General features: G+C 38.2%; 2 protein-coding genes across 10 annotated transcripts; both read right to left on the bottom strand.

Annotated features, from left to right (window-relative positions):
* Positions 1–33,943: 33,943 nt before the first annotated feature.
* On the bottom strand, positions 33,944–50,352 carry LOC128806756 (plasma kallikrein-like). Of its 9 annotated transcripts, XM_053976556.1 has the most exons (15): positions 50,304–50,349; positions 49,774–49,832; positions 47,148–47,310; positions 46,388–46,491; positions 44,691–44,850; positions 44,008–44,117; positions 40,888–41,047; positions 39,983–40,092; positions 39,737–39,896; positions 39,492–39,607; positions 38,964–39,138; positions 38,412–38,587; positions 38,012–38,107; positions 36,509–36,648; positions 33,945–35,132 (listed from the first exon to the last, which is right to left on the bottom strand). In XM_053976556.1, the coding sequence occupies exons 2-15, from the start codon at positions 49,829–49,831 to the stop codon at positions 34,977–34,979; spliced, it is 1,884 nt and encodes a 627-aa protein (XP_053832531.1). In that variant the 5' UTR covers position 49,832; positions 50,304–50,349; the 3' UTR covers positions 33,945–34,976. The 9 variants fall into 9 exon arrangements, with proteins under 9 accessions (XP_053832532.1, XP_053832531.1, XP_053832533.1 ...); XM_053976557.1 differs by lacking the exon at positions 38,012–38,107 and having other exon boundaries at positions 33,944–35,132; positions 50,304–50,350; XM_053976558.1 differs by lacking the exons at positions 46,388–46,491; positions 49,774–49,832; positions 50,304–50,349 and having other exon boundaries at positions 47,148–47,237.
* A 4,634-nt stretch (positions 50,353–54,986) lies between these two features.
* Positions 54,987–70,506, bottom strand: LOC128806711 (cytochrome P450 4V2). The gene is made up of 11 exons (XM_053976480.1): positions 70,263–70,506; positions 67,865–67,977; positions 67,204–67,289; positions 65,497–65,687; positions 64,988–65,057; positions 63,858–63,984; positions 61,976–62,167; positions 59,991–60,093; positions 59,528–59,662; positions 59,179–59,358; positions 54,987–57,484 (listed from the first exon to the last, which is right to left on the bottom strand). Exons 1-11 carry the CDS (start codon positions 70,474–70,476, stop codon positions 57,309–57,311), a joined length of 1,587 nt encoding a protein of 528 aa, XP_053832455.1. The 5' UTR covers positions 70,477–70,506; the 3' UTR covers positions 54,987–57,308.
* Between the last annotated feature and the right edge of the window lie 1,583 nt (positions 70,507–72,089).

Here is a 72,089-nt window from a genome sequence, read left to right as displayed (position 1 = left end):
GCACCTTAGCCCACTGAACTCAGGAGTTTCCAGAATTTTAGCACCTTTTTTTGAGTATGAGATTTCTGATCTAGATGTTGATCTCTGGAATTCCATACTACAGATTTCCCATTAAAACAAATGAAGATAAGAATGAAGCTGCATATTGGCACTGCATATCAAGGTTCTAAAAAAGCAGGAACTCGTAGAGGTGAGACTGAACAGCCAAAAGGTATCTTGAGTGTCTAAAGTTCAGCTTTGAAGTGCCTGTGCCACGTTAGATCTATTGTAGCCCAGGGCTAGTGGTAATGTTCATAAGAAGAGATGCAACATAGTGCCTTCAGTAGAATGAGTGCTGTGAATAAAAACAGTGATTTTAAAACAAAATTTTATGGGCACTTGTTTATACATTTAAAGAGTATGACACTAGTTGAAGTACTGCAATTTTGGGTTAAATGTTACTATTTGATACAAAAATGACAATTTGTTGATGCTGCTGCTTTTGCAATCAATTTTAAATGAACATATTATTAATGCCAATGAATTGCACCGCTTAAACATTTGCTACTTATAGTGTATTTAGTAAATTAGTCACACTTATAACTGATCTACCCAGTCACTGAATGAAGTCAGTAAGTATAATCCTTACTTGATTAGTCCCTGTTACTGTAGCAGACTTTTGTTTCAATTGCATATGACTCTCATGGAGGGAGCCATTAACAATAGATTTAAAAATGTTTGCCTTATTGGCATTATTTTTCTTTAAAATTTGTTGTATGTAATTCATTTTCCTCCTATTTCTGGCAGTTTATCTGTTGTGCTATTAAAAATAGAGAAATATAAAAACATTAAGAATTATATATTTTCCTCCTCTTCTTCTAATAAGTGATTTTTTAAATTAGATTTCCCTGTCATAAAAATTATATTTAAAAAAAAAAAAAAAAAAAAAAAAAAAAACAAAAAAACACAAAAAAAAAAAAACACCACAGGCAACATAGACAACAATTTCTGGGAGAAAAATGCAAAATTTAAATTATTTTACTAGTTTAAAAAATATCAGGAATTAAATCATCTTATTCTGCTCTTACCTATACTGCACATTATTTCTCAGATTCCCCTTAAAATCTATTATATAAATGTTCTTATTGAAATCAGTGTTAAACAACGGGATCATAGAAATTAATCCACCTGCATGGATATCTTAGAAGTTAATAGAGATTTATATTCCAAAATGGAACAAATATTCACATGATTAATAGTCTTAACTGCTGAAAAACACATCCTTTAGTATTCTGAATTGCTATGTACCTGTAAGTTTCCTTTGATGGCAAAAGAAAATACTAAAAGCAATTCAGACTACATTTATAACCAAATTTCTGTTAGAACCATCCACTTCTAAAAAGTTGGTCATACTCATGAAGACTTACAGACATCCCAAAAAGGACAAACTGCAGGATTTCAGGATTCTTAAGACCCTATATTTTAGCCACAAACCACAAAATTATGTTAGAGATCTGCCAAACAGGTCAGACTTTGCAAAACCCACAGACATCAATATCTGGAGGTCCATCATTAACACAGCTACAGTCTTAATCCTCCAAACCAAGAAGTCATGCTGAACTCTTTCCATCAAGGTGCTGAGGTATTTCATCAAGCAGTCACAAATGTCACTCATTACACTTGCATGTCAAATTACTTCAAAATAATCAATCTCACTTATATTTCTCTACAGGCTGTATTTACCATGGCCACGTCCTGCCCCAGACAGGTTATTACATTTCCTTTCCTTCTCCACAGCTTGTCAGGGCCTTGCATTTCAGCTGCTATTTATAGCTACAACTTCTGTCTTTTCTCCTTTAAGGAAGCTGCAAGTTCTTGGATAGTTAATGAAAATCAATCAGACAATCAGACTGTTACCTCTTTCATGTACATAAAAAGCAGCTCTTCAGCTAGAAAGGTAAAAAAAAAAAAAAAGGGGGAAAACAATCTGCCAGCTCTTAAAACACATTTCCTGGAACAATCAGATTCTAATTAGAATTTAACCTCCTTCCAAAGTGCAAAAGTAGCTGCTTCAAAGCACCAACCCTTTAGTAAAGAGTTTCTACATCAAACACAGTTCACACTGAAATTTGTTCTTGTTCTTAATGACAAATTTAAAGCAGGATTAGGCCTGCGGTATACTACTGAGGCTGATTATGGCATGTTTTGACATTGTTTCTCATTTTGAGTAATTCCACAAGATGATCATAGGAAATTTATATATTTTCCTATTCCTCCTTTGAGCTTTTGCACTTTAGGCATTCCTTTTCCTAAGGTCTGTTTGCCGTCCATAGAATAACTGATTCTGGATCCCACGGTTCCAAAACAATATGCAGAAAGCTAGAGAAAGGACTTAGAAGAAAAATCCCAAAGTGAGTTAGCCACAAATACAAACCCAATGTATTAGTGGATGATTCCTCATTCCATGTGTCTGTCTCACCCTCATCTAGGACACTGAAATGATTGAGCATGGTAATGCCTTAAAAGCAAAAGATACAACTGAGTTAGCCAAATAAAGTTTTCTGCATTTCTTCACTCTACTGATTTATCTGGAATTTTCTATATGGCAGCATTACCTATGATGACAGAGCCTCTCTAGTTTTCTGACCATTTTGTGCCTAGTGCTGCATATTAAGAAAGGGGAAAGAGGCAAAGAGATGTGTGATTAAAATCAAAATACTTTTATTCACCTCAGAAATATTGCCATTTCTTTCTTTTGATGCCTCATTTTAAAGGAAGGAAAAAGACAAGTGGGTGCCTGCTGTTGCACTGCTTTTGTTATCACCACAGTAGCTGCCATAATTGCACTTTCAACGTCTGTGTCTGCCTCCATCGCTGAGACTGTTACTAAAATAATTATAGCAGCATTGACTTTTCTAGCCTTTTTCTAAGCCTTGTCTGTGACATGCATTTCAAGTGTTTTACTCTGCCTGCTTCCAGGCAAGACCAGGCACTTTCCTTGCAGAGGAGTAACAGGCCCAAGAGAGCTCTTGATTCCTACGCAGCATTTCCAGCTTGAGTGAGGAGCAAGGCAGGGCACAGGCGTGACCTGTACACTTGTCTTCTTCTCTGCTTATGAACTGGGCAGGCCACAGCTGGGTCAACACATTCAGTCGCTGGTTACTGCTGGTGGCATCAGAGAAACCCCTGAGTAAGGGAGAACCAAGGGATTAGTCTCAGGTGCATCATTAGGAACATGAAGAATTGCTGGGTGGAACTCCGTGCTATCTTTTGTCACTCAGGTTACACAATGCCAAAGGTCTCTTTGGGCCCCTAACGTGCAGAAATATGGATTTCAGTAGTTAATGACAAAGTGGAAATCAAAACACTGGAAACATCTCCAATTTTCTCTGGTTCCTCAGTACAGTATTTTATTTGTGTACCAGACTGCAGTAGCCTTGGGTATATGACCTAAGAAAAGTTTCAAGTCACATTTAACTCTGCAATAAGAGATCCCTAATCTTCTGTTAGGAACTTTCATTAAATAAAGAGGCATAACTCCCACTTAGAATATAAGTTATATTTTCTCTTCCAAAATTCACATGCTAGACTTCTACTTTTTCCAGCACATGTAGATGTGGAACCTTAAGTACTTGGTTTACTGGTGGACTTGCCTCGAAAGCTTTGTTAATATTATCCCATAAACAGATAATCATAATTTTGTGCCATTTTACTGTCCAGAGGTACCAGTCAATGAATTGAGAAAATTAAAGAAATTGACAGTTTGATCCGAAAATAAATGAAAAAGCCTACTAATTTGTTAATACTTTGATGCTTTCTTAGAATGAAAATAAAATTACATGAATAATTTGAAATATTTTGAAAGCTAAAGCTTTTTCATTTGGTATTTGAAAGAGTAACCTATAAATAACATGAATACACTTCAGTATTTGTGTGGGTCAGTTTTTACCTCAGGCCACAAAACTAATCATGTAATTCTGAGATTGGGACACTAGTTTGACTCTTGCAGTGAAGAGACCACAGGATTTTTGTTTGCTTGGTTGGCTGGTTTTGTGCCAAATCTGATTTAGCAGAGCAAAGAAAAGGCTTTTCTTTTTCCCAGAAAATGGAAACATAGAGCATGCCATGAAATGGTTTATATGTCAATGGCACACAAAAAAATCTACCTACTGAGAAAGCAGTACATCTGTAGAGGTCATCACACACAGTTAACATGTACTAAGAAGCAATAATCTTTGTAAGTGATGTTACTTTGGAGATCATTTATTCTATTTTACAGAAAACCAGCTAGTAGTAAAGACATGTAACAGTTTGCTGCTCCAACTCTTCAGGCACAAGCTCTTTTACAACTTGCCCCAATAGGGAGTGAATAGTTGTTCAGACTGAGGGATTCACAAGTCATGGTACATTTGGGTTTGAGAGTTCCTAGTGTAATATTTGAATATATGAATATTTATAGCAAAGAACAAAAGTACAGTGGGAAATGACAACTTATTCCAAACTTCTTTGTATATTTTACTTCCTTTTCTTTTTTTGTCCAGGCATTACATGTGCCTATTAAGAATTTGATATACCTTGTTTATTTTAGTGCTACCCAGGATTTTTAAGAGACACCTCATTACTCATCAATTTCTGGAACATGAACACTCACTTGATCAATGTCAAATAATAAAGGTTGCCATAGTTCTGTCTTAGCTGACATGAAAATAACTAATGATTTCATTAACAAAATAGATTAAAAGCAGTGATAATCAGTGACAGCTCATTCTGTAGTGGCATCTGTATTGATGCATCTCTGGCGCCTGAAACACTAGACAATTTTGTTTTATTAAATGGAGTTAAAAGAGATTGACATGATCCTGTTTCCTTTAGACACTTTCCAGGGAGCTCCTTCTAACACCGTTAGTAGAATGTCAAGCCCAATACTGTTCTCATAATGAAATGTTATTAACATTATGCATTTCAGTGGTAGATTACCATGAGGTGTCTGAAGGGCTGTTTATTTTAGATTCAATTTTATTTTCCATTTATGATATTAATATAAAACATATCTGGAAGTTTTTCTTTATCTTGAAGCTGATTACATCCTTTTTACCTTCTAAGTATGAAATCATGCATTTTCACTTCTGAGAGAAGACAGCTATGTGTCAGGTGCAGGGCTGTGAGATGTGACTAAGAGCCACACATATACTGGGACCCATGTGAAAATGAAATTAATCTGTGGAAATTAGTTCAAATGGTGCCTAGACATTTGGAATTTCTAAGGTTAAGAATAGCAAATGCACAGGTTAAGATCCCAGGAATTCAATGAGATACTCACATATTCTGATTCTAATATATTGCAGCCTCAGATCTGACCTGCTTTAGCCATCATGAGCATGAGTCAGTGGATTGTCTGGGCACAGGCTAGGAGTTCTACCGTACAACACTGCAATATTAAACAGATTTCTCTTGGCTGCTCTTCAGAAATAAATGAAAATTTGAGATGTAATATAACTTGAAAAAAGAGTCAATTTAATAATGATAAGAACTGTTCCCTTATGTTAACTGTGTGTCAGACTAAAAAAAGAGAGCAAGTCATCTTGCAATCAATTTTTAGATAAATTTTGCTATTTTAAAGACCTTGTCATCTACAAGAACACTTACAAAAGCAAAAAAAAAATAGAAATCATACACTATATAATACAATAATGGAATCCAATCCCCAGCAATTTTACTAATTCAGGGTCATCTATTTAGGTATGGATGCTGACACACGTTATTATAGTGATATCTACTGGACCTGAAACATTTTAAATTGTCACAAGCTCCTTTGGTAGAACACTATTTGGCAAGAGAAGTCCAGTACTTGATGATTAATATTCAGTATATCAGAAATGATCCAGTGTATTTAGCAGATAAATTATGGCTAGTTACAGCAGATTTTGGTAGATAGACACTTATGAATTGTTAGGAACGATCAGCTAAATGAAATTTTTTAAAATGTGAGTCTTTGAATATTTGAACATCTTTTAACTTACTGCAAGTAAGTCAAGACACATCCACTTAGTTTTCATATGTACCTGCTGTTATCACTGCAGCAGAGCTATGCAGCAGAGGAAAGGCTAGCAGAGAGGCTACAGGCAACCTACAGCAGCTGAGAACATTTTCCAGTTTCTGATCAGAGCTGAAACTCAAGTGCAGTCCCAGGTCTGCATCAGAACCTTGTAGACTGCAAACCTGATCTTTGACATTAGCAAGAGAAAGCACCCAGCACACTGTGGTTCAGTCTGAGCTGGCTGCAGCTTGTTATAAAAGCTGTACAAGGGCCACTGGCCACCGCACAGTGGCACTGGCTACCAGCACCTTCTAGTCTAGTGATGGGAAATCATATGTGTTTAAGACCTGAGAGCCCTAGGGAACCTGTGTGCAATGAGCAACAATCATCTGGGGCAACACAACTGGGAAAGGCTGGGGGCAACTTTCAAGCAGCAGCTGGGAAGCAGCAAGAAAGAAGCAAACTGTGTTAAGAAAATGTATTAAAAAAACCCTATGTGGACCGTATAGCCATGGGAAAGAATCTCCATGCCTATGGCCTTGTTTTACTGAAAGAAAATTTAAGTATGATTCTGGTGCAGCGGTTTTTTCTCCAAAGATATCAGACAAAATGAGGGTGAGCCATTCAGAGCATCAGGATTACAGGATGCAGCACTGCAGGATATGCACATCAAGAGATAAGCCTAAAAACAGCCAGACTGACTGAAAGAAAGAATTCACTCCACATAAAGCTCAACCTGCCCTTATTAACTAACATTTTTGGAAAACAGTTCCCTGTAATTACATTGAAAGAGGTATACAGATAAGTCTCACTTTCTCTACTAGGCAACAGCATAAACAGCTTGTCCAAGGTCACACAGAAAGGATGAACTGAACCCACCTCTTTCAAATCCTATATAACCATATATCATTTAATGAACTTAACAGTCATGACACCACTATTCATCTCTCGCTGATGCTACAGCTGCTGCTCAGAGGTGCTAGTTATCACCTTTTGAAAATTTCCTACTTTGTTTCCTTCCCCTAGTTGAATACCACTCTGGCAGTAAAGCTCATCTAAACATGTAGTAGCAGGACAAGGGAGAATTTATTCAAACTGAGAGTAAGTTTATCTTATATATCAGGAAGAAATTATTTACTGTGAGGGTGATGGGGCACTGAAAGAGGTTGCCCAGGGAGATTGTGGATATCTCATTGTGGATGCCTGAAGTGTTCAAGGCCAGGTTGGATGGTGCTCTCAGCGACCTGGAAGGTGTCCCTGACCATTGAAGGAGGGTTTGAATGAGATGAGCTTCAAGGTCCCTTTTAACCCAAGCCATTCTATGATGCTTTGACAGGTTGGACCCTGTCCCATGTTATTTAATGGGGATGGTTGTATCTCCATATAAATAAAATAAACTTAGTTTTACTTAAGGGAAATATTGGAAATCTCTGATGTATATGGAGGAATCATGATAATTTCAAAAGGTGACAGAAGACACAGCTTGAAGGATACTGAGGACAGGAAACCACTCCAAATTTGCATTGCTCTAGCTTGTTACCTCTGTTCCTTGTCAATCACTTTAAAATACAGGAAGACATGAGAGTAATCTTGTAATGGATGCTGCCCCTGGTGTTATGCAGCTATATCATATTGCTTGCTTTTCTAAAAATGAGATATTCAGTCCAGCATCCTAAGTGATGCTCTTTGGTGTGAGAGAAAGGTTTCTGAGTAGTTTAAACTTCAACACATCTCTAAGAGCCATCTAACTTCACCTCATCTTGTGAAGTCTGCACAGGTAACGGGTCCTCTTCCACAGGCTAAGTCACCATTAGCTTTTATAAGCCAGGATGGACTATAAAGTCTTCTAAACAATTTGGGCTGAGATTCCTTATTAAAACACGCTTTGCTCACATTTCTGGCAATGGCAATTCCTGAAACAAGAAAACTTTTAAGGAAAAGTCACTGAGCAATGTGAGCTTTTGAAGTGTTCTGCAAAGGTCAGAAACTAATTTCCCCCTCTTCTCAAGAGTGGATGTACTTGAACTTACTGTAGCATTGGCATGTTCCTGACTCCTGATTTTGCCTCCACTAAGGTGAAAATTCCCCCACCTAACAAAGCTGTAGAGAATTGCACACATCATGAACACATGGCACATGAACTGAGGTCAGGGGAGAGGGATGAGCAAAGACTGAAGTTTGATTGTTGGCATTAATGTATAAATATTGGGCATACCGTGAGAAAGTGTCTGGGTATCACAAACTGCTTGTCTTTTATTTCTCTGACTATTATAGCAACAGTCACAAGAAATCACAGCAACCACAAACCTAATATAGGGGAGAAGCTAAAAACTTTCTATGATGTCTCAGAGACAAAATATTTATATTTATCTTTGTTTGTTGAACAAAGATTCAACAAACAGTGCTAATAATTGAGAGTGCTAACACTGAATTAAAATTTGTATGAAAAGTTTTTTCAGATGGGTACACATCATCACATTGGGAGTCTAGATGTAGTGAGGGCTTTTAAGTCACATACAGTCTTTTTCTAGTAAAGTAAAATTGGATGTAGCTACATAAATACTTTTCACACCTACCCAGATAACAAGTTTCACATATTGTCTCTATTCCGCATATAACCCCACTCAGCATCAAGAATGAAAATAGACTGAAGAGAATTAAATGAGAACATTGTGTCAAAAGGAGACTGCAGTAATAGTAAGTAATTTCCTTTGGAATTCACACCTACTTGAATGTGTAATTTTACACAGATGGAAATTTGCTGAAGTTTTATAAAGAATATCTCCATAGCAGGGATCTCATGAGGAACAAAAGAAACACAGTGTGATTTACATGTACAGAAATTAAATCACTAAAATACTGAGCAATAAAAATTTGCATAAGCAGTGGGGTAGTATAGATACTTTACCATTCCTTACTCTTTTGCATGCTATTTGCAATCTTCTGATCTTTCTCATTTAAACAGCCTCCCATGGACAGGACATACACCAGTGAGAACAAGTGCACTGTAGAAGAGAGGACTTGGTTGTCTTTGTCCTTGGTCCATGAAGTGACATCCCTTTATTCTAAAGTTCATATCTGATTCATTCTGATCAGCATTTAAGAATGCACTTAGCTTCAAGCACATGCTTCAGTAATACTGAATTTGCAAAATTGAATTTATATGGTCCTAAACAGAGATGATTTCCCAGCTCTAGTCCCAAGTCTCTAAAGTAACAAACAGCTTACAGAAATCTGTCCAGGCCTAAGTCATGTACTGCTCAAAACACAAAGCTCAAGTGCACAGCATTGTAGAAATACAGGTTCATATTCCATAAGGAGAAATTTATTTTTCTCTTACTATTTTATCACCAGTACCTAAAACTGACTGAACTCACCTAAGGTTTTGTGAAGTTAACCTTCTACAGACTACCCCCCTCTCATATAGTTCTCTTTCAACATGCTGATACTGCAGTTCCAGTTTGACTACTGGAAACAAGAAACCATAGATAAAACTGCCCAAAACATGGCTTGGCTATTATGTTTCAATTATTTTTCCATACTGGTTCTTTAGAAAGCATTCAGGAAATTTTACCTTTTGATGCTGTACTTTCATCCTAGAAGAGGGGCAAGCAATGAATGACAAAAATAATTGTATTTCAGATTTGCAATTCCAACTGTGAGATCAATATAGAGGGCATAAACATAGAAAAAAAAAAAAACTTTCAGTTCTTTCAGATGGAATGGTTCCTGAAGGTACAATATTCAGTTCTTGTTGATGCACAAAAAAAAATTGTTTCCTTCAGACCTGACTCTCTCCACTTACTTAAATGTTTGTTTTAGATTTTTCAAAGCCATGCATGTTCACTTATGTTGCTATGATACCAGTGTAATACATATGGTTACCAAGGCAACAGGTAATAGCCCTGTGTGCATGTGTAACATGTTAATAATATCAACACTCTGAGCATCGTGTTAATATATAAACTATCAATTTACCTGGAAAAATTCTAGTTTTAGACTATTATACAGTTTTTCAAGTGTCAAATACTTTATGTTCAGATGTTTTGGAAATCCCTTGATAACAAATTATTTAATTCTATAACTTTGACATTGCAAGTCGTCTGTGCCATTTTTTGGGCTATAACTAGATATGTTTCAGTAAGTGCTGCTCTCAGTACTAGAAAACCAAGATATTTCACAGTGCAAAGTATTCATGGAAGTGCTGAGTGAGGAGCAGTTTAAGTATTAACCAGTTATTTATGGCATCCCTTGAAGGATTCTTAATCCCTGTAATCCACATTTTGGAGAGAAGAAAGCAAGATATTAGTTTCACTATTATCTCTTTGAGCCATTACAGCGTTCTGAACGAACCTCTGCTAAAAGAAATTTCAAAGAGTCATGCCAGGTGCCCAGTAAAGCTGTTTTGTCAGTCCCCTCCTCATCTGGACAGGGGAGAGAAAATATAACAAAAGGTTCATGCGTTGGTATAAGGGCCGGGGGGGATTACCCACTGATTACGGTCATGGGAAAAATAAACTTCATTACCAATCAAATCAGAGCAGAATAATGATAAACAAACCCAAATCTTAACAACTTTTCCGCCTACCTCTTCCCTCTTCCCAGGCCAAACATCACTCCCAAATTCTCTACCTCTCTCTGTCAGTGGCACAGGGGTTAGGGAAATTCCTGCAGTTCCCTTTCGACATAATCTTGTCATCTTGATCATCTAGTCCAACCTCACTAAACACATTTTCCAGGTATATGAAAACATGTCATGTACAGCAACAACCAGATCTTGTACAATTTTGGCTTGCAGTCCTGGAAATAAACTGCTCAGAATAATCACTAAGTTCTGAGCCTTGAACAATTAGAAATATGGGAGTGATAGAACACCATGAACACGTGGATCTGTACATGCATCCTTATCTCCTGTGGAATAATGAATTTCTTTTCCATGTTTAAGAAAGAAAGGTCAACTGTCAACTTTGTACAACTACAAAATGACTGCCTGAGTCTCCAAGGAGATTTAGCAAATATGGGACAATCAGGGATGAAAGAACAGTGTGAAAACATCTTCCTTCTCAAGGCAAACACATGAGGAGAGGCTTCTGAAGGCCCATCAATTTGGCAGGCTCTGTCTACAAGAAGTTTTAAGGTAATGACTAGGGAATTACTGGCAGATCTTTCAGAATTGCAAAATGAAATGGGAATGGAGAAATAATTTGATGACAGTATGGAAAAAGCAAATCTATAAATGTTCTAAACCAGATGTTCATTCATTTGCAGAAGGGGCACAGTTCCCACTCCCTTAATGAAAGCTTATTTATTACAAGTCTCCTTAGTAATATTTTTGAAAAGAGGAAAGGTATTTGACTTGATCATGTGTCCAAGAAGTGACTTTCATTCATCACTGCAGATCTGGGTTATTTACACATTTCATTACATACTGAAAATAAAGAATATACTACCAGGACAGAATTGTGGTGGAAATGGCTGTTTGGATAAACAGCAATTTCAGGGAGAACTATAAATACTCAGGATATCTCTGGATGATGAACTATGCATTCAATTCTTAATTATACTGAAAGATGTTTGAAAACTCATCTCACTTGTATCTAGAAATTTCAGGATTGCCTTCAAAAAATTTTGCCCAGGCTCCAAAATATTCCCTTTGACAAAGGCATTAAATAAATAACCATCTAGAATTTGGTTCTTGATCCTTCTGCTCCAAAAACACAGTTTGAGACAGCTGCAAATTCTGCTCATAGATGATTTATGCCCTCTTATTTTTGAGACTGCTTTTCACATACCTGAGAAATATACAGATGTCTAAAGATGGCAAAAGTAGCAGATCAACAGAAAAAGGCTGTTGTCAGCTCTGACAGAAATTACCCTAAATCTTGAAGATTTGAGACTCTGTCTGGCAGAAGCATAAGTGAATAATGTTTCACTCATTAGCACTACATTCATCAAGTAATTTAAATGCCACAGGTGGGCTCAGTGCTTTCCAAAGCTTATGTGAAAAATCAGTAAGTCTCCACAGAAACAAGCAAGCATTAGACTACGCAATTTTACCCTCTAGATCAATTTTTGGATGTTAGATATAAATAGAAGGAAAGGAAGCTCTTTACAATTGTGAAGTAAAATTATTATTATAATCAACATATCCAGTGGATGTGACATTAACAAGAAGAATATCTTAGTTTGTTTATAATTTAAATAAATCCAGTGTTGCTTTAAATTAACCAGGTGGAAATCTTCAAGCTGTGCTGCAGACATCATAGAATTCATAACAAAAACAAGGATGCGTTTTAGATACAATTCCCCAGCTTTGGATCCCATTTCAGTTCAGCAAACAGAGAACCATTTCAGAATGAATTAGCAGTGCCTGCACGCATTCTTTAGTAAAAAACAGAATACCAAGAGGACAGAGTTTTAACAGCTTTATGCAGGTTGACAGTCACCACTGAATTTCTGGAGCAAATTGCTACAATTTCCATTTAGTTTTGTTATTGTGCTATTCCATGGCCTTCTGACTTTTACAGACTTTGTCTGCTAAAATGATAGAGGTGTTTAACTGCAGGTAGTGAGCCCCAAAATGCTCCACCTTATGAAAGAGATCATTAGCTTTTGATCAGTGAGTGAACACAGATATAACTTAAGTAATTAAGTTAAAAATTCAACTAAATTATGGGATTAACTAGGTGGAATTATCTTAAACCTTCTACAGTTTAATTAATTTTAAAGTAACTGAATTAAAAGATGCATAACCAATAAGTCCATTTTTGCATTAACAAAAGGGCACCAAGTTTTAAATTCCCCTTGCCTTACTCCCCCTGCCTTTAAACTCCTCTTGCAGTTTCAGAAACCCCACTTGAAACAACAGATGTGCTTCCAGCTCTTCTAAGGTAATATTTGCCTATTCTTTACACCAAGGCACAAAATTTGAAAATATTTTTATTTCAATTTACCTAGAAGCTGCCCTGTTGGGTTTTTTTTTTTTTTTCCCAAAGGACATGCTGTTCTTCACAATACAGAGGACCTAAGCAGGAGCAATAAATACTAGTTAAGTAGTTCAAACACAAAGTCACACTGATAACACTATTTTGTACTAGTATATTAAACAGCATCAAGACATTTGGCAACAATTACCCACATTATTTAATTGTTAACATACTCTTTGGAATAATTTTGGCCCATGAAAATGCTTGGGCACGGTTCAAGGAAAAACAGATCTGGTGGTTCTTCCCAACACCCAATTTGGACTCAGCTATCCTGCTTTGAAGCAGAGATAAAAAATAGTGTCGATTAACTGCAGGGCTAAGGAACAGTCTCTCCACAAAATTAGTTACAAAACTTACATGCCTTGATATAAAAATCCAGTCTTCCCTACAGCACAAGTCTCAGGGGACTGAGACTGTATCTCAGGAGACAATCAAGACAAGCAAAAGAATTGCCAAACTCACATCCTATAGCAGCCACCAATTCATTAAAAAAAAAAAAAAAATCAGAAAACCAAATCCCTATCACCTCGTGACCTGAAAGTCAACTTGGGGTGCTCTTTGCATCCTGAAACAGCAGCCAGGAGATTCTGCAGCCCCAGGAGGTAAAAGACCAATGAGTACAAAGGATCTCTGACCCCCTCAAACCTCCTCTTAGGAAAATAAGAAAATCCCTACAGATTATTCAAGTAAATGAGGTTTTCCTTTAAGGCCATTGTACCAAAATGAATACCAAAAAGCCACGTGGAAAAGAAATGTGAATCTGACCCAGAATTCCAGTTTTCAGGGCATTTGGCTGAGAGAAAGCAATCCCAAACTTGAGGCTCTGCTGCCTGGACAGCTGATCTGTTACTTTCAAACTCTTCACTGATGCAAAACATGGAAGCAGTCCCTGCCCCAGGCAATTTTCTGCCACCCACCCCTTGGGTGAAACTCGGGAAGTCCCCTGACTTCTTCAATCTAGATGACTCAGGCACACAGTCTCCTTTCTTCCTCCTGGTTCTTTGATTGCAAACATTCAAAATACCTTTTTGGGAAAGTGAGACACAAGACGTCACTTCTGTCAAGCAAAGAAGGAATTAGGCATGAGGCTATTGTCCCCAAGAGCACTAACACACCAGCCCACCCTGGTACCAGTTTCTAAGAGCACAAAGTACTCACAAGAGTACTCCAGGCTGCATACACAGCCTTTCCAGCTCTGCCCTGACAGTCTGAGAGGGTAGGGAAGAGAAGCATAAGAGAGGTAGAACTGAGTGAAGAGATGCAGTTGTATTCCTGCCTCATGGGACTACCCACCTCTAGGAGATGGCTCCCAAGTTGCTCTATGAGCAAAATCCAGACTCGTTTCAAACTCATCCCTTTCCTGCCTTCCTTCACTCTTCTGCTCTTCAGGGATTTGCAAGCTGTTCACCTGATCAATCCATTGCATGGCTTTTGTTTGCCTTTGGGAACAGTCTAACTGTCTTGCCTTGCACCCCTCTCAGTACATCTCTGTTTTTCATCCCTCACTTAAGCAGTCTCCCAAAGTTGTAGGAAATCAAAAAATTCCCATGAGGGAGTGGGCTAGGATGGGATAGCAGGTGCCCTGGAGCACAGACATGTTGAGTTGCACTACCTAGGGTGGTGAAACAGAGACAAAGCCCTTTGGTGCAGCGAGGACCCAAGCTGTGCCTTCAAATCCCTAAAAAACTCTGCTGCCTGGGTGTCCCTCCTCCATTTTATGGTCTTGCATAGGAACAGCATCAGCAATAAGTAGTATCTGACCTTGCTGGCAGTGCAAACAACAGAGAGAGCAGCTGAAACAGCTCCATATTTTCACTTCTTGAATGCTCTGTTGAGGTAGTGACAAAAGCTCCCTGGAGGAGAAAGAAAAACCACTTCAGTGAAAAACCATATTTTCAAGGTCAGTGACAAAGTTCCAGATTATTATATTACCAAAACAAAGTGAAAAAGAAAGATGCAGCAATATGCACAATTCACTCTGTGTCAACAAGGGCAAAACTCTTTATTGAAATCTACAACAAGGGGGTTAATAAGCTCTACAAAATGCTACATACTTTTCAGTTGAATGCACCATTTGAAAGTTTCAGGGTGAAATAGCATCCTGGAGGATGTTCCTGAAAAATTCCCCAAAGCAAGGAGAAAAAAAAAATCTTTCTGATTAGTTACTTGTTGCATGGCCTGAACTGCTGTAACCACCACGTTTCTTTAAGCATTACCCAAGAAGCAGCCAAGCACTGCACAAGTCTGTGTGCTAGTCATTGTAGTTCTACATGGCACCTGGGCTCAACCTTATTTTGAATCCAGAGATCCAGAGAAAAAAATTCCAGTGAGTCACTTCCACAGTGCTATAGATAAGCTTTGATTAGTTTGTCTGTAGGTAACCAGCACAAATAGCATAATACAAGCATGACAGTGCTGAATCAGACAAATTACACGTGTTTACATCATGATGCACAAACCTTCATTTCTGTAGAGCATTTTTAAATAACCTATGATGTTTAAGAGTACAGATTTTTTTTCTTAATGACGTTTTATTGTTCAAAATACAAGAATAATCAGAGACAAAACAAGCATTCAGAGGTGTTTGAGAACTGTTCCCACCTTCTGAGCCAGAACTAGGTAATTTGCTTTTCAAGGTACTCTGATAAGATTTCTGAGTTCAGGTCATATGAAACAACAGCAAACCAAATATTGTAACTATTTGCTTTGCTGAAAGGGGTTTAAGGTTGCATTGGAGGTTGTAAGAAACACAATGAGGAAGAGAAAGAAAATAGTTTGGGTTTTAAAATAAACCAGGAATAGTCACAGAGCAATAAATGGCACAAAAAACAATGTCAAAAAGGGGACTGAAAAAGAAATGCCAACAGAACCACACTTACACTAAATGTCCCCTTAGCACAAAGATAAAAAGCAAAGGCTGAACTTGACAAGGCTGAAAATAAGTTTGACAGCCTTAGACAAGAAATGTAAGATGACCTTGGCTACACTGATTTGAGTAAGCACATGTAGACAGATGGCCAAAAGAAAAATATCTGAGTACTTTCAAGTATAAAATATTCCTGGGACCATAGAGACAATCTTGCTGTTTATAAATGAGGTCTGAAGAGTCAAACTAGATGTCGCAATGTAAAAAATGCCAAACATGCTCTTCAGAAACAATCAAAAATATCACAGTGTAAACACAAAAATATCTGGCACTGGGTAGAAGATATCCAATCATAATAACAGCAATTCAGATAAAACAAAAAGTAATAGAGCTCTTGTTCCTTGCCTTTCCTTGGTACAATAGTAAAGAGGATATATTTGGATGACAGTGGAAATTTCCTCATATATCTCTTTCTGCAGTTGAATTAATGCAGAAAAATCACTTAATAGCATCGAAAGTCATCTATTAAATTTTAGAAAAAGAAATTGATTCAGAATAAAATAGATTAATTGCTAGCAATTTAGAGTGAAGGGGAAGGGTTGTGACTGGGATCTCTGCTCTAGGTATCCTCAGCTACAAGGTAAATGAACATTTTGATCAAATCTCCCCATAAAATTTTCTTAGGCCTTGCCTTGCAATGATCTCACTCATCGGTTTTCTTAAGCAGCGCTGTAAGCCGTGCTCTCTTTGGAAACTGCAGGTGCAGAAACTCAAGTGTTCCTTCTGTGTATGTTTCCTTGCTATGCCAGTAACACACTCATCACCAAGTCTGTTTGGGTGTGAAAGACCCTCAGTGGCAGAGCCTTTCATGTACCCCAGGTTTTCTGCAGATAGTTAGATCAGCTTCAAGACAGATGGAGGTACAAACATTATCCCATTTCCCAGAGGTGTGCAGGCTTCAAATAAATTTGAAATCGTGACTTCTATTTTTCTCCTGTCTACCAAGAACTGCAGAGGGCTTTTTGTGCTGCAGAAATATTTCACTTATGGCTTTCATTTATTAATTAGAAATCTGCAAATATGAGAGGATAATTTTTTGATATTTTAGTTTGCAGAACTTCCCTCTACAGTAGTGAGCCCTCACAATTAATCATTCATTATACTCTGTTCATTCAGAGTCTGTGGATGATGTGCCATTATAGTTAAGGTTTTTTTTTCCTCAAGTGTGACTTGCATTGCTAAAAATATGCAGAAGGGAATCAAAATTAATTGATATTTCATCCTGCATGTTGTGCTTGTTCTTTTGGAAAAAAAAAACCTAATGACTTCAGGAGTTGCATAGTGTGCAAGTATTTTAAACTTAATAAAAGCCCAACAGCATCTCAGAAATAATTTTGCTTTTTCTTTCTTAAAAACACCAGAGCATTTGTTTCAGGTTCCCCCAGAATATATCGAATTGCTTTTCAGGAGAAGATCATAACTGACTTTTAGACTGACTCTTTCCTTAGATTTACTTGCAATCCAACTTTGCATCATTCTTACGTATCAAATACATCATCAGTCCACTGTTTTATTTCTACAGTTCTGAATTAAAACTACTTTCAGCATGCTTTCCATTAGAAAAGCTACTTTTTGTGGTCTGAGTAAGCCTTCAAATGTATTTTGTATTATAATTATAGAACTATACATTAATCATTGTTGAAATTATTATGGCCAACTATAATTTTCTAATTGTAAGTGCTGTGAAAATTCATAACCTGCATATGACTAAAAGAAAATAATGTCTTCAAATGCCAAACTGCTGAAGGGTTCTTGCCAACATTCTTCACAGCCCTTCCAGATGGTATGTTTTAATTTCTGTTACAGAAAATGCCCTTAAGAACTTTAAAGCACCTGGGTAAAAATTACTACAATGTAGTAATGGTAACATGGTAAATGACCCTTGTTTTTCCCATAGCTTTTAAGACTGTGGAAAATTAACTGGAGTAGAAGTGCATGCCAGCACCAAGAAACAGTGAGGGTGAGGACTAGTGGCAGTTAGGACATGAACAGAGATGGACAAACACCAACCACAGAGCCTATTCCAAAAAAAAAAAAAGTTAAAAGAGAAAATTCTGTATTTGACATCTAATTCTGGTGATAAGATATATGATGGTACCGTATAAACATTGTGACTGAAATATCACAAACCCAGGTTTCTGCCTCATTTTTCTTTTCAGGGGAATGAGGAGAAGAAGCAATGGAAAATGGGATGGGAAGGGGAGAAAACAGATACAGTTTCAGCTCCATATCTGGAGCACCAAAGCATAAAAGATTTTCTATACTGATCCAAACATAACACTTGCAGTCTAAGAGGAACAGTAGCAACAATAAAAGTAAAAACAATGCCACGCATCTGTAAGTCATATTGAATATTACCACTGCTAATTATGAATACATCTCTTGTATGTATGTTGAAAACTAAAAATAAAAATTGTATTTCAGTGTTCTGGCAAACTCTCAAGCTTCTTAGATCAAAGGCTGTGAGGATTGGAAGGGGTTTGTTACTTGAATCTTAGCAGAAAATAAACAGCCCTGCTTCTTAGCTCCAAAAGCTCTCTCCAAAACTCTGGTTTTTATACATTTTACATTAACATATTCATGAAAACATGTGTATTGTAAGTATAAAAAATCTTGTCATTATTTTTGTATTTGTTTTTATTTGTTTCATCCAGGATCAGAACTTGCAAATAAATATACTTGTGCTTTGAATTCACAGGTTAGAATCTCGGTACTGCTCATTTTGAATCTCTGTTGCTAATACATTTGAAATTACTTCTGCTCTTCTAGAGGAGAGCCCTTTCTATAGATCAAAAGCCTGAGGAAATTTTCAAGTTATTTCAGAGGTAACAACTTCGTATCCAGCTGCCATTCTCATTTTTCTGCATTTTTGTTAGCAAATCAAGTTCAAAATACATCCAACATCATCAATTTCTCAAAACACATAGCTGTTTCTTGAAGGCATCTGAACATAAAAGCTGAATGCTGTAATCAATGGCATAGGGTGAATGATACCACAATGAAACTCCCAACCTGTCTGTGACTTACATTTCTAATGGTTGGGCCAATTTCTCTATGACAAGAGGTATGAGCAATTATACCTAAGAGAAAAAAATAATTTCCATACATCCCATAAAATAGATTTTCAAAGCGTAAAAGTTATTTTGGTTATGTTTTGTTTTAAGGACTGCAGTCAGACTTTGATATGGTAAATGGTTTTGTCTGGCACAATTTTTTGGTTTTTTTTTTAATGACCTGTTAAAACAAATTATTGTTATCTAATACAAAACATCACTCTTCAGGGCATGAGCCAACCAAGTCACTTTAAATAGGAATAAATGCTCACTATCAGATTTCTGTTTTCTTCAGCTAAAAATCCAGATCCTACTCTTTGCTCAAGAGAATGTATCAAATGGAGACATCACAAGTAAATACCTGTCTCTTAGGCAAATGTGTGATAGGTTTGTCAAAATTCATATGTTTATTTTAGATTAACTTCTCTCTAGCATAATTGAGGCAATGAAATCTGGGGTGGAATTAACTTATGTATTTATATGCATTTAATTGTCACTATTGAATCAATGTTGCAATTTTTACTAGAATGAGACTAAGGTCGTCTGACATATCTCCTTTATACAGCTCCTACTTTTGTAACAATCCAGATCTAAATTAGAAAACCAAAGCTACGTTACATTTTACCTGTTACATCAATAAAACAATTGAAAAATTATGCTTTGCTGCCACATTAATTCCATTCTCCATGATATTTCCTGGAAGCATTAATGCACCTCGTCTCCTTGTAAGTCCTGTGGGGCCACTTGTACCTAAGTGGATCCTCTTTTGATCTGCTAGAGAGGAGAAATGTAGAGAATTCCATGTAGAGAATTATATATTGAACTCCTGGATAAAATAACATAAACATTACATAAATATATACATTTTAAAAAATTAATACATGTATTTATTTACATACATCTAGATGTATGTAAATATATCTATATATATCTATATATATATAAATATATATATAAATAAATAAATGCCTCAAAATATATTGTATTAATATATGGGTACTTAGAAAGCAGGAAGAATGCGTTTATTGAAAGTCAATTAAGTTTTTCAATCATTATTAAAAATCATAGTAAGTAAGTAAATGGTGCATACTTTAAATAACCTCTATTAGGAATCATCAGAATTTTGAGTTACAACTGTAGTGATACCCACACTGTACAATATCTCTTCCTACAGCATCTGAAAGGCATAATACTATAAAGACAGGTAAAATAACATGGAAAATAGGGTTCAATTGAAAAAAATTGACCACCTAATAACATTTTTCAGGTGGATACACAATAAACTAACCTACCTCATCTGCCAGATTTACACAAAATGTGGTAATTAAGATCTGTGCTAATCATGTGGGAGAAAACTGACTGCTTCACATACACACAGCCCTTACACATACACACAGCCTGCTCTCCATAATATTCCACTGAGAAAACGGAGCTGTTGAAAAGATTCATTTTGTAGTGAATATTTACAACTCAAAATGAGGGCAGGGAGAGTCTTAAGAATTTGACTGACTGCATTTGCACCATCAGAGGCTTTACAATCAATCTCCTGTTTCTTAAAATTTCTTTTCATTTTGCAAACCTCTGAACAGACCAGAATGTGACATTTACTTGAAACATCTAAGTGACTCTTCAATGAGTCATTCTGCAAATTTCTTTTTCCTTCAGCCTCTCTAGGATACAGATCCCTAAGTTCCAGAAGTGAAATACAAGGGAATAATCAGCTGCATTGCCCATTATTATGATGCTGACCTTCATTGCACTTTCGAAGAGAAATCTGGTTCAGTGATTCCAGCTCTGTTTTACTGAGCATTCAGTCAGCGCAATACTCTAAAATGTATTTTTTCCTCTCGTAAGAAATTAGTCCATTTTTTCTGTTTTCCAAAGTTATGTAGTATTCATTTGCTTATTTTTAGCACTTAATACTGGAACAAAGAGAAAATGAACCATATAGTGCTAACAAGGACCAAAGTGTTTCCATCCACTGAGGAAGTACAACAGATGTACTCTACTGTCATCCTTTGCCTTGTAGGACATACTTTCACTTATTCATTCACCAGAATTAAAGGCTATTAATCTTTTTTTTTTTTTCCCATCATCTGTATCTTACTGGATAAAAAGTATTCCTTTGAAGATAGAATAAAATTTCCTCTCTGTGGTCAGAACCATGCAATTCTGTATATTTAATATCTAAATTCTTAGAGTTGTTGTAATTTTTAATACTCCAGAAAAGAAGAAAAACATCTGTAACATTAATATCTGTTATTCACCTTTAAAACAGAAATTCTCATTCATTAAATCATATAAACATAGATGATAAATTGAAGTGTCATTAAAAAAAAAAAAAAGTTTAAAGAAATAATATTTTCTATTGATTTTTTTTCTAATACAAAAGATTTTCTATTTCCCCAATAGGCACCTACAAAACCCACCTCCAACTTTCTTTTTTATATTTGCCTCTTCTTCTTACCAGCGTTTTCTCTTTTCTTTTGTCTTCTACTCCTTTGGGATAAATTTTACTGATCAGATTCTGCTTTGATTTAAACTTTGGGTGGCCTTGCCACCTTTTAATCAGGATAGAGAGCATGAGCATCACAATTCCAAGAATTCTGCTGGGAACAGTCTGCAGTATAAAGTGACTTGCACTGAATAAAATCCAGCTGCTAGAGAAGTAAAAGGTGTTGCAAAATCATCCCCCCTTTTTTTCTTCACACAGCAGTAGTAGATTTTACATGGAAAATCAGCAGCAAATAGCTCATGTCCTTTGGACTGGATGCAGCAATCATTCAGACATCTGCTTAACCTTAAGCACACAGTTATTCAACAGAACACTTTACCTAAATTGATTCCTCACTGTCCTACTCTTGCATAAATATTCTTAGCTACTTGAGATTAATTCCAAGTGCATGTATCAATACTGCCTGTGATTCCATGTACTTAACTTTTTGGAAGCCCTCATTACTTGCCACACTCTAACAGCAAAATTACAAAATGAAACTACTTGCCATTTTATATTGACATTTATGAATCAATACACTTTAATTATAAATAAATATATATGTATATACTTTAATTTAATTGATTATACATTTTAATTATAGTTGCTTTAGGGGTTTTAATCATTCAAGTCAACACACACAGTCTTAGTTGTTACACATATTTTGCATATTTCATTTATTGATGGTTCAAATTAGCACTAAGAGAAAGTCTTCCTCAGTACTTTATGAATTCCAGAGTATTCAGAGCAGAAATGACCTGAAGTGTTAAATGTGTCATTATTAAATCCTTTGTGCCTTCATGCATTGTGCATATACCTGAAAAACCAGCATGATGCTTCTTCATGGAGGAGGTTTCAGTCAATTCTCAAGCAGAAAAAAGAGGTGGCACCATAATACTTTCCATTCTTTTTCTCTCTAGTGTAGGGACAGAAAAAGTCCTGGCTAAAAAGAAATGCATTCTGCCAGTTTTTGTCAGCATTGGATTATATACTGAAGATGCTTTTATCTTCACAGCAAAATATCACCTTTGGTTTCCTCTCTAATATCCAGCAAGAAGCACTCTGGCCACCTAGGGATCAAATCAAGAAGTTTCTTTTTCCAGAAAGTAAACTAAAGCTGGCTTTAGACCATGCAAAGCTTAAAAATAGTCAGATAAAACAAGAATTTCAAAACGTCAAGCCTAAGGTTTCTCTTGATCCTGGCTTTATATCAGCTTTGTCTGCTAGACCCTGTACATTTTGTTGCAAATCCTTCCATTTCCTTTGATCCTCACCTCTCTTTATTCCGCTGGAAATCAGAGATCTATTTGACCTGGTGATACAGTGAACAAGTCAACAAAAAGAGCTCTGTTTCCCCGGGTAAAATCCTGAGTCAATATCCCAGCTCTGGTAGGAGGTAGGATTACACCTCTGCCATGATTATCTTTCCCTTGTTGCAGAAGAAATCCTGCAAACAATGGTACCATGTCTTCAAGTCCTTCGAAATACTTCAAACTGTGTACAAACATACTTCCTTTATTACCTTTTGTGTAACATTATTTCCAGTCAGTGAACAGCAATCCAGATGCACTCAATATGCAATTTTGCATTATTTAACATAAATTTTACTAAGAGAGCATAGTAGCACAAAGGTGTCCTCAAAGGTTAGGGCTCTCTCCTCTCTATTTCAGTGCTGAGAGTGTAGTAGCAAGGAATAAAATAGAGCAGAAGTCTTTTGAATCCAAAGTCTTAGAGAGTAGGTGAAAACAAGTATCTGATGCAACAAGGAAAAGGTCAGAGACCTTTGTGCTTTGAGTTGTGCTGCTCCCAAAGGTCTAAACTGCATGCACTTTGAAACTGAACTGTATGGTCATTCCTGAAAGCAACTGGACTGAAAAGTGTGAGGGTAGTCCAGACAACTTTAGATTTGCCGGGCTAAGAGTCTTAACATTTATTTTTCCTAAAATCTCCAGGTTATGGCTGCTCAAGACTGCTAAAGCAAAAGCTCCTCTCTTTTGCTATGCCATGAGAAAAATTAAATATGTAATGAGACAGAATCTGGTACTCCATCTAAAATCCAATAAAAGACACAATAAATGTTTTAACATACACCTTTCCTCTCCGAAAAAAACTTTACTGTAAAACTAGTATTATAAGTCTCTCTCAAAAATAGAACAGTTCTTTATCCACACTGCTACATTTGCTTGAGAAAATGTGTTTTTTAATCAGTCCCAACACAAGGCAGTCCAAGTAGCAGCCACTTTGCATCCCTAGTGTAGCACTTGAGACAGGCTGAGTCCAAATGAGTAAGATAGTAGTTCCTCTTCTCTTAACACTTCAGTTGTGCCTGTGAGGTATGAAATAAATCTGAAACCTTTTCAGCAGATTATGAACAGAATCGGGATTTTCCAAATTAACACAAGATATTGGGGTTTTTTTCCCAACAGAGAAAAAAAAAATCTTACTAAAAAATGAAATACTTTCTTTCTGTTCAAATATTAACTAAAGACTTCACAGATTACAAAACTTGCTATTATACTGAGTGCATGATTCCCAGGGAATTGAAACTGGCCATAAAAAAGATCTGAAGAAGATGACACAGTTTAAGGTAAATGCATTTATAAAGCTTGCGAAAAATAGCACCATGTTTCCTTCACCTCAAGAAAACACTGAAAATAATTATTTGAGACTGTTAGAACAAGGTTCCCTCAGTTTCACCAGAACTTATAAATTTTAGAGATTTAGGTGTCAAAATGCCAGTAGGAATGTTTATAAGTTTATTACTACTGAGCTTGAAACCAACTAGGAACACCATAAGCCATATACATCATAAGATGAAAGAAATCTTACCCTAAATTTCCCCCCTGTATATTGTCAATACCTCTCTAAGCTTGATTCATTAGAATAGAACACTTGCACAAGAACCAGCGGGGGGGTAATGATGCAACAAAATATCTGAGTGCAGTGTTGTTTTCTATTCAAGCTCAGAGACAAGAACCTAAAATGTATAGAAAGAAGGTCAGGCCACAAGCAAGAGCCTTCATCAAGTTTTCCAACTCTTCCCTGCAATATGTTTTTTTTATGTAGCATATGCTTGAGGTGACAGAGAAAGTCCTACTCTGATAATTGTCTAATGATATGGAAACACTTCCAAGAAGATCAGATCTCTGCTCCTCTCTGTTCTGTGAAAAGTCAGCAGCTTCTCTCAGCAACTTATCTTTTTCGCTCCCTTATTTAGTGAAAAATGGTCAACATGCAAATGAAACATATTTAATTCACCCAATAGACTTGCTTTGAAGTTTGACCTGAATAATCTTTTAAGTTTGGTTCATCTGCCAAGAAATAAAAACAATTATTCATAGAGCTCTACTGTTGTCACTCTAATGCATGATTAATTTTCCAAAAATAAAAAACAAGTATTTTTTCCCCCAGATCTGAAGAACTGACGTAACCTCCATATTTCATGAAACATGCATGTCTTTGAATCCTGAATGGTTCCCAGGATAATAAGTTACATCTGTTTTACACATTGACTAAGCCTTATAAATAACAGAGCTTCAGCCCAGTGAAGCAACCAAAGTGTCAGTTACCAGAACAATCTTCAGACAATAGTCACCACTAAGGATAAAAGCTCTTGCACTGATAAAAACAACTCATAACACCACTGAGGAATGTAGAGAGAGACTTACCAAGTGAAGTTCCTGCTTACTTATGCATGTAGTAGAGAATGTTCTGCTTTGCAGATATCTGAACAGGGCAATTTAGCACCATGAATAAGCACCCCAGTGCCAAACAAGCACAAAAACAAAACAGAGAAGAACACTGTTGCATTAGGACTGTGTCAAATCCAGGCTAATTAGCCTGCTATGAGCAGAGCTAATTTACTCTGGAAGAACACTAAATTGCTTCTGGACCCCACTGGGGCTTGTGCAGCACACTTGGCAGCCCATGGCACCACCTGGACATGCCAGCTCATACAGATCTTGGCTCAGGGATCACTTACAGGAACACAGTTCTCAGCCCTCTCCTGTGATACAGCAGAGCTTTCATAAGTCATTTTGTTAACACCACTTTATGGCCCTGGAGAGACTAGAGAAGATACCCTGCAGAGAGAAGCTCTGGCCTCACAAAAAGGAGAGGTGAACTACTCTCCAACTTGAATAGGGCCAGCCTTTCCCTTTCCTTGGTGTGAGTCCTGAGCTGTTCCACTGAACATCAGCTACTTTTATAATCATAGGACTTTACCTCTGAGTTCACTCCAGATGGAATTTTCTGCTTAATGTGTATGGATCATCTCAGCTGCATCTGAAGTGCTCTGACCCTCAGGGTTAAGAGTCCATGACATCCATTCCATTTTTGCAACATAGCAAGGCTGGTTTTGAGACAGGAAAGAAAAGGATAATTCTTCAAAGAAACTACAAGTCAAAGGTAGATGAGGAGAATGTAAATGTTGCCCTGGCTGAAATAAAGCTGGGACAATTTGAGCTGGTATCTGTAGTTTTCATAAAAGTACCAGAATAACCACAAAGAGTGGTAATCCTTACTGTGCTTCCTTGGACTTTTAACATTAATCAGCAAACTATAATTTGCACTGCTACTCTTTAATTTTCTTTCTGTACTATATATTTTTATATATTACCTTATAGGGCTGATGGACAGAATGGCCCTTTGTATTTAATCTATTTTTTTAAAGTATTGAGGTTTTGTGTTTATGGAATAAAGGCCAAAAGCTAAGAATACTTCATTTTCTCCTCTTGCTTGCTTTATTATATATTTGCATGCTTCAACTGCCAAAATGTATTTAGCTCTCCCAGACCATCCCCGTTTTCTCTCATTAGTATTTTTTTTTCATTCTTTTTTTTTTTTTTTTTTTTTTTTTTTTTTTTTTTTTTTTTGCATAAGGTCTTTCATCAATCTTCTCGAGTCATAAATTTGAGTCTTTTTCTATGGTTTAAAATTGCCATGGAAGGCCCAGCCTTTGTACCTGTACTGCTTAACACCAGAGCATACTGCAGTTTCTTCTAACCCCTTTTCTGATGCCAAAGAAGTCTTCTGACCTCCCATTTTATCTTCAAAAAACAATTATTCCAGCAGATACTTAATGAATCATCTTACACAAAGATTTTTGCTATGAACTTTGCTTTCATTGTACACTTACGTAGTAGGGGGAAAGCAACTTAGCCCTTCTGATACAAAGAACATTTTTAAAATCACAAAAAATTGTCTTTGAGGCAAGGTTGCTAGTGCCAGGAGGAGAAGTACTGATAAATAAAAGCAGGCAAAATTGAAAGGTTATTTAATGTGGTTATTTTTATGTGTTTTATCATGGTGTGTTTTGTGGCGTTGCGTTCTTTTCCCCAGTCCCGGGCAGCTCTGGGGAGCCCGGCTAAAGGCGCTGCTTCTCAGCTGGACTAGAGTCGCCGCGTGGCCCGGGCGCTCTGGCGTTCAGCACACCGGCGTGGGCTGGCCGCACTCTCTAACCAGCGCTGGGATGAGGCAAAGAGGCGAAGGAGGCACACCTTGTCCTGCATGGCTGGAGAGCTTTTATTGTCATGTGGTGCTGCGATGGAGAGCAGCGACCGCTCCCAGCGCCACGTGGACAAAATGGCAACAGGACCGAGGGCGCGTGGGGTTTTATAGGGGGCGGGCAGACACGGGCAGAAGCCCCCCTCACCCAATGGGGACAGACAACGGGGGAGTGACATGGACTACAGCAACCAACGGGAACACGACAGGGGTGTGTACAGGGTTCCGGGACGAATAGGAATACGGGGATGGGGTAACTGGCATGGAAGTTTCAGAAATGAACAGGGGGTGGTTACAAGACTGGGGGAGCTCCAATGGTGAGTGACCTGGAGCGAACCATCGTGGGGGGAATACGGGGATACACAGAACCGGCTGACTAACATTATAAAATTCCTAACTAAACCAAATCTGGGATGCAACAGTGTTTCTCCTTACTTCCCAGTCAAGTTTGAACAATGCTCCCCCATCCCTTTTGCCCCAGCATTCTGTTTGTTTCACCATGGCTCTCTTGGGCCTTTACCACACACATTTTCCCATCACTCCAGCCTGACCTCTACTTCATTCTCTTTACCCCAAACAGTTTTTTTCAGCATCTTTCTTGGTACAACTTGAAGTCACATGTTCTTCAATCCACAATAATAACAATAACTCTAAATCTTTGTTTTGTTCACTGATGCACAGAAAGAACATCTCTTTCCTCCTGCCTGAGTGGTTCAAGATTTACTAAGATAAACAGCCACTTTCAAATGTTAGAGCTGCAGTAGAAAAGTAAGATATTATTTATTGCTCTGCTCAAGAACTTGTAGTACCTGAGACATTATTCCACATGGTTCCCTTTGGTTGTGTTCAGAGGTAATGCTGGAGACTAATAATTCAGATTATCATCTCTTCCCAATTCTGAGCAATTTATCCATTCCAAACAATCTTGCCACAGGCTTTTCCAGATATGAAAACCTCACAAATGAATTTTTAATAGATGGGTATGATTTTGGCTGTAAGAACTATTCATATATTATTAAAGTACAGGCTAAATTTGTTTAAAGCTTATAAGGTACAGTAGTGAGGTCCAGGCTCACACATAGCTCCCCAAGCTAGTTCCCCCAACTCTGTCTCCCAAACTCCCTGATTCAGGGCCAGACAACTGCACTGTGCCCAAGCCCCCCAGAGAGAGCAGATGTGCTCAGGGCCCTGGTTGTGTCTTTCACTGGCTTTATGCCTATTTATTACATGTGAAATACTGTGGGGTTCCATAGGCAGGGAGCTGTGCGCAAAGGCTTTTGTTTAACTTGATTTGTTCAGCCTTCATATCCTAGAGGCTTTTAATGTTCCTGTGCCATGAAGAAATGTGAGCTAAACATATTTGCTGCCTTTTACTTCTACTATTTCTACAAATGAAGATGGAAATTCAATTATTTATTATTACTTATCAGCTATAGAAATAAAAATATCCTCTTAGATGTTAATTTTCTCATCATAGCCATTGAACACAAGACAAATTAGAGCTAAAGCGCCACCTAGTGACAAACTGCTGGAAGTTATTTTAGAATGCATGAAAAAGCTTCTCTTTTCTCCTGAAATTTTAGTGAAAGTTAAAGAAATCAGAGGTTTACTGAGAGCCATAAAAACCTTTCTGGTAATAAGAACAATAAATATACTGAAAACAAATATGTAACCTCTTTATTCCATTTCTTTTTCATGTTTACTGTAATTCTACTGCTCACACTCATCCATCATGCCAATCTTTAAGTTTTAGACTCTGAAGTCCAAAGTTTTGGATTGTGTACAAATGTTTTATTAACTGTTCATCCTAGTTTTTCCAACAAATAGAGTTCAGAAAATTAGTTGCATTCAGACAATATTATAGCATCAAGTCATCTGCCAAAACAGCCAAATCCTAGGATGCCCAGAAGAGAGGAGCAGCTCCTTTGTCCTTCTCCTTCTATACTTTTACTCTGTCCCCCACGGGATGACACTGCTCCTCCCTCCTTACCCAGTGACACTGAGTGATATGTGGAGTTATGATATGACTTGTTCCCTACTCAACATATTGGGCACAAGGTTGAAACCAAAATGCTCATGCCTAAAGTTCTTAAATAGCGAACCATGAACAGAAAAATGGAATCACAGCACAGAAACATAGAAGCTTCAGATATATTATGTATGGTGTTTCCTCAAGAAGCACATTTCCCTTAGCAGCATTCAACCAACAGGAATCATTCAAAAAATGATGCTGTACTAGGGACAGGCAACAGAGCAAACTTCAGGAAGGCTTCTGGGTGTATTGGGTGATGCCCAATAACATCCCAGAACAGGTATTTGTTTAGATCTCCTGCAACAGTTAAAACCATACCATTCTCCAAATCCCAGTACATGACTCTGTACTGACAGACAAAGTTAAGCAAAGAGGTTATTGGGAGACAAAATCTACCAGATGGTACAGTCAGTGGAAATGGAGTGAAAGTACAGATGTGAGCCTGACAATTGAATCTGGTATCTCAATGTAGAGCAGCAAATCGCAGCAGAGTTGTGTGATAATAAGCTCAGGTCGGAGCACAGCACAATCATGTTAGGGCAATGCTGCACTTCAGATGATTCCACACTTCCTAGCACAGAAAGACATCCTCTATCATACATGATTTAATTGTCAGGTCCTGGGGTACAGTTCTGTGGACCTGGAAAGGATATCTAGGTGTTCCATCATATTTTCAGTTCCACACATCCAGATGCGTATTTATTGTTTAGCCTGGTCTTTCTTCAAATTGCATTGATTCTTGGTTTTTTGTTACAACTCACTTTAACTTTTATCTAGTTAAAAATAAAAAATCAACTCCCTTTAAACTTTTGCATGCCCTGTGCATGCAGTCCTCTTCCTTTGGTATTATTGTTGCCCCACAAATAAACCAGCTAACAACAATATGGGAACTGACTCAGTATTTGCTAACATCACAATGTGATGGGGAAAGAGTATCAGAAACATAAAGAGTAACTGCAGAATTTTTAAAAAAAAAATAATAAAAAAAAACAGACACAAAAAACTCCAGCCAAATAAACAAAAGTAAAACAAAACCAAAATCCATCAATACCAAGGAAACTCCGAACTCTACTGCATAAGACATGCATAAGAAAAAAGTTTTGTAGCATACAACAATCCACAGCAATTCTAACACATACATATCTATAATGTGATTTACAACACAAAGACCACAGGAAAAACAATCAGTTTACTACTCCAGGAAATCCTTCACTATAAATATGTAGTATTTCATATCTGCTTTAATTGCTTAGAGGCAAATTAATGTTGCCTCCTATTTGAAGTAGAAATGCAATTTGAATGTATTTAAATGTAGATATTTCACTTTTAGAAAAGCACCTAGGAATAATTTTTAAAAGAATCCTCCATACATACAGGAAATTAGGCAGAGAATTAGAATTCACAGTTCTCCTACTCTGAGGAGTGCCATTGTGAATTATTTTAATTCCATACAGTTTGCAGTTTCTAGCATCAGAGATTCATTTTTCATTACAGCAGAATAATAATTTTCCACAGAACAAATTAAACTTACACTAGGCACTTATACCAAACTGTTCCACTCCCCTCTGCTGGGAAAGCAGAGGAAATGGACTTACTAGGTGATCTCTCTAGATCTTCATTGCAAGGATTTTGAATTCTTCCAGCAAGAAGAAATGAGAGGCTTCATGTCTTGTTCACAGCTCAGGTGAACTTTCATGAAGTCATACTTCAAACTTGGACATCAGGCAAAGCACCAGCAGTGGTAGGAAACACCGCATTGCCAGTTTAATGGGAAAGTGGCTTTTTTGCTTTGTAATTCTATTTAAATGATTACAGAGAAAGCTGTTACAAGTTATAATTTGAGTTCACTTGAGCAGCAAAAGAATATGTCTTTACTTTATGCCTAGCTAACTGTTCTCCAGGCTGTCACAGCACATATCTGTACTTGAACAAGTTTTGTTGCATCCCAGATTTGGGTTTAGATTAGGGGTTCTAATCTACGTTAGTTAGCCGAGTCATGTGTACCCCCGTGCGCCCCCCGTGTTTCCCCCCTCCGTGGTTACTCACTCCAGGCTGCCTGCTATTGGAGTGTTCTCCCGTCACTCCTGTGAGCACTCCCCCATCCAGTCCCAGGAGTTCAGTGTCTGTCACCCCGATCCTGCAACCCCATTCACCCCAAAGCCCCGTATCAGCCCCTGCCGTGTTCCTATTGGTCACTGTAGTACACGTCATCACCACGGCGTCTGTATTCATTGGGCAGGAGGACTCCCCATCCTCCCTGTCCCACCCCTATATCATCCCGCTCCCCCCAGTGCCAGCGCCATTTTCCCCACGCGGGCATGGGAAGCGGGGGTCGCAACCCCCCACCGCAGCTTTCCGCAGCAATAAAACCTTCCTGCTTTCCTTCGTGGGTGATTTGGACAAATTCCTTCCCTCTTTGCCTTGGACCCTCGTCTGGGCGACAGAACCCAGCAAGCCCCAGCCGGCGTGCCAGCCGCAGTAGCAGGCGGGACAGAAGCAGCAAGCCTGGGCTCCAGAGGGAGGTGGTGCCGAAAGGAGCCGGAGCTGCCTGGAGACGGGAGAAACAACGCGCCATCGCTAAGTTTGTCATCTGTACTTGAACATGTTTGAAAATTTCTGGGATCAGGGATCTTGTTTGTACAAAAAAAATCAGGCCAGGCTAATGTTGCCATTCAATACATCAACAATGGCACTTGCCCCTACCAAAATTTCTACATCTCTAAGTAAGATTTATTGACTTTCAGGAAAACCAGAGACACTTGCCATTAATCAGAATAACAGCTAAAGCACTGATGTTTATCTTCTGTTCCAACATGAACAGAGGAAGATTTAAAGTATAAGACCAGGTTTTTCTTTAATGAGATTGAGATAGGTTTTTTGGTTGTCAGCTTTTTAAAAATCACTTTTCCCCAGGGAGGGAGATTAGAACGGAAAATAAACAAAGGTCATAAACTGCCTCTCATTTAGTGCAAGTCACCTATTGATACCAGAAAGCCCAAGCAATATAACACTTAATAACACCAATATACTTCTATCTATGAGTCTAAAGGTCTCAATGAATTACATATCTCGCTGGTGTATAAACCCACAAAAAGATCAGAAATTCCCTCATACAGTTCATCTTAAACAAAGTCATAAGGACTTCATATAGCCACCACAAACTCCTGCATTCTCCTCCTACCTATTCCTGGTACTCACTTTTAGCCATCAGGAATTTATTACAGATGGACGGACAAATAATACAACATGTCATTGAAGGATATCTGCTCTAGGTGAAAATATATTGCAATAAGGTATTTTATCTGGTCAACAGCTACCCATGAAGGATGTCTGCAGTCATTGAGATCATTTGTCCTTTCCACAGGAACAGCTGAGTTTCCTTTGGCATATTGCTGTCATCTGGAATACCTCTGAGAAACAAAATATGGAGCTCCAGAAGTCTACAGAGCACTGCTGACTGCCTTTTCTCTTTGTTACTGCAATACTTACAACCTGAAAAGTTGTAGCAGAAAAAACAAACAAACAAACAAACAAAAGGGAGGGAAGGGGAAAAAAAGAAAATAAGAGAATAACACATTTTTTGTGCATTTGAAAAAGCTGGTGACAGGATTATTATGAGAAAGTATTAAAGGTTGTCGGATTGACATTGCATATACTCTTTAGTCTACACAGCTTGAGTGTTGGAGACAAGTATTTTGGATGGTCTCCTGATGATTCTTATTTAGAGAGTTTCAGCCTGTTTTCCTACTGAAGCAATTCCTTTTTTTTCTTCAGCAACTCTTTTCCAGCTGTCTTCATTCCTTCCCCATGAGGACAAAACCACAGGTGAATGCCAAGAATCTTTCTCTTTTTTTCTCCTGTTTTCTATTTTTTCCTTCTCAGTCTCTTATTTAAGTCTCTAGGTTTTTGACACCAAGTCTGAGGTTTTTAAACCAGCTGCAGATTAAACAGAGCATGAAGAGACATCAGCCCCCATCCATCTCTCTTGTTCTGCTTCTGCAGTGTTGGCAAAAATCCCAGCACAGTGATGTGCCTTGCCTCTCACCCTTGATCCAATTCCCCCAACACACACCAGGCTTTTCCTGCTGGCTCTCTGAACAGCCATGTCCTGCACTCAGGACTCCCAGTGCGTGACACCTTCAGCATGGTGCACCCACTGACTCAAGCCCCTGTCACCAGGCGTACACTACAGGGCAGAGGGAAGGCAGCACCTCTTCCCTCAGATGTGCCTGCAACAGCAGCATTACCTCTGCTCTCCTGTTAAGTTTGGACTGTTTTCATCCCTTCTCTGAATTCTACTTTTTTTAAAATAAACAAACAAAGTAAATCATCTCCCCAACCTTTGAATACAGCCTTGGGATTTCAGGTTTGTTGACTTCAGTCAGCTTAGCACTGCACACCCTGACTCCAGACACAGATAGGAGTATAAGCATGTAGCATGGAATTACACTTTTTTTTCCTCAGTATTATTTACAAATAAAGCATAAAAAATTAATGAGAAAAGTAATTTTCAGCAGCTTGACTCTTACCACCCATAAATTTGATGTTTAATTCCTAAGTTTCATGACCTCATTTACTTGCAGATCCACTCCTGCTGCTTACCTCCCAGTGCGGTGTAGGGCAATTATGAGTACCCCTCTGGAACATATTTTCAGCAATTATGGTAATGTAGATTATTAGGAAACAAGCTCATAAAGGTTGGCAAAGACAGTGTTGGTACTCTATTCTCCTTTCTGATGCAGTGTGAAATGTTGTTTCTTACTGTGGGAAAGTAATTAATTTTTGATTCCTTTTTCTCACACTAGTATTAATTTTAGCCATGAAATGTTTGCTACCTGAAACAAAGTAACAAAAAATTATAAAATGAAACAAGGAGATATAGGAACAGGATAAAGTTGTTTCTTTAATCACAGAGTTAGGTATTTGGAAAATAAAAATATATCTTGGGGGGGATCCTTTTATTGATTTTCTGGATATTCTTCCTCAAGAGAAGTTGACCCTCATTATCCTTCTCATCACAAAATTATCCACAGAAATTAGAATAATGTAGGTGACAGCTCATTGAGAGCAATGGGTTGGTTAAAAGTGGAAGACTGGTGGGAACTGTAAACACACTCAAGTGACCTTGCAGCTGGGAATGCAAAAAGTCTGGAGAGCAGCAATGTAGGAAAAAAAAAAGTATCTTATGCCTTCCACTGTTTGTGTTCTGTGTGCCTCGAGCAGATAACATGGGTGTTTGGTAACCTGCAGGCACCCTAAGGGTCAGGCTCGAGCTCCCTGACTTGGTCCTGAGAAGATCAAAGCCCAGTGGAGATCACAGCACAATGGTAAACCACATTTGTGCAAACCCTTGGCAGACTGCTGGGAAAAGCAGGATGGGATTTTCCAGCATGGACTGGGCTTGGTGGTGTCTGCATTCACGTGTGTCCCTCTGCCAAGACCTCTGGGTTTGTTTTCTTGCTTAGTAGTGACACATTTTTGGTTAATTTCCCAGGGAAACTAGAGGAATGCAACTGTGTAGGCATTTCCATGCCTCAGCTTCCCTTCCCCCAGCCCTCCAGTAAGCTTCTAACTGGTTCACCCATTTTAACTACATTCAGACAAGAGAGGGAAATTTCTTTTTGTTGTGTGGCAACCTCCTAAGACAGAAGTAGCTCCCAGCTCCAAGGTCCATACATGTCCTGCAACATCATCCACTCCCGTTTTATGCTAGCAAGAACAGAAGAACTCTGTGGCTCAGCCATATTTTCTTCCGCCAAATCAGTGATCACAGAGTTTATTGTTATTACTGCTTTTTTATTTAGTAATAGGAAAATTCATTCATTCCTGATTTTCTGCATTTTAAAACAAGTACACTCCAGGCTAACAAAAACCACCATTGAAAAAGCACTAATACGCTTTATGCCATTGCTCTGAGGGTTGTTATTCCACAGCAACATTTTGAGTGAGTCAGTAATGCTCATACTATGTCGTTTTTTCTAGAATCCAGTCTGCATAGTCAGCAACTTTGGTGTAGACTCCCGGCTGCCTGGGGCGAGCACACCCTTCGCCCCAGCTGGTGATGCCCACCAGATACCACACCTCCTCGTGCCTGCATGACAGTGGCCCTCCTGAATCTCCCTGTGTCACAGGAGAAAAAGAGAGAGCATGCAAGGAAGAGGCCTCATCAGTATTTCTATCACAAAGAAAGCTTTGAATAAAATCAGCATCATTCAATTTTAACACTAGCATAACAGCCTAGATTTCAATCACTATCACTTACAGATAATTAAGAGAGGATTGAAGCAGGTGTTCTGATTGTTTAGTAAATTGATTTCTGAATAGTCATTGCAAACAATTTCTTCTTCCCATGAAGGTTCAAAACTACTGGTTTATATTATTATCTTTTTATTATCATTATTGCCTTATCTACATACAGTGATTTAAAACTGTGTGTAGTATTGGCAGTATTTTTTCTTATGACCATGTTTTTAGTATCTCAGTTCTCTACATGCCTTATCCTGTTTGAGTGAGACTGTCCCACTCAGGATAAAACATTTTTGTGCTTTCTTTTTCTATTCCCTTCTGAACATAAGATTCCTTAGAGAAACTGTTATGAGTTGCTAGGACAATAGCAAGTGTGTTATTTTTTAAAACAGCATCTCCATGTTCTGTTACACTTTATCAGATAAAAAAAAAGCTTAATTGGCATAGCAGAAAAATTACTTCCCAGCTCCAAGTATTTTTATTCCCAACTAACCATAGAAATAGTAACATTTCAGCATACAATTATTAAGTGTTAAATGTTTGCAGTGAAAACTGTATTTGGTAGAGAATTTAATATTAATAACCAGACTATTTTCTTCTTGCAGAAATTAACTCAGAATATTTAAACTGGCGAAAGTGCGTGAGTTTACTCTTAAGCAGAGACTTTGGCTCACAGAACTCATGCTGTGGTGACATTTGCAACTCTAATTATGAGCAGAGCAGTTTTCACAGTTTGTTTTTAACCTTCTATTCTATTCCCCGTGCATTTTAATGGCATTGCTAGCACCCTCCCTTCTGGTTTATACACAGTGGCTGCTTTAAAATATGATTTTATGTACTGTATTTCCTACCAAGAAATGAAAAAAAAAAAAAAAAAAGAGAGAAACCCCGTAGGAACTCTGCTCTTATTGGAGAAATACTCCAAGGTACTATACTTGCACTCTCTCGCTCTCTGGATTTCTGATAATCTGAAAGAACACTGGTTTTATTCCCTAAATGGATATCTATGGATCCACACTCAGAGTGTTCCTATCCATGGAATCTATCCCTTAAAATTTCAATGTCGTGTAAGAAATATTTTCCATATACCTTGGTTTTCAGTGCTTTTGACAACCAAAAGTGACAAGTTAAACAAGAGCTCTATTAATAATCATTCTTTTCTAATAACAATTAAAAATAATTGTAGTATTCATTTATATATTTGAACATATGGTTGGAATATATAACTATACACTACTGTTTGTCATTACCTTACAAGCATCCCTTCCTCCTTCATCGTAGCCAGCACAGATCACTTTGTCACCTATTCTGCGCTTCCGGTACCTTGCCTGGCATTCCTCTTTTGACATGAAGGGAACAGGAGCCTTTTGAAGAATATCTTGTACCCGACCTATATGGAAGGCAATATGAGATGAGAAATGTTTAGTTTAGCAACATAAAGGTTAAAATTCAACTCTAGAAATCCCCATACACTGATATTACAGAGTGGGAGGTCACTGCTTCTGAAGTGTTAATAGATGTTCATCACACTGATTTTTCTTCCTTTAGGAAGTGAAAATGTTCCTTTGCTAGTGAACAATGTGAATTGTCTTCTAATTTAAATGCTTTTATGATGCCACCTTCTTTCTCATAACTGGAAAAACTTCAAAACTCCCTTGTGAGGTGCAACAAATCCTCATATGGGAATGGCTCTCAGGACATTGGCCCTTGGAGCATTGCTGTTAGTATTGCTTTGTGTTAACAACTATTATTTCCTGGTAAAGTGTTGCAATAGGTTTAGAATTGCCCAGTTGCCAAATCTGTGCTGCTCTCTCTCCTAGTAGTTTTTAAGATGGAGAAATTTGCACATAGACTAAACAAGAGTATTTAAAACCAGCCTTTTCTCTAGGAATTAACAGAAGAAATTTGTCTACACAGTAGCTGCCTAAATTTGTTAGATTTCTCATTGAACTATAACTTTCAGATAGGCACGTGTATAAAGGAAAAGGTTCTCTGTAAATAGATGCATATACATCTATATAAATATATAAAAATATAAGTAAATAAATAGATGTAAAACCACAGCTTGATAATTAAAAGCTTTTACCCTACCTCCATATATAATCAGAGGAGTCTAAATCTCATCTAATATAAAAACACAAGTCATTGGCATGGTCTATAATCAATCTTCAGAATAAGAAAAGCAACATATTTCAGTCTCCAATTTATAAAGTCACATGAATACAATCACATAAAAAACCACCATGGGTTATGTGCAGACTGTAATTCAAAACAGTTCAGTGGTAAATTTATTGCATTTTTTTAGCTAGGAAAAAAGAAAAAAGAGTGTGCAAAACCCAGATATGTACTGGGGTTTGCCAGTAGATTACACTAGAATCTAAGGAAGGGTATTTGAGTGTTGTAGAAGATGTATTTAGATGTATCTAGAGGATTGAATTCTCAAGTATTTCAAACTACTGAACCAATTTATAAAAGTAATTATTGTGTTAGAGCATGGAGCTATTTAATGATAATTTCATATATCTTTCATTTATGTTTTATGGTGTCTTTTGATTTCTATTAAGATTTCTATTGATTGATTTCTATTAAGAAATCAATTCTAATAAACAACTATATTAAAGTATTATCTAGAAGGAGTAGTCGTTCTAAGAACAGAGAAGAATTTTCTTTTTTTTAGAGAAGGGGAGGTTTTTAGTCAAAAACATTGATTTTAAAAATACAAAAATTCACTGTTTAAAAATATTTCTCTATACCTTTTTCTTTTCTGTAACCCCATCCAATTACCCAACATTCAGTATAAAATATGTTAGTGTCTTCTTTTGATGGCAGGCAGATAGGTTGTTGAAGATCTAAAGTACAAGAGAAAATATTAGTTTGTCCAGCAGAGACAACTGCAACAGTAAGGTTTTGTGGGCACCATGTTGCCCCTGACAACAGCTTCCATGTCTGCTTTGTCCCTTACACTATGTATGACTCCCAGCACATAAATTCAAGCCACCCATTTTCTTTTCTAAGCCAACAGAATAGATTCTCCTCAAACCCCAGTAACTGCATATTAAAGGAAGCCAGCCCAGGTGTCGTGCACTGCCATAGCAATGCCAGCCCTATGTCTTCCTGCACATTTTCACAATTCCTCTGCAATATACTACATACCAGTAAAATTCATAGGCTCAGCAAGTTTCATTAAAGCGATGTCATATCCAATCTGTGCATATTCATACTGAGAGTGAACAATAATCTCTTCCACTTTGAAGAAGGGTGTATCCTCATTTATTTCTGATTGTCTTAAAATGCCAGCATAAATACGCCAAATGTTGGGATTCTCTAGACTGAGGGAAAAAGACAAACAGTCAGTCTGTGACTAAATAGCCTAATAAAGCATTACAGTAAGAAAAAACTTGTATCTTATGAGAATGTCTAGGGTTCTGTAGGTGTTTGTTGTCTGCTTTAGAATTTCACCTTCTAGATTCATTAAAATAATTTAGCATCAGCAGTACAGTACTATGCTAAAAAGGGACAAAGTATGGCGTTCCAGTTGCATTAAGAAACTGAATGTCTACCTGAAAATTTCACCTTTTGGTTACATTAAAGCAGTTCATCTATTTCTAGTTCTCATTGTTATTATCCTGAAAGGTAGACCTCAATTTATCTTGCATGCTGGGTTAAACTTTGAGGGTTATTTGTACATTTAGATTTAGGCCTCACCTCGTGACACAGTGAGCAGCTGTGAGGATCCACTGGTTGCTGATGATGGAGCCCCCACACAGGTGTCTCTGGCGAGACAGCCTGGCGTGCAAGCTGACCTGCCACGGCCATTCACCAGGGGAGGAGTCTGTCCCACCAACGATCCTAATTGTTCTTGCAGAATGCTGCATACACACTACAGAAATAATTCAAAACTGAGCTAAAAGACAACTTGCATTCACCAATGAAAAATGAAGATGAGACTACTGCTGATCACTGAATAGGCACCACCTATTGCAAAAAAGGTGACACATGATACACTTTTGATACATCATGATTTATGATAGTAAAGTCTATTAAGACCAAATTCACAGTGCTGTTCTGGTGTTTGCCATGTGAAGACCTGACTGACTTCACTTTTCCAGGACACCTAAACTTTACAAGATCACCCACTGGGACAGTGCAACTGCTTTAAAAAAATATAGTTTGGCCTCCTACACTGAAATCAATGAAGCACTATCTATTTTTCATAAAAGAAGTTTTACTTACCAGTACTGGCCTTTTTTTTGCATAATCTTAGTGAGTATCCAGAGATACTTCCTGGTCCATGCACTATTTTCACTGGAGATCCATTTGAGGACATTCTTAGGTGACACTCACACTTTCTGACAATTAATTAATGCAAACATTTAGTTTGTATTTTTTTCACTGAACAATACATACATTACTCCCTCACCACATCTCTGGAATGATTATTTCAGCAATCTTTGAACATTTAAAAAAATATATCTCACCCTTCTTCATTGCATGAATCTTGGAGGAGAGAATAGGAAAAAAATTGGCAGCGGATCATGTCTGTGCAAACCTGCTGACAGGCTCTGTGTCCTTTAGTATAAGTGACAGTAAGTTCATCTCCCAAAAAATCCATCTGCATGTAAGTGCGAGAATTGCAGGCTGTAAGAATGATTGCATTCAAACATCAGAAAGCTATTACTTAGACTAATTCAAAATTAGTATTTTTATTGAAATTTGTTGTTTACCAGGAAGAGATCTTCTGCAATTTAGGAGGCCAAAGCCTGATACAGCATTTTCTTGTGATATGAGTTCCTCTGGAATTCCACTTGTTGATGTCTTCAGAAGGCAAAGATTTCTAAAATGAAATATTTTTCACAATAACTAAACCTGTTCTCACATTCTAAAAATAATTGTTTAGGTACTGGTAAAAGAAGGTTCTTTCCTAAATACACTCTTTTCTCCCAAGTCTCAATCTGTAGAAGTATTTCATATGAAAAAGCATTCATTAAGTTCACTAGTTCACACTAAATTGAAGCAATCTTTGCAGTGCTGTGAAATGCCTTACAACTATATTACTAAAGGTGGTACAGTATACATATACAGAAGAGGTGACTTTAGATGATGCATGCCATCTCAGCTTTGCTTCTCCCTGAAATTCCTTTGAAACTTTATTCTTCTGATTTGTGTGGAATGTTGATTTTTAACTATTATCACTAATAAGTATGAAAGAAGAAAGCCAAATAGAAATATTTCTAAAGTCATTAACTTACTTGAAAAATATTTTCAAGTAAATAAATTCACCCCGCCAGGAAACCAGATGGCTCTTTTGATAATGCCATAAAACATTCTTCTTTAAAACAATCTGGAGGCTCACTGTACTTTTGACGTGTATAATTCTTTTCAGATTAAAACCAGATACATTACCACAATAAAAAAAGCTCTGATCATATTGGAAAACGGTTGAAATGTCCACAGGAAATTACAAATTTATGAACAAAATCCATAAAAAGCTGTGCTTTACTGAAAATAGCCTTTCAACATAAACTTACATACGTATAAGAAATTAGTGTTTAAAAAAGGACTCTGTGTTTATAAAAAAATAAATTTTAAGTAATCTACATAGATAATATCATTTAACTGTCATATTCACCTTTGAGATTCTATTTGCCATTTCCTGGTAAAAAATGTAAAGAACAAGCACTTTGGAAAATATGTACAAATAGTTTGGCAGACAGAAATATCAGGAGTGAAAAAACTTGTAATATTAATTCCTGAAAACACTTGATCTTCAAAAATGTCCATTTGACAATCTGCATAAAACAAGAACAAAATATCAAAATTCCAAAAACTTTAGTATGTCATGGCAATATTGAGATTTGCAATATTGAGATTATTAATTTCTATCTTTATTCCCATTTTCCTTCTGTGATTGATAAGCTGGAAAGATAACACAGCATTTTAACCAAAAACTATTTCTCAAGAATATTTTTGACTATGTCAAGTCATGGAGAGCACTACAGGTATAAAGTTGATACAGAGGAAAAGAGAAATTACATGGTACAATAGAGATATGCTAATCTAATAGGGAAATATTTAAATTAATTTTCAATGGGCATATCAGGTTCATGAGAAGATTAGGGAAAAAAAATAATCTTAACACTTCTTTTACTATTTGAAAGGTATGCAGAGTAAGTAGGAGTGCTGCCCTCTGACATGGCCAAAATAACACAACAGAGGCTTGGCAGGATAGTTCACACAACCAGACAATTGATAAAGAGGTTATAGGAAATACTAGCATGTTTAAAAAGAGATTAATGAGTATCCTTCTCCAAAGATATACTTGAAGTCCCAGTTAGAATCCTAGTGCAAGAGTTTAAAAATAAAAACTGGAAACATCAGCATGGAGGATGTTTCTTGATCCTATCAAGCTGCAGAGATGGTCAAAATAGTGAAATGATGCAAAAGACAGGATTTGGTGGCAGCAGAGAACTTGAGCTGTTAAGAAAGTACAGCAACCAAGTCAATACTGCCCAGTGTGTTATAGAAACATATTGGGAACATCTTACTACAGAAGGAAAAACTAAGAAGAGGCAGAGCTTACTCTGAATCCTGTTAATTTGATGAGGTTTTCAAAAAACATAGGCAAGAAAGGACAACAATATTGGGCAGTAATTACATAATAAGAACAGTAAAAAATATAATCAGAAATTTAGAAAATTAGAGTCAATTAACTCTCACAATTAGTAGTTAAGATCCTATGTTAAAGGGGAAATATCATTCAAAAGAACAGATAGTTTCAAAGGAAATTATATTTAAAGCAAATTGTGGATCTGAAACTTCAAGGAAGCTAACCCATGATCTCAAGAATCATGTTCAGTGATCATTTGCTCAATATTCAGTGATCTCCAGGAAGATACTTTGCAAAGGGCAGAAAACAGACAAATTGCTATGCATGAATAATAGTCTGTGTGCATAAGAATAAAGTCAGAGAGGCAAAGGCACAAAATGAAAGGCTACATAAAACGGAATAAACTAAATTAAGTCAGAAGAAAACATTGAACAAATATTGAACTAAACCCATTACAGATGTTGACAAAACAACAAGGCAGAAGACATCACTGAGTTTTTAATGACTACATTCTACAAATCTCTGTCTGGATAGGTATAGAAGATCTGTCTGAGATTAGAATAGGTGACCTCCTTAGATGATCTCTTGATGCACTAGTGCTGTCTAGGCTTCTATGACCACACAATGTATTTCTTGTCTCTCTTGCCTGCTCTTGCCTCTTTCACAAGACACAGAAAGTAGGGAAAGACAGGCAGGAACAAGATTGATTTTCACATGATGTCATGGTTTTATCCCAGCCAACAACAAAACCCCATGCAGTCACTCACTCACTCCCCCACCAGTAAGATCAGGGAGAGAATCAGAAGGGTAAAAGCCAGAAACTTGTGGTTTCAGGTAAAGACTGTTTTATAGGAAAAGTCCATGTTGGGCACCAAAAAGGACTTTGGTGGGTTGACCTTGGCTGGATGCCAGGTGCCCAGCAACTTACTCTATCATTGTCCCTTCCCAGCTGGACAGGTGAGAGAAAATGAGATGGAAAATGACTCATAGGTTGAAATAAGGCAGTTTACTAAAGCAAAAGGTTGCATACATACAAGCAAAGAGGACAAACTCAATTATTTTATTTTCTACTTCCCATCAGCAAGTGATATCCAACCACTTCCTGGGAAGATCTTCCTGGGAAGCAGGGTTTCAGCATGCATAGTGGTTGCTCCAGAAGGTAAACACTGTAAATAATAAATGCCTGCCCTTCCTCCTCCTTTCCTTAGATTTCATAGCTAAGCTGACATCATATGACATGGAATGTCCCTGTGGGTAATTTAGGTCAGCTGACCTAGGTGTATTCCCTCACAGGACCTTGCCCACCCCCAGACTACTGATGGGAGGAATGTTGGGGAGAGAGTGCTGATGTTGTGCCAGCACTGCCCAGCAGTAAACCCAAGCACTGATTTTAAAAAGCAATATATTGATACACATCTTTATGAAATGTGATTTATACAGGAAAACTAGATTATCTGTGAGATAAAATAAGGCTATATGAAAGCAGAATAACAGCATTGTTAAGAAGGGAAAATATCACACAGTGAGACAAAGTGAAAATAGAATTAAAAAGAAAAAAAAAGAAAAATTGAAAGATGTTTCAATTGAGAATAAGAAGGTTTGATACACACTGTTTGATTTTAGACTCTTGAGAATTTTGTCTGAGTAATGATTGCAAGAGCAAGCACAGACATTTTGCTTTTATTACAAATCACCCACAAAATGCATATTACATCCTTTCCTATTAGCCAGCTGTATTGAAACACTGCAGATCTTCAATAAAAAATTTCAAGTGCATATACAGTATACAAACAGAATGTAGAAAGCTTTATATTTCCCCTGATCTTTGAATCTGATGGGCTTTTATCTTTCAATTTTGTATCCATAATACAAAGATAATATACAATTTCATCAAGCTAATATTATGAAAGAATTCTTTAGATCTCTAAAGAAGGGAACTGTTTCTGTAAGACAAATGATAATATGAAAAAATTAAAAAGAGATTAACTTCTTTTGTCCCTGAATGTACTAACTATATTTTAAGAATAAGATTATTTTAGAATTATTCTACATAATGAAACATTTCTACATGTGAGTGATGGATTGCATTTCAGGATACATGACCCTTAAAACTAAACAGAATCAGAGATTTTAAATAGTTACCTAATTCAGAAAGCTGGCATGGCTTTAGAGAGAATCCAGACACAACCTCATCAAGCACCTTTATGTTGGTTGGAATTCCTACACTGGTATGTTTCAATAAGCATTTTTTACTGAATGAAAAAGAGTAAAGAAAGTGGTAAGAAAACAGGTCTTCTTCCTTGGACTAAACCATCCTCCCAAGCCCACAATTCCTGCCATTGTGCATGGTCTGGCCATGGGCCAGAACCATCTCCAACCTCCAGAACAGAGTTCAAATGATGAACAGAGCTAGCTGAAAAATGTTTAACTTCCAAAATTGATCAGATTAAGAGCTCAAAAATAGGTCTCGTTAAAATGAAATTATTTCTCTAGATACTCTGATGATGCTATTTTCATAACAATAAAGCAGAGTAAGATTGAACAGAGCAAAAATGCAGCACAGCTATCAATATAATTTGCATTTCATATCTTCAGAGGATTTTAGGATTTTTTCAAGGCTGTAATAATCAAGTTTGTCTTTCTCACCAATGGACAAATTAAAGCCAATTTACAATTGATATTTTCCTACCTGTAAGTGCAAACAAACATTGCAAGGAGGAATAAATTGAATATTCTTGAGTAAATTCTTGCACCTTAGAGTGCTCTGGGATTTAATCTACTTAGGCACGGGGCTATCCAGGGAAATGAATCCAACCTGTATTTACCAAAAGCTTGCATTATGAAATGTTTCAGAGGCATATGTAAAAAAATGACAACGGTTGTCATTGGTACATCGTTTTTGACACTCTTGATAGCTGCCAGCCATAGTAATATCGAAAATATTCCCTTCCATATCCAGTCCTACGTGGACATCTGGGCTGCAAGCTGTGAAGAAAAAGAGACCAAGTTCTGAAAATGTACTTCTATTATTTTCCCTGTCCCGTGCCCCAAATTGCCCAAAAGAAAGCAGTTTGTATGACACAGCCCTCATAATTCAAATGCCATATGCCACGCTCACTTCAGTTACATCATACTTTATACATAGATCCAGCACCAAATCAGAAATCAAGGTTTAGTGTAGTACCTCATGGCAAGGGGAAAAACTGGCAGACTTTGACAGTGCCTCTGCCTACACGAGAGAGGGGCTCTAACCATTGAGGCTGACTGAGACCAGGATGACATTCACCAAAGCAAGAACTTTGAATCAATATTAAAATATATTTTCCCAGTTCCAAATTCATAGAGCAGTTTAAATGGCATATTCTGTACTCATAAGCAAGAGACACTTCCCACTTGAGTCAGAATATTACATTTACACTCCACAGAGTGAGGACTGCAATTGTGGGGTTTGAAATGAAGGTCATTTCACAGAACAAGAGTCAGCCAATTATTGGAGACATTTTTAAACATGTATGGATAGATTTTTCATTTAGTCTGATTCTAGAGTAATTCCAGTGATCTTAATTAGTCTACATAACATAAAGAATAATATCCCACTGAAATCTCTATTTATGTTCTAAGATATGCAGAAATACAAACATGAAGGGTTATTGGCAGGAAAGAGCTTTTAAGGGGCCTGACTGCTCTGAAGGGCTAGTGGCAAGCACAACTTATTGATAATAGCTACAGTGGAGAACTTGTGTAGAAACCCACTTAGTCCTGCCATCTCGAGATGCTATACCAATACAACTAAAGAACTAGCCTGACATCCATAAGACACCATTTATCCTCAAAGTCAGGAAATTAATAACTATATTCTTCCTTATTCTGTTTTTCTAAAGTACCATGCTATGCTTAAAGTTGATCTCCTTTTAATGACATCATTATGACAGTGCTAATTTAAAACATACATAAAATAACACATTTAATAGGCTTTTAATATGCCCAGTGATAACTTGCAGGTATGGTATGCTGACATTAAGTCTTCATGTACAGCACATATACCCTAAAAGATGCAGCTGCTAAAAAATTATTACAGAGAATCACAAAAGTATTAGCATCACTTTGTGACAATGCACTTTTGCTTTGCTGAGCATCTGCACCTCAGTTATAAAACAGGGTCACACATGCCATATGAGCCACTTTCTGAACTGGAATTGTCCTAGTAAATTAGTCTTTAGAATTGGAATCAGCAATTAAAGCATGGGCTGCCATCTGCCTCCAGCAAATGAAACTGTGACTGCGGGAGCATGACTTCCCTGTTACCTCATCTGGGGAGCCTGGGTGGTGGATTGGTAGGCCTGAAGAATAAAACCAGTGGAGTTTTTGTTACCTGTGTTTGAAAGTGGTCTGGCAAAGAACACACAAATGACTGTTTGGCTGCCTCCCTGATTCTATTCCTCTTCCCAAAATGCTAATTTTTTTAACAGCTGCTATGCAATGCACAGCATAAAGTACATGCATGTGAATAACCATATCTTACCACTAATTTGGTTACACTGTTTTAACGAATGTCCAGAGATAGCTCCTTCCATATCCACTTTCGGCAGCATTTCTGTATCACTGTCTTTTAAATAGCAGGAGAACCTGTGTTTTAAAATGCAGCAATTCACAGCTTTGGCAGTATAACACAGACTTTCATAACAGTTTCTCAGGTGAAATGCAGCCTGTCCAATATCCCTCAACATGAAAATTTTGACAAGTGCAATTGGAAGAAAAATAGGGTCAAGCCTTACACACTTTGTTGGCAGATGTGGCAGATGAGAGTATTTTGTGTTTGTGGGAGCTTCAAGAAGTCTCAATAAAATGAGAAGCAGAGCCCAGGGTTGGGAGAACAGAAATGCACTGGGCATAGAGAGAAGACAACCTCATTCTCTCAGGCTACTGAAATTCTTAATTGTGACAAAAATATACTAAGTAGAAAGGATGGAGAACAGTACAGGGGATCATTGGAGATGTGAAATTATTCACATTGTCCCTCAACAATAAATACGTGGCTTAGAGGACAGAGTGCAGTCAGTTCTCTTTCCTTGAAATGGCAGGTGTATGAGTGTGAAAAAATGGGCATTGTCAAATTTAACCTTTTGAATCCAAGCAATTACTCTTAGATCACCAGTTTTAGACATACTTGACATTGTTTTCCATGGCAACCCTGCACCTTTCCCTGCATGCCTGTGTTCTGTCAAAATGTTACCAGGTTTCTAAATTATCACAGGAGACCAGCAAGTACATGAACATTCTACCTTTTTGCAGGATCTTTAGTCCATGTCGCTGGCAAGTAGGTGAAGAGCAGACAGGTAGGATGGTAAGTACACACTATTTGGCAGTAATTGGCACTCGGTGTAAAAACTGTAGTGAGGTCTCCTCCTTGGAAGAATGTATTTTCATAGATCTGAGTCACACATTCTGACGTGGAATAACAAAATTATCAATTATTAGAGACAGGAACACCCAGTTCACCAGGAGAGGGTGAAGCCATTTCTCTTCTTCATCATTGACCTTGCTTTTAAAACAGACTTTTGTCAGGAAAAGTGGGTAAGGTGGGTGAGTAGCACACTTCCTCTGAGAGTCTCATCTTTTCACTCCAGCAGAAATAATACTGTCATGGGTGTCTCCCTCTGTTCCCTGCCCCATACCCAATGGTGGAGCAGGGCAGCTTGAGCCCAGGTAGAAACCCAAGAAGCTGGATGGGCCACAAGGCAGATCTGCAAGGCAGAGGGGGAAAGCTACCTTCCCATGGCAAATCTCAGGAACAGCAGAAATCTCTCCTGAGAGAGATCAATACAGATCATTATGAGAAAAACCAGGAAGAGGAAGTGCAGGTACCAAAAGGAGTTATAAAGTTTTATATAAAGACAATCCTATTTTTGGGGGATCCTCTGAAGTCAGAGTCACAGGTGGTGCCACTGTGCACAGCCTCAATGGCTCCCAGGATTTCATAGAACTTCAGCTCTCTCATACTCCATCCTGAACCCCCCAAACCTTCTTCACAATGAAGAAAATACTGTTACAGGAATAATGTCTCAGGAACAGTCTAGAATAAAAATGAGCTGTACTACTACCTTGCATCTGCAGGACTTCTTAACTCTGAATGACATACTGCACTCTGTCACGGCAACCACTCACGCTGCAGAGCTCTGCAGCAAAGGCACCCAACAGCAAATTCCTCACATCTTTCAAAATGAAGGCACTTGTAAGATCACAGAATCACAGAGTATGCTGAGTTGGAAGGGATGCACAAGGATCATTGAGACTCTCCATTGGCCCTTCACAGGACCATCCCCAAGAGTTACACCATATGCCCAAGAATGTTTTTCAAATGCTTTTCGAATTCTGTCAGGTTTGGTGCTGTGACCAGTTCCCTGGGGAGCCTGTTCCAGTGCCCAACCACCCTCTGGGTGAAGGATGTTTTTCTAATATCCAACCTAAACCTCACCTGACACAACATCAGGCCAGTCCCTCTGGTCCTATCTGTCTCAAGACCCTTGGGAGTCTTGAATATCCACTGTAGTGCAGAAGCAGGATAGTTTGTCTACAATCTCTGTATCAAAACATGCAAGAGAGCTGTCTTTGCATAGGAGAACATTCTCTTTTGGAATTTGCCCTCCAAAAGGAGTAGCAAACCAATGAAATTGCAATTTTTATTCCTGCATCTACCAAAGTGCTTTTTCTTGGATAAAAGATAAAGACAACATAATGATTTTTTTCAGACTGGGTGGAAACTCAATTTAAAACATTTTATCTAGTGGCTTAATCTGTTACTTTAGAGTGACCATACTGTATTTTAAAAAAAGGAATAAATAAGGATTATTTGACATATGTGCTAGATGTGCTAATATCTTTCAAAGATTAAGTCCTTATTAGTAAAAAATTAGACTTTATAAACATCCAAGTTCTCTGGTATGCATACACTTTCAAGTTCTTTCTCTAAAAATGGTATTTATTATTCTCAGTAGCATTTCTTTATCCAACTTTGTAATTAACAGAAAAACATTTTCAATTCTTAGAATACACCAAGTAAATTCTAAAGGTAAAAGAAAAGAATATTGCAATTATTTACTGTATCAGATATTTTGGATCCCATTTATCTTCCTCTAGCACAAATTAACACCAAAAAAAATATTTATGTTGTAAAACTATGCACCATGTAAAACTGTGCCAGTTCTGAACACTTTAATTTAATTAAAATGTTTTCTAGGCCTCAGAAATGTTCCAAGACTTTATTTTTGCAGAGACTTAAAGCAAGGTAAAATATTTGCTTAAATAATACTTCATTTATCTATTAGATTTTGCTAAAAAACTGTTACCAAATTGTTCTCTGAGAAAACAGCTAATACATTACTGAACTTATACCTGTGTTAGGCCTTAGTAATAATTTATCAGAAAAGGAAATTTCAGAGAAATGCAATGCAGTTTTTTGTAGTTTAACTTTTGCTAATGGAACAAAGTAAATCATTAACACAGAGTGAAAAACACACATTACTCTGCCTTCTACACCCCCAAAGGGCCTCCTTCCCCAGCTGCTGCTTAGGCTACTGACCTTGCCACTGGGCACAGAACATGGACCATCACAACAATTTCACAGTCACAGTGCAGATACAGTCTCAGCCCATTAGAGAAAACTGCCTGTGGCATGGTCCCATGTGTGCTGGGGGAGGTGACAGCATAGGGTGTGGCAGGACAGTGTCAGTAAAGCCCCACTAGAAAGTTCTGTGTCAGACAATAGGGTTATGCCAGTTTCCCAAACTTAACTCAATCCAGCAGAATAAACAGCTCTCTCAAGAGCAGACTGCAGTTACTAATCTTCTCCCCTTCTATAAGAGTTTCTCTATGCTGTTTGTAAATCTCAGTAATTATATATTAACTTACCACTGTAAACGGAAGTAAGTAAGAAAATGAAATAAAAAGTCCGATAAATCCAATTCATCCTAAAAACCACAAAATCATTCTTTAGGATATGTTCAATAAAGGGTATGAAATTAGTTTTATAAACCACTGCTAAGCCTAACACTGATTTACACTTGTACTGTTTCACCATTAATTCAAAATTACATTGAAAATTACAATTGCAGCTGTGACATGCTGTTTTGGCATACCTTTTAATCACAGAATATTAATTCTTGCTTAGACTGGGAACAATATTCCACTGAAATGACATTACTAATACTGACTCTCCAGATAGTTTTGTAAAAACTGTTATCAAGGTAGCAAACTAATGACTCACACTCACTGCTTCATATGCTATAAGAATTCTAAACTTTATTTCACATGCAACAACTTAACCTGTGAAATAAGTTAACCACAAAACACAAGCCATAAAAACTCCAACTTGCACTGTCTTGTTGCTATGAAAATCTTTCACTGAATACCAGTGCATTATTTCAATAATGATTACATACCTGAACACATAATAAGTCTGGATGCATGGATCAGGTTTGCACTCTACTAAAAAAAAAAAAAAAAAAAAAAAAGTCAACACTTTGTGTTAAATATTACTACCTGCAATGCTAACTCATCTTTAATGTTTACTTTGAATGGGTACTCTTTTTGTCAATACTGTTACTGACCTTGGGACACATTTTCAGAACATCTATCATCCACACCGCACTGGAATTGATCCTGTATAACCACACATATGCAACATACTCTCTCTTTTCTCCCCTATAAAATGATGGTAATATTTTAAACTCCTGGAAAAATTTTCACCTCTATATCAAATTACAGAATTTTCATTGTCCCTGGATGCACTCACAAAATCTACCTGTATCTGAATATTTGCAAAGTAAGCTGAACTTATAATTTCTTGTGTTGCTCAACATATATTAGTATTCAATTAAAATAATTACTTTGCCTGTGTGTCTGTCTGCATTTCAACTGGTGGCACAAACGGGTTAGAACTTTTGCCCAAGAAGTTAGTTTCTTCACTTTTCATTTCTTGTCTGGGCTTTCCTATTCAGATATGGGGCACTTATTCCAGTTTGTTACTGTTTTAATAAAAACACAAGCAAAAAAACAATTAAAAAAAAACCAAAACCAAAACCAAAACCAAAAAAAAAAAAAAAAAACAAAAAAAAACACCAAAAACCCAAGGAAAAAAAAAACACAAAACCCCCCCTCCAATTATATCCTTTTGGAAAAATAAGGAAATAAGGTATGCCTTTCAAAAAAGCAGAAAACCAGAGCAGATTGACCATAAAATTTACCCAGAACATGCATGTCATTCATGCAACATGTAGTCATATCCACATTCATCAGAAGTTTCTGTAAGATTTCATTTTTATAATCCATTTTCTATATTTTAGAATTTTGTCTGAGGAAGGGGCATCTTCTGGAAATGGCCATTTGTTTCAGAAGCAAACTACTGAGGAATAAACAAAAAGGAAGAAAAAATATTTTCTTAAAGCAGCAGTTCTCAAATTTAGGTATCAGTCTTTCTAGAACCAAACGTCATTTTAATTACATCTGTAAGGGCATCAGTTGGATTTGGTGGTGAAGCTCAGAAATAAGGCAGAAATGCTATTCAAAGAGAATCACAAGGAGCATGATCACTTTGGAAAATAAATGCATTTTTTTCACTGGGCTTGCTACTCACATGACGTGCTCCCTTTTGCACTGCTGTGCTGTTGCTCAAACCAAAAAAGTTATACTTCTGTACATACAAAAAATGTATTATGGACTCTATGATGAGTGAGTTATTGTTTATTATAGGACAAATTATAAAATATGCTGCGACAAATTCTCAGCTGGTATATGTTTCCTGAGCCTCTCTGAAATCCAGAGATTATATGATTTAAACTAGGAGAAGAGTTAGAAATGTAAAGTGCATAGAATGCCAAAACTATCTAATACTCCTTAGACTAATAAGGGCTCCACATATAAGTGGAGTCGGTCTTAATTCCCTCATTGTATCAATTTAGCTGTCCATATTCTAAATCAGGATGTTGCATTTAAGGTTGAGTAATTCAGAAAGCAGAAATAAAAGAAGAGCTCATCAAAACATTTTTATAAATGGAAATATTTTTGATGATTGACATTCAAAATTTATTTGAATAAACTAAAATACAATTAAAAGTTTGTTTCTGTTTGACTCTGCTTCATTTTGATTTGGCAGTTAAAAAACCAAAACCTGCTTCAGCCTAAGCCAGTTCTTTAAGATGACATCTCCCTGGCACTTGCTTGATACTGCTTTCTGCTGATTTCCACTGTGATCCATGCACAAATCTCATTCCTGCAAAGGTGGCAGGAATTACCGAACTGTTTCACCTCAGGCAATAAATGACTGGCTTCTAGTCTGATTTAGGTCTAATTCTGCCTGGCAGAACCAAATCCCACATTTCTTCTGGCAGTCCTATTCAAAAAACAGGTTCAACATGGAAGAAGATCTACTCTCTGTGATGAGACAACACCTGCTGGTTGTGATGTGAAGCAAGAGAGGTTTCTCAGAGGAAATAAGGGAAGGAAGGCACCAGTATGGTAGGAACAACACATATTTTCATTTTGATTTGGCTTTATGCACACCCTATTCCATTTGAATGAGGATACTGCAATAATTTAATGAACCTGAATGTTCCAGTCGGAAAAAAAACAACCAAAAAATATTCTGAAGAACTTCATGGCTATCATTATGTATATGACAAAGGAGATAGAGAAATAAAATATCAAATGCTGATAAAACAAACTCTAAATCTAAATCTTGATCTTTTCTTCTTACAATTAACAATCTAGAGCCTTTTCATCTGAGTCAGGATGCCATTATCTGAGTGAAGAACCTACTGTCTCACTAGGGCAGAATCTTCTGTTTGACTTGATACCACCTAAAATGGCTGCAAAAAGATACATAGAATAATTGAGTGATTTGGGAATGGTGCAGCATTGTGTATTGTATCAAATTAAAAGCAGTTTAGTAGTTACATATTCTGAAATTACATGTCAATAATAGTCTTCCTAGAAATAGAGCCCAGAAAACCTGCAAATGAGATGTCAAATAAGAAATCAATACAAATAAAATTCAGGATCATATGAAAGAAATAGAAGACAGTTGCAAATATTAAACAACAATTAGCTACTGGGTTTGTCATTTCATAGGTCCTCTTTGATTTTTTTCTTATAATCAGATTTGCCATTTTTTTTAATAAAAGGAGAATCACATTACTGCCCAAGGCCTTACTTTTTGGACCTCAAGCACCTGATGCTGGTTATTGTTAGATATTAGAGAAGACAGAATGTTTCAAGATACACTGAAGGGTCCCAGTATCTTGATCAAGGCCTGTAAACTGCCAAACAGTAATTCTTGGGCAAGTTATATGTTGTATGTCAATTACTAGCCTGGAATCAGGTCATTTGGGCATACAACAAATGCTGAGTCTTTTGCTAACTGATAACTTTTGCCTTTCTTTGATTAAAATATTTTGCAATTTTAATGAACATTTAATATCTCCACAAGTTATACTCCAGGCATCAAATAGAAAAGTCCATTTGTTGGACAAAAGATAGAGTTATACTTAGCAGAATATAAATAAAAGACTCATTTTCAAAAGAACCTCGGATGTATGTAGTTTTTTGGTTTAGAAAGTGAGTTAATTTAGTTTTAAATCTTTTAAGCCATGCAGACCATGAAGGTCATCTTCTAAATATGACTTGACTATAAACTGAGGTACTTCTATACTGGGAGTTTTGTCAGGGCATGGCACAAATATTCTTTTAGGAAGAAAACTGGGGTAGCATTCTCCAAAGGCTCTGACCCTTTTAGCTGCTGGAAGAGGAGATGACAGGTGTACTAACATTTATATATGAGGTTTTGTCTTTTACAGCATGAGGATTAAATTCAGGAAGGCAGGTGGATATCTAGTATGTACCACTATTCCACCTCCTGCATGTGTCCAAAACATGCAGCTTTCAGAGGCCAAAAAGCAGTTTATGTAAAGGTGGCTGGAAAATTCTAGTGCCTCAGGCACCTGCAGGTGCTCTCAAGCAGAACCTCCCAACAGAGGGAGGTCACACATTGTTTGTTGTCAGTGTTCCTCGTAATAGCTGTAAACCATGATCCAGAAACACTCACACACTCCATTTCTGTCGTCCCAGTAGAAAGCCATTTCCTTTCTGACACCATACAAAAGGGATCTTTATAGACAGCATAATCTTTTGGTTTAGAGATCAGCTGCTGCCTTAATACCACAGCAGATACCTAGAACTCTGGAGAAAGATCACAAACAGCTACTATGCACATGCCCTTTTTATTACACAATATTTTATTGTCCCATTATTTTATCAGGAAACCTGGCAATGCCATTCTGTGTTCCGCAATCCTAGAGGAAAAAAACACCCGCACACACAATAAAACCCCTAAACAAACAAACAAACAAACAAAAGCTCCCACAAAACTAACAAACAAACCCCCATGTTGTGTCACACATGGTGATGGATGTAACCTTCCCTGAGAACATCTTGCACCAATGGGTAGGAGCCACAAGAGCACCAGCGCACACACACGCAGCAGCTCGGCAGTGAAGACACGGGAGGGTCAGGCATGGAGTTCCAACGTGATTCATTTCAGGTGTTGCTGAAGGGTCCAGAGACCAAAGACAAAGGAGGATCTGGAGTATAAATACAGGAAAAGAGGGGGCAGAGAAGAGCATCAGGGCCAATAGGATGAGGGTACAGGGGCGGTACAAAGGATAGAAACCAACAAGGGTGGATGGGCGGGGTTACACAAACCAATGGGGTAACGGGGAAGGGAGAACTTACTAGAACTTGACCATATACGGGTAACAGGGGCAGGGAAGGCCAATGGGCCAATGGGAAGGACAAAATCAGGATATATTAGCACGGTGCTGCAGAGCACCATGGTGGAACCTTCTTTCCTCACCCTGAGCTATGAGTGCCCGGAGCCATCTCTCCAGGGCATCACCATTGCCCTCTCCCCACTAAGTTCACAGGCCTCCACACGTCTACATCCAGAGGATTGTTGCTGACCACTACCAACAACTACACACCACATGATTTAACCTAATAAAAGCACACTAGACAATGCAAGGTATTTCACATCTCTCCAGCAGGAACAAAGTTGGCTGTATGTTCAGTACTGTTTTCCTCAATATTTATTTCCTTAGCAGCGTCAGATTGCTTCAGAACCAATTTTCACAACAGAAGATAAGAGATCACTGCCATTTCAGAACCGCTCAGAACACCAAGATTATAGGATTGCATCAGTGCTCATCTTGGCAAAGACACTTTGTGCATCACTAAATAGGGATTTTTCACATTGGCATCCTTGTGCCAGCATTTGAGCCTATGTACTTTTCATAATTAATTTCTTTTTATAGTTTTATCCAGTTTTTGTCTCAATTATTTTCTTGTCCATTTTGGAGAGTATAAGGAAATTATAGGAGATATACACACATTATATGAGAAGAGCATGGTACAAAAGCAAAGCGCAAGAAAAAATACTGATCAGTGTAGATAGAAGTCATAAGAATTATCTTACGGAAAAAAAAATTGTTATAATTTGGTCTATCTTACAAATTGTTTACACAAAACAGATCCCACAGAAGAAAAGGAAATAATATTAGTTTTCATTTGTCTTGAAAGTCCTCAACTTAAGTACATAGCTTAAGACATGAGGTACCTCTCCAGTTTTCAACTACATGCCAAATCTCCTGAGAAAACATATTCTGGATGCTAATCTTATTTACCTTGAAAATTCACACTGCCAAGTACCCCAAACCATGAAATAATTTAGAGTGTCTCCTTAATTTAGAGTCTCTTTGGAAAATATGTGTTATGTGTATTACATGCATTAACATATGGAGGTGGTCTCAAAAGTTATCTCATTATTAAGAAGACAATATTTAGATTCAGCCCTGGAAACTGAAATTATTGTTATTATACAGCAATGAAACCTATCTTTGAAAAAGAAGGCTGAAGAATGCAAGTATTACTATTGTTAAAGGCTCTTTTGTCTTTTGACTATATATTTTTAAAAGGAAACAGAAACAGACAAGAGAAAAAATCTGTAAATGTCAACAAAATGAGTAAGAACAGATTACTCCTTTCTTACTTTATAACACATTAATCATTAGAATGGACCAGTCCATATTAGTTTTATCAGCTCTGACCTCCAGCTTCTTATCCAGTCCCCCTCTGCAGGTTGCCCACAGCCCAAGAACAATCTAAAGGCAACAACACACCAAAAGCCCTCACCGCCAAGTGGCAAAAACAACTAAAGACATGAGTGTGGTTACTGGTGGGCACCTCGCTTCGTATAGCACCAGGTATTGTGCTGGACCAACACACACCAGTCAAAAGAAGCCCCAAAGCGTAGGGCACAAGTAAAGCCAGACCAGCTAGAGGACCTCAGCTTAGTTTAGCACCAGCTTTTTCTTAAGAGCTTGCAAAAATCGTGGAGAGTCTGTTCTCCAGCTATATGGCCTGTAGCAGATTTTGACCTGTAATGAAGGTACAATCAGAAATTTTCACAAGCACTTCATTCTATCACTGTAATTCCTCTTCAACATCAATTAGCAAAAATCTCTGTATGTTGCTTTCAGGGCATTAGAAGGCAAGAGCACACTGGCTCATTGTTTCAGCTTTGACCAGCACGGTAAAATCTAGTTAATTGATCACCCTAGAGGAACAGATGCTAAGAAACAATTATTCATCAGCAATTTACCTGCACGCAGGCATGCAATTTCAACAGGTACAATTTCAGCCCACATTGAGGCATAGTAGGAGTTTATTCTCAGTTTGTAACAATACATTGCTTTTGCCATTATGAAATCTTGTATGTAATTTGCATACTGTCTAGTTCCCGCTATGGTAATACAAATCAATGCTTTTGTACAGTTTGCTAAAAAATGATTCAGAGCACTCCCTTCTTACAAACTACTTTTAATGCTTACTTACCAAGAAGGAGTGAAATTATCAGAGATTTTTGCTTGGTCTTTACAGAGGCAGTCATCACCAAAAAAAAAAAAAATGTGCCAAGAAGAGGATTACCACTTGTGTTTTTCAGAACCAAAGAAAACTGAAAGCCTTACAAACACTTGAGACTTTCAGTTACTTGGAAAATGCTATGGCATGTAAACTGTTCACTTCATCACAGGCATTGCTGTTGTTATTACCATAGCTAAAGTTTTTGTGGCACTGTGGCAATAGAATAGTTTCATCTGAGCAGATAAGGCACTAAAACTTAAGGATTAAATACTTGCATTTCAAAGATTAACATGAAGTTCACAAGCACTATAAAAGTAGATCAACTAGGTCTATTACTACATCTTTTTAATGAAACAATAACAACTAGTTTTAAAAAATTGCTGGACTGACATCAAAATATTTGATTTTAAAATATGTCTCAACCTAAATTTTCAAGTTTGAAAACTTTTGGAAGTAAACTCTTGAAATTCCTTTCATTCTGGTCCAGCGTTTGGTCTCCTCTTCAGTTTAATCCAGATGCCTTTATTTGGACGAAGAATCAATTCTCCACATAAACCAAGCTCTTCTGGCTTTTGACATGATTCCACCCAAAAGCGCCGCAGGATGAGGGCTAGAAGAGTTTTCTCCTCCATTTGTGCGAAGCGCTGACCTATGAGTTACAGGGCAGAAAAAAAAAAAATAGTTATTGTCAGGTTGCATCAACAGCTGCTGCACTTGCATGCTCACAGGACTTAAGAACAAAACTAGCTTTAGGCCAAAATCAAGGTCATATGGATACAACTAACACTAGCATTTTTCTCTGCATGAAAACTCTGGCCTTCTTGGGATAATCCACAGTACGTCCTCCTTCCCATAGTACACAGAACTCAAACAGCAACATGGAAACAGTCAACCCTTTATATGGAACAACTACAAAACACAGCCTTGTCACGTCTTTTGAAAGGACTAGGCAGGGGGGATGGATAGCAGACCAGAGCAGAAGATGCAGCACAGGGACTGTGGGGAGAGAAAAATCTCATAGTTCCATATATGTGTAGAGGAGCAAAGGAGATGCAACTGCAACAGAATGACAGACAGACCTTCCTTCAGTGATCATTAAGCCTCATACACACTGATGATTTGGTAGCACAGAGGGCAAAGTTCAATTTACAGTTCAGAGATAGGTGCAGGCGGAAACATGAGAACAGAGAAATGTGAGGGAAACCAGACCAAGTGCCAAAATCCAGGCAGAGAGACGGGAGACAAATGGAGGTGGGACACAAAATGCAGCGCTAAGAACTTTTTATGTTCTCCCCTCTGTATTTTACACACAGATTATATACAGATTATATACACAGAAATCCGTACATATGTACACAAAATGCACTCCTGCAGTTATACTAATGAACTACCTGTCCTACAAATGTTCATGCACACTCAGGACCTAGCTAGACATGTTATATTAAATTAGATTTCTCTTTGGAACAAGGAAAGACCTAGTTTACTGCTCTTATGGAAAAGGGTACCTACTACCAATGAGACAAATCAAAACAAACCAATCACATCCCCCAAAAACAGAAACCAAACCAAACAAAAAAAAACCAAAAAAACCCCGAAAGAAGTAATATTTCCCATTATCGTAATGGCATGACAACTTTTGGATGTTCCCCATCTGCACTTAAAATCAGTGCAGTCTTAAAATCAGTGAACAGTCTTTTCACATGTTCTACAATATAAACAACACTGCCTCTACTTGACGCACAGATAAATGCCAAGCATCTCAGTGGCATCTGAAAGTGCTAACAAGTTCTGGGATGACAGAGAAAACACAAAACCAACTACAGTGTCAGAAATAGGGAAAGAATACATCAGTTGCAGATTGCATGCTCCAGCTCAGAAGCTCATGACATCCAGCTGAGAACCTGAGAGACAGACAAGCTGTTTCCAGAGCAAAACAGGTGCAGGATATGTGTTTTCTCTCATTCTGTGTTGCTGACACTGAGGATGAGAATTTAGGAAGCAATCATGTCTTAACACAGGAACCCAATAACATGCTGCCAGGCTGCACAGCAGTGAGAAAGAAACATCAGCATGATAGACACTGGTCCCTAGGAAGAAAGGAAATCCCTTGGAAGAAACAAATGGGGCAGCTCAACAGTATTAATATGAGTCTATGAATTAAACTCTTCTGAGAGAATTCAGGTCCATCTAATGGAAGTGTGTGGCTTGCAGAGCACACAGTGCCCAGATTCAGGGGTGGAGAGTGAGGAAGAACACTGTAAAAACCGTACTTGTTGCTGTCTCAGTTACCACATTCAAAAGCAGAACTGTTACCTTACAAGGGCTTCCTCTCCAAATACATACCAATGCAGTTCCTGGGACCAGCTGAGAAGGGCACATAAGCGTATGGGTGCCTTCCCTTAGAATTTTCAGGGAAGAATCGCTCAGGCCTGAACTCCTCAGGGTCAGGGAAGACCTCAGGGTCTCTATGCAAGGCATAAGTTAAAATGAGGACATTTGCACCTCTCGGTATCTGATATCCCCCTAAGGAGAGGAGAGAAAGAGAGAAGAGTCAAGACAACAAACAAGTGACTTCCTATGCACAACAGAACAGTAAAAAAAAAAAAACCCAATGCTGCCCTTTTCTTGGGAAACATCTCCACTGCAGAAATGCTAACACAAGGGAAAGTGGCAAACACAGAACACCACTTACTAATGCAGCAATCCTCTTTCAAGGTACGAGCAAACAAGGGAACTGAAGGGTAGAGACGAAGAGCTTCTTTCACAACACATTCAAGGTATCGAAGATTCTTCAAATCATCCACTGTAACAGGATGTTCAGCATCATCTGTCCAAAAACAAATATGGGATGACCATGACCAAAACTCCCCATCTTTGGCTAAACAAACTCATCCTGGACCCCCCCAGAAACTCTCATCATGCACCAAAACTCCATACAAGAAGGTGTTACAAATATATTAAACATGCATATCTTGCCCCAAAGATATATGGCTGGTTGTACACCCCAACAGACCTTCCCACACCCATACCAACCACCTCTAGCTGCTGAAAGCTCTAGAAGGCATGCTCTTAAATCCCCTTCTACTTCTAGGCTTTTAACACATTTCCACTCTCAAATGCAGCAAAACCCCAATGAAGGGGGAACGAAGACTTACCAAACACCTCATCCAATTCCCTGTGAACCTTCTTCTGAACTTCTGGATTATGTCCAAGCAAGTACAAGACCCAGTTTATAGCAGCTGCTGTTGTATCATGGCCCTACAGGTCCAGATTTACAAAGACATTCACTTCAACTCTATTCCCATGTACCAGTGGGCTTTGTAAATACTTAGGTGTGCAGTTAGTAGGAAAAGTGAGAATTATTACTCCCGTGACCATGATAAAAACAAGAATCAAGAGTGAATTATTCAACACACTAACTATCAAGATAAAAGGTGATCCATGATTGTTCTGACAAAAGGGGAAAGTATTGAAATAACCCAATTAAAATCCCTCTCTTCTGATTCTCAGGAGCTGCATGAACTATCAGTATCTACACAATGAATCAGATGCATATTCATTTTTTTGGTTACTGTCTAGTCAACATCTGGGGGGACCAGTGACTGTCACAGGAGAGATACAATGGACACAACTTGTAACCTTTTCAAAAGTATCTAAAAATGGTCTTATAAGACACAATACAGTAGCCATAGGGGAAAATAATTGGTTTTCTGTGAGGGAATCAACTACTAGTTCCCAGCACTGTGGGAAGGAGAGGAAAGGAAGGGAGAGACAAAAGGTGAACCAAAGAAGGAAGAAAAAAAGAAAAAGAAAAAAAAAAAAAAAAAAAAAAAAAAAAAAAAACCACATAAAAAAGGGAGAAACTGAAAAGGGAAAATTTGACCAAAAAAGGATTTTGATACTAAAAAAGCACACTTGTGGTGAAGTTCAGAATGCTGCTGTAGTACAGAAATGGGAATATGAGAATAGAGTTTCTCTAGGTTACAACAATATTAATATGATTCTATGAATTAAGCTCTTCTGAGAGAATTCAGGTTCATCTAATGGAAGTGTGTGGAAAACTCAGGAAAATCTTCTTCAGATCCTCCTTTAGGGAACCAGACAAGAAGAAGGGCCTTGAAGATGATCAGAGAGATGGGACACATCTCCTCTGTAGACAGGCTGACAGAGTTGGGGATGTTCAGCCTGGAGAAGAGAAGGCTCTGGGAAGACCTGATTGTGGCCTTTCAGGAGTTAGAGAGGACTTATTAAAAAAAAAAAAAAAAAAAAAAAAAAAAAAAAAAAAAAAAAAAAAAAAAGAGAAAAAAGAGAGAGCATGACATTTTACATGAGCAGGTAGTTATAGGACAAGAGAGAATGATTTTCAACTAAAAGAGAAAAAATTTAGATTAGATGTTAGGAAGAAATTTTTTAGTCAGAGACTAGTGAACAACATGTCGTCTAGAGAAGTTTTGAATGTCCTGTCTCTCAAGGTGTCCAGGGCCAGGTGGAATGGGGACCTGACAACCTAATTGAGTTGATGACATCCCTGCCCATGGCAGGAGGGTTGTAAGTGTAGGTGATCTTTAAGGTCCCTTCCAACCCAAGCCATTCTACGATGAGTTTCTACAAGATGAAGCACTGATGCACAGTGAGCAACAGAACCAGAAGACTGCAGGCAATGTAGCAAGGGAAAAAATATGAGGAGACATAACAAAATGCAAGTCAAAACAGTGAAACTATCTTGAGCTCTCTTCAGTGTTAATGAAGTTTGCAACAAAAGGCAAGAGCCCATGGTCTGTGTCAGCCATTAAGTTTTCATTTCTCACCTGCTTTCATGGGTAGACTCTGCTCACACAGGCAGGGCCTACCACATATGCATTGTCCAAAGTTTTTCCAGAGCATACCAATGCTTCTATCCTACCTCTGTAGAATAGAAACTGAGATTTTCTCTTGGGCTTCCAGGGCTTAAATAACATCATGCTAAAAGCAACCTCCTAAACTAAGTAAGACAAGAGTCACCACCTGAAAATTCTGAGTCTTGGGTTTGGAGGAAAAAACCAACCAAAAAACCCCAGCAAATAAAACCTTCCAAAACAACAACAACAACAACAACAACAACAGCAAAAATGAACAATAAACCAATTAATTCCTTGGTTACCTCAAACATGAAAGTATCCACTTCTTCACGAATATCTCTGTAGCTCAATTTTTTCCCTTCATCATCTTTTGCATTCAGCAGCATGTCCAGGAATGCTTTTCTCTTTTTGGAACCAGTTTCTTCAGAGTTGCCATCATTATCATGTTTCTTTTGCTGGGTCTTTTTAAGTTCTTCAGCTTTTTCTGCAATGACCTGAGATTAGAACCATTACATCAGATATGATGAATTCAGCACAAGTGCGCCGTCTGCTTCACACAGTTTTGTCCTAACTTATCAAAACAACATCCATCTGTAGCTGTCTACATGAGCTAGTTAGCACAGCTGTCAGCAATAGGTCATGAAATTTAACTGACTTTTTATTAGTAGTGAATTATGACCAATCTTTCTTGCCTCAAGCAATAAACCTTTAACAGCCTTTGTGTGATCAAGAAAATAGAAAGCCAAACTACATAAACAACTTGGGGGTCATCAAGAAGTATAAACATATCCAGAGCATCTGGAACACACCAATAATGAACGCCAGCAACAGGAACAGCATATCAAAAAAATCACCACAGAGTGATCACATTAATAACCATAAGATCTTCTCTATCCCATCTGAGAACTAAGGAAAGATCTCACTTTGAACCTCCAAAAAACTCAGGGAACTGAAGAGAAGCCAGGGCATCTCAGAACCGTGTGTCAAGACTACACACAATATTGCTGAACCCACTATACTAAAGCTTCCCAAATTTTCTCCAGTGTGAGAGCAATGGCTGAATTTCCCTTTTTTAGGTCAAAGTACAGACCCAGTAACAGACATAAATTTCTTATTGTTGCCATTGTTGTTGCAAAGTCAAAACAGAACTCTTCAATAAACTGGCATTGCTCTTAAAAACAGCAAAATAATTTAAAAGGGTGTAGAGTATGCATTTCTGTTCGGAGGAATCACTGAATGGAAATAAAAATACAGTTACACACACACACACATTGTTCTCCTCACTGAACACACATGTGTGCCACATATTGACTCATCCTTCACCTCAGTGCTTGCTGTCACCACCTACACAGGTGCAATTATTATTTATAGTCCTTTGTCATCTTCTAAGATTTGGCTTCTTATATTCAGTGCACCAACCCAGCATGAGTGCAAGTGTTAAGAGCCTGTCTCATGACTCACTGCTGCAATTTCCAGTAAAAGGAAACAAGAAAAAACAACACAGAGGCAATGTGGCTTATCATATGTAGCCAAAGATCAAAGATTATTTCCTTTGTCAGAGACATTGATACAATGACATCATGGGGTACATGCATAGGTAAAGCAGCCTCTCTGATAACATCCTAATAGTAGATTTGAGAGGGCAAACTTTGGCAGGAATAACATAGGAATTATTTGGTGAGAGAAAGGGCTGTTACTTCCACAGTCTAACAAGGTGAGAGAACACTTTATTTTATGCCAAGTGAGTGATGCATGCCTAATGATTTCTGTATCAGAGTTCCTTACTGCTGATGTGGGGACCTGCATGTGTTTGCTCTTCTCAGCACTTCTGTTCCAAATAGGGGAAAATGAATACAGGCCTCAGTTTCTGAGGACTGAACCTAGTGGCACTACCATGCAGAGCCCTATGTTTACTTCAATGAATTTCTGTTGTTTGTTTCAGTTGTCAAGGACCTGCAAGTTCTGGCATTCCATTGGAGTAGTCTACTTCCTTGTTTAAATTCAGCAGAGATCCTGAAAGGGAAATCAGCTCTTGTCTTCTTTTCAGGGAATTCCTCAGCATCCCAACAGAGAGACAGCATATCAAGAAGGCTGAACCTCATCCCCATTTGGAAGATCCGAGTGCAAAACTTTAATCCAACAATTAAAATTATAATTATAAATAATTTTTAACTGACTCTATACCGTATCTGTAAAATTGTGAAGGATATTGAGATTCTTCTTGTGCTCTCTTCCTTCTTTGAACAATACATACAAAAAATCAGGCCAAAGCCAAGGGCTTATCTGTCGCCGTTGGATTAGATCACTCATCCTAGAGGCAAAACAATTATATAATGTAACAGTACTAGACAAAACCACCAAATTATAGCACATTTCAAGATCAAAAAAAAAATCAAAAAAACAACTTCTATGTACCCTAATGAAGTAGAACTTAACATATTGTGTAGGTTTAAACCCATTATTTGAAAGGAAGGCCATTCACATTTACGTCTTGATTTTCCATCATCTCAAAATTTCTGTTACTTATCCCAGCATCACCATGTTTTATATCTTTAAGTATTGATCTCTGAGGATAACATATTCTCATTTAGTCTGAATCCTCTTGAAACAGTCCTATTAAGTCATCCAACCCCATCACACCCCCCTCCAGCAAAGCATTGACAGTGTTGTAAAGACTACTGATGACAGGGTCCCGAAATATCTGCCCCAAGAACTCAAACAGTTTCTGAGCATTGCATTCCTACTTGAACATCCAGATACCAGACTCCACATTAAAGGATTTACAATGTATTTAAAAAGAAAAATATGAGACTTAAAGTACACTCAAGCACAAGTGGAGTACATTTGGAAGGGCTGATTGTCATTGCTATTCAGCTCTTGCACGTGCTTTAGCTACAGAGGAGTAATTATTACTGACTTCAAGCACACTTGTGCTACAGTTTGGAAAAGGCCAAGGAACCAATGATAATCAAACCCTTCAGATCTACCCCTGTTTTTTATCATACCTGTCTCAACAAGCTCCATCAAAAGTTAGGAGTGAGATCATAGAATCAGATTAATTTAGGTTGGAAAAGACCTTTTAGATCATTGAGTCCAACTGTTAACCTAGTGTTAACCCAGTCCATTGCTACATCATGACCCTAAGTGCAACAGGAACATGTATTTCAAACTCCTCCAGGGTATTTAGTGACTCAGGGTTAGTCTGTTCCAATGCTTTACATCCCTCCCTCTCTGACTCCCTGGCGTTTCTTCCTGACAGCTGCAGCATTATTTCCAGCTCAACTAAAAAATAGCTAAGGAAAATGTGCATTTACCTGTAGATAGCAGAAACATAGTCAGAATCCTTATTCTTCTGGGCATCCACATTCCTGCCCATTGCTGTTTCTAGAAGGAAAACATCAACATTTCACAAGTACAAAGTGAAATGCACGGTGAGTTACTACTGTAACTCACTGTGTAATGCACAGTGTACACAGTAAGTTACTACTGCTCCCAGCTTCTGACTATCAACACACCATCCCTTCAACAAGTGAATATGCATATCCCTTTGCAGGGAGTGAGCTTTCTTTGTATTTCCATGCCCAGGAATCCTGCTCCTCAAGAAAACTTCTCTTCTGACTGCTACCTCTGTCCTGCCTGTCCCAAAACTCAGCTACTCAGATGCAAGTAGTAAACCCTGGGAAAAAGGATGGGAAGGATGGAAATCTATTTTAAAAATATGCAGGGACATTGCTCTTCAATCATCTTACACAAACTGGCACAGCTAAACTCATGATCTTGTGCATCATTCACAATTCTACTACAATAACTGAACAGGACTTACCACAAATAATATCAAGGGCACACAGAGTGATGTCCATAAAGACATTAAATGGCTCCTTGTCAACATGCTTCTCAAGTTTCTTCACCAAAATATTTCCTTGTTCATTCATGACCTCTAGAAAGTCACTCAAGATTTCAAAGTGGAATGTGGGAGTTATCATCTTCCTCCGTGACCGCCACTTGTCTCCAGTGCTGTAAAATTAATGGGGAGAAGGAAGGCTAAAAAACTCCAAGTCAAAAATAATATCCTCACCATTACAGGAAGTGCCCAGTGAATACGGCAGCCTGGAAGAGATGGACACACTGTAGATGTGCCTTCAAGCTGTTCATAGCACCCCACGGAAGGAGCAAATGGAAATATTTCTTGCTCCAGGTCTCTTGGAAGCAGAAACCACCATTTCTCCAGGCGATCTCAACAAACGGTGATACCAAAAAGCCTCCAGACAATACATCCTTGTTAGTCAGTGCACAGGCTCAGAGGTACCAAGCAGAAGCCAGCTGGAGGCCAAACCAGCTATTCAACATCAAGGCCTCAACCCACCCCACCATGTCTCTGAATCAGTAGTTGTGTTGCCTTCATCCACTGACCATGAAATGAGGCCTGCAGAGAACTAGGGCCTAGAGACATTATGAAAATGACTGCTTCAAGGCATGGCTACAATCTACTTCCTTGGACATAGGTAATCACTTCCCACATGCCAATGACAAGCATGGAGGCACAATGAGAGTCACCATCTTCCTGGGGTCCTTGTTCACTTTTTCTAAATAACGTGCCCCACAGGTACACAGCTGTCACTTCTGCTTACAGGGTAAAACTATCACACCATTGCCGCTGTTAACTTGCTATTGGGGCACTCCACAGGCCAGCATATCTGCTTGCTGTCTGCCACTGCTGCCCCTAATCAGCAGCGACTGAAACATTCTCCTCCATTATGTTTTTGAAAGCACAAGGAAGTCAAAATACCTCTGTATGTCTATGGAAGACAAAACAACCAGTAAGGAAGAACAGTGAGGATACACCATGCCTGATGCTCACAGACTTCACCTCTGCACATTGCTACTGATTAATTACTGCCTTCCTAAAGGCCATGAACAAAACGCAGGATAAAATGCATGCCTCATACTCTCACATGAACTTGCACTTCCCATACCACACGATCAGAGCTGGCTTTTATAATACCCTGGTCCCATCATGAAGCTTGAGAAGTCCACCTCTGAGGGCTCCAAACAAGCAACAAAGTTAACTACTAACACTGGGACCTTGACGTTTTTTCAAAAATTCAGAAGAGGCACAAAGGTACTAAAGACACTCCATACTTACCTTGCTCTGACTCTTGAATATCTACATCATCCAGACCAATCCTTCCTTTGCCCTTCCAGGACTGGAGGACACCAAACCCTTACACTGCTGCTCCTTCCTTTCTCCACTCCTGATTTATGTTCCTACCCTGGCTCACTACTCATGATCCTCTACTTCATAAATTAAATTAAGCAAAGAGTGCAGATATTCTCTGATCGTACCCCAAAGCATCACCAACCTCAGGCCTATCCTACTGGTCTGCAATATGACCAGCTGAGATAAGCAATGCACACAATCTCTTTGTTCAGAAATACATACAGCATTCCTGCCACCAAGACCTCTTCTTATCATATACCCTACAAATTTCAAAAAGGCAGCAGTGCACCTTCATTTCATTGTACATTATACCTTGTCAGAAGTCCAGTGCCCAGCCATGGATGCAGGAATTCATACAGGTATGATTTTTCTATATGTTTTGAATTGTTCAAAATAACCTGTCAGAAAAAGGAACAGCAAGGAAAAAATATTACTTGTTAGATGAAGAGAGATTTCTTCACTATTTCTTCAATAAACACTCCAACAGAGAAACAGCACTGTCTTACTAGATCGAGGACAATCACTGTCGGCAGCAAAACTAATGACTACATTTTGTGGCATCAAAACAGACCCACCAAGTTTTAACGCAGAAGTCTATCAAAGAGACACAAGTTTTGCAAACTGAATTTCATAATGTTCTGTCCTTATTTCAGTGGTCCCATCTTCCTTGCTATCTGCTTGTTTGTTCTGATCTTGGGAGCAGAAACTTTCACACATGTGAAAACCAAGCTAATGGAGATGCTTCTTTGATGCTTTTATTTGCTGGTCATCTTCAGTATTCCCCCCAATCCCCTCTGACTAGGCTTTTTATATTCCTTTACTTTACACCTTTGTTTACCACTAACTCAGAGGACTATCCCAAAGCAATCAGTCTAAACCCTTTTTAACAAAAATTACATTGAGGTAATAGAAAGTACCATGTTGGACACTGCTCTGCATCCCAGTAGAATAGACAGGAGACCAGCACACTCACCTCCACACTGTCAGGGTGATACAAAAACATTACAGGCACTGGTCCTATCCAAAATTTGAACAATGGCCAACTTCTGAACTCTTCAGAATAAAACTGTATCTGTTTAAAAAAATCTGGAATAGAAAATCAGAGTAGATCTTCAACAAGGGGGATTTACAAAATAAGCAAGACTTCTGTAATGAACTCTTGCACCACGTGCCCTGCAATTTTGATTTTCTTTTTGTTTTAACCTTCTGCTGTGACCTAGCAGCATATTTTGCACCTGTAGATTTTACAATTCAGATGTCCTAATCCCTTCAGGCACAGACTCACAACACAATTTGTGCCACAGATCAACCTGAGGGATACCACTACTGTCCAGCTGCCAGTTGGACTTCATAGCAGTCAGCTCAGCAACCCAGCAAATACTCCTCCCACATTATTCTGCAATTATCCAGTCCATATCTTGTCAATTCAGCTATACAGAAAGCATGGGAGATAGCTGAATCTGCTGGCAGGGGAAGAAGAGTAAATGGTGTTTGATTTGATTCAGAAAGATTTTTGATACTATCTCATCACAGAGGACAATCAGGTTCATTCCACAATATTAGAGGTGGTGGCAACTCTCAGAAGGTTCGAGGATTAAACACTTCTTTGCCCTTTCAGAAACAAGCTTAAACAACAAATGACACTTTTACAAGCCTCTGCAGAGTTGAAAATTCAAAGGTCCCCAGATCAAACAAAAAAAAAAAAAAAAAAAAAAACCAAAAAAAAGCAAACAGACAAAAAAAAAAAACCCAAAAAAAGTTTCCTAATAGATGTCCAATGTCCAAATACAGCTTTCCCCAATTACAGCTTTCTTACAAAAAGTAAATATTTTTCCTAATATTGTCATGATTAAAATAGCACATTTTCCAGTAACTGTCTAGCAATACCAATAAAAAAATCCTCATCATATGAAAAGTTATTTTCCTTCCTGTTATAGAACCTTACCCTTTTGAAAAGTTTTTTTTTTTTGTTATATTTTTAATGAAAAGATTATAAACCACAAACTTCACCCATTTCTGCATGAATAAACAAGAACAAAGAAGGCTGGACATAGGAGCCATGTGATTCTTTAACTAAAATATGGGAGTTATGTGATTCCTGCTAACAAATGAGATTAGGGAACACACAGAACATCAGAGTTCACATCAAATTGCTTTCTGGAGATAGAAGCAATGTTCCAGTTTGGTTTGGGTTTTTAAAGAAGATTTTTTTAAAAAGAGGATAAGAAAGAAAAAAAAAAAAAAAGAAGATTCATCTCTCAGTCCAGCTCATATAAACATCCTATCATCCTCCTACTGCTTCCCCAAAGTCAACTTTGTGGAAATCTGCCTGCCCTGACATCCACCACAGATGTCTCATACTTGTCCTTAGATATGGGACTGGATCCAGAGGAAAGATATAACAGCGCTGTGAACAGAGGCACCGTGTCTCAGCATGGGTCAGCAATGGGCAATTTGCATTCCAATGCTGTACTCTCACTTGACTTCACCATGCTCCCATGACCCATTAGTCTCTCTTCTGGAAGCATACACAGCAGCACAGCCAGCAACACATGGGCACAGAGCAGAACTGGCATACACAGGCATCCCAAACACACACAGAGGAGTGTGGGCCACTGACAGCAGACTCAGCAACACTTTCATACCACAAACTCGTTAAAAAATATGTTCCTGTTAAAATATAAGTACTAAACAGAAAGGGAATATCTAGCACATTAGTGCTCTCTCATGCACCTGGCAAAAAGAAGGTCCCATTCATCAGTTCAAGAACAAAAAGATTTGGTTTTGAGTGATGTGCTATACGTGCTCAGCAAGTTGTTTCACACTCAACACATAAATCTAAGTCACAGATGATTCTGGAAGTGAGCCAAGGTAAAAACAATTTGGCATGCTAACGTCCTTTGCGCATGCTTGCTTGGGGCAAGGTAATTGTTTCAAGCTTTGTTTGGATCATAGCAAAAAGTCTTGAGGACATAGTGTTTAACTGTGAAGCAGCACGTCCAGCAAGAGCCCACAGCATGCATCCCTCTCACTAAATCACATTCCACAGCGTTCATGCTCCACCCTACCAACAGCTTGACGGTCTGAGCCCAGCAGCAGCTGCTGTCAGATTTAACCCCCAGTTAGCTTTTGAGACCAATAATAATGCCACATTTATGCAGTTCCTCTCCTTTCCTCTTCACTGCCCACTCCTCACACTGTTCCCCTCTGCAGATTGCCCAGAGAGACCTAAAGGCAACAGCACATCCTCTGATACCCCACCCCCCTTCCACAGCTCAGCCACACAAGCACCTCACCACCACTGGTTACTCCAGCAAACCCCAGGCAGTGCAGGGACCTCACAGCTGGGCTACAGTGTGAGCTGGCATTACCTTCTCCTTTCCGCTTGAGGAGCAGGGCATTTCCCACCACAGGATAGCAGGGGCTGACACCGGGGATGGACTTCATCATCCTCCATTGCCTCCAGTATTCCATCAGGGAGGGCAGGGAGCACACAGTCACAATTGTCAAAAGCAGAGCAATAATCCCAGCTCCCCATGGCAGCAGCTGGGGTCTCCCTGAGAGTACTTCCACGATTTCCATCATCACCTCTCAGCCTCCTGCTCTGAGCCTCAATCCCTGCTGCGAAACTGGCGCTAACTGTACCCGGCACTGCAGAAAAGTTGGCCAGAAGAGCAGGAGGCGGAGCCACCACACAGGCCACTGGCGTAGCTTCTTGCCAGGAAAATAAACAGAGTTGAAAAACGCTCTTATGGAAAGGCTGCATTCTAGGATTTCCCAGTGGCAGGCAAGCCAGAGGGAACAGTCACTGCCCTCACTTGGCTCGAGCCAAGTGAGGAGCAAGAACCTTCTTTGCAGGCCCATGCAATATCTCACAAGGAAAAACAAAGCACCATCAAGAGAAAAAAACCACCTTTTTGCTGATTTGGGATAGATGAGTTTTCTCAATATCGTCTTTCTCAATCTGTTCTCAGGTGCTCACCACCATTTTGCCATAGAGAACTACTCCAGTGCTGTCTAACACGATAACTGAAGGGCCAGATAGAGAATACCTTTTTTCAGTGGTTTGATGGCTTCAAGAAGTTACAAAAACCAAAGCCCATAAAGACCCCTGATCAACAGCAGCACTGCAAAGCACACTGATGCATCTCAGCTCAAATGGCCTTTACTGATCTCATTGCTGAACGCTCAGGCACAGGCTAAAGGGTGCCAGTAAAACAACTGGCAGCACCAGCACCTGTGCCCCTACTTGCAAAGTGCCTGGGTACTCACAGTACCAAACCCATCACATACACTGCTGCCCCTCTTGCCTCAGGGGGATCCAGGGTCTCCTCTCACTGCTGCAGGGCTACTGAGCATCTTTTTCTCAAAGGGGGTGCTCAGAAACCTTTTGGTCAAACAGAATTTTGTTAGAGGCAGCATGGTTCACAGCCAATTCACAAAACTTCACCCCTCAAATAAAGCACAAATGGTATGTGCTTATGGCCATAGTCCCATTTATCCTCTTTGCTTTGTACCAAAAATGACTGCACTGACTGCAAAAGCATTTTTAGCAAATCAACAAATAGTACAAACAAAACTAAGAGAATAAACACAAACAGAAAGCTCAGAACATCAGAAGTTAATGAAGTTTCTGTGACCCTTGGAATTAGAGGGGGGTATATTTCAGCACTTTGTTCTTGCAGTCTCCCAGCAGAGACTTTATCATAAATGCTGACTGTTATATCTTTCTGCACAGTAAACAGCTGGAAATGAACTTTGCTACTCTTGCTGTTGTTTGCAATGGTTTGTAGAAAGCAGCAGATATACCCAGTCTTGCAAACACATAGGCAAGTTAGACAATCATCAGTCCCCTCTTTTGTTCAGGTGACATCCTAGGAAGGAAGCAAGCACACAGGATGCAAGCACACCTTTTGTATTTTTAACATGGAGATCAGATTAATAATTATACTCTCATATTTACAAAAAGTCTTGCAGTTTGTTGCCTTCATTGCACCAATAATTAGATGAAATAACTATTTGTGCTTCTGAGTCAAAAATCTGTACTTCTAACTGCTGATTATTCCTACTATGGGAAAAAAAAAAAAAAAACAAACACAAAAAAACCTGTGAAATGGCAAGAAGGTGGAAAGGCATTGGGAAAGCAGTAGAAAACACTGCAAAGCAAACATTGCAGCATCCTGCCAGCAGCTGGCAAT

This window comes from Vidua macroura, chromosome 4 (assembly GCF_024509145.1).
Source record: "Vidua macroura isolate BioBank_ID:100142 chromosome 4, ASM2450914v1, whole genome shotgun sequence".
Classification (NCBI taxonomy): Eukaryota; Metazoa; Chordata; class Aves; order Passeriformes; family Viduidae; genus Vidua; species Vidua macroura.
The sequence above is the reverse complement of the archived record's forward strand: the minus strand, read 5'-3'. Positions and strand labels throughout refer to the sequence as shown.

Coding starts and splice junctions, on each gene's coding strand:
- LOC128806756 (XM_053976556.1), bottom strand. CDS start 49,831: ATGAATTGGATTTATCGGACTTTTTATTTCATTTTCTTACTTACTTCC. Junction 39,608..39,736: donor GATTCATGCAATGAAGAAGG/GTGAGATATATT, acceptor ATTAATTGTCAG/AAAGTGTGAGTGTCACCTAA. Junction 38,588..38,963: donor GCTGCTCACTGTGTCACGAG/GTGAGGCCTAAA, acceptor TTTTTCCCTCAG/TCTAGAGAATCCCAACATTT.
- LOC128806711 (XM_053976480.1), bottom strand. CDS start 70,476: ATGATGGAAATCGTGGAAGTACTCTCAGGGAGACCCCAGCTGCTGCCA. Junction 65,688..67,203: donor GGCACTGGACTTCTGACAAG/GTATAATGTACA, acceptor TTAATTTTACAG/CACTGGAGACAAGTGGCGGT. Junction 60,094..61,975: donor TGGATACTTTCATGTTTGAG/GTAACCAAGGAA, acceptor CTGGACCTGTAG/GGCCATGATACAACAGCAGC.